At 32.3% G+C, this 60,948-nt stretch overlaps 4 protein-coding genes and 1 non-coding gene across 18 annotated transcripts in view; 2 read left to right on the top strand and 3 right to left on the bottom strand.

The window, feature by feature from the left end:
- Positions 1-5,112, bottom strand: part of LOC100789751 (uncharacterized) — an 11,862-nt gene extending 6,750 nt beyond the window's left edge. The window contains exons 1-5 of the mRNA XM_041009065.1: positions 4,852-5,112; positions 4,640-4,761; positions 4,476-4,535; positions 3,902-4,021; positions 3,640-3,781 (exon numbers count right to left, since the gene is read on the bottom strand). Of these exons, the coding sequence (XP_040864999.1) occupies positions 3,640-3,781; positions 3,902-4,021; positions 4,476-4,535; positions 4,640-4,761; positions 4,852-4,893 (486 nt within the window). The 5' untranslated portion in view covers positions 4,894-5,112. The remainder of the gene's footprint in view (positions 1-3,639; positions 3,782-3,901; positions 4,022-4,475; positions 4,536-4,639; positions 4,762-4,851) is intronic.
- Positions 5,113-5,585: 473 nt separating this feature from the next.
- On the bottom strand, positions 5,586-10,035 carry LOC100811867 (uncharacterized protein). Its single transcript, NM_001255312.2, has 5 exons — positions 9,835-10,035; positions 9,440-9,575; positions 7,782-7,919; positions 7,578-7,699; positions 5,586-5,962 (listed from the first exon to the last, which is right to left on the bottom strand). The coding sequence occupies exons 1-5, from the start codon at positions 9,876-9,878 to the stop codon at positions 5,794-5,796; spliced, it is 609 nt and encodes a 202-aa protein (NP_001242241.2). The 5' UTR covers positions 9,879-10,035; the 3' UTR covers positions 5,586-5,793.
- Positions 10,036-36,622: 26,587 nt separating this feature from the next.
- Positions 36,623-56,790, top strand: LOC100812413 (MADS-box transcription factor 23). Of its 11 annotated transcripts, none has more exons than XM_006596327.4 (9): positions 36,623-36,795; positions 37,042-37,266; positions 49,642-49,720; positions 54,637-54,698; positions 55,785-55,884; positions 55,961-56,002; positions 56,074-56,115; positions 56,280-56,434; positions 56,520-56,790. In XM_006596327.4, exons 2-9 carry the CDS (start codon positions 37,085-37,087, stop codon positions 56,536-56,538), a joined length of 681 nt encoding a protein of 226 aa, XP_006596390.1. In that variant the 5' UTR covers positions 36,623-36,795; positions 37,042-37,084; the 3' UTR covers positions 56,539-56,790. The 11 variants fall into 11 exon arrangements, with proteins under 11 accessions (XP_006596390.1, XP_014622588.1, XP_014622590.1 ...); XM_014767102.3 differs by having other exon boundaries at positions 36,641-36,795; positions 55,782-55,884; positions 56,074-56,157; XM_014767104.3 differs by having other exon boundaries at positions 36,641-36,795; positions 55,782-55,884; positions 56,074-56,157; positions 56,523-56,790.
- Positions 41,941-42,216, top strand: MIR5770C (microRNA MIR5770c). Its single transcript, NR_161650.1, has one exon. It is a non-coding gene; the product is annotated as a microRNA MIR5770c (primary transcript).
- On the bottom strand, positions 50,052-60,706 carry LOC102660644 (uncharacterized). Of its 4 annotated transcripts, XR_005888236.1 has the most exons (4): positions 60,273-60,686; positions 59,997-60,080; positions 56,330-56,421; positions 50,052-50,485 (listed from the first exon to the last, which is right to left on the bottom strand). XR_005888236.1 is itself a non-coding variant. In XM_041008944.1 (3 exons), exons 1-3 carry the CDS (start codon positions 60,525-60,527, stop codon positions 50,415-50,417), a joined length of 405 nt encoding a protein of 134 aa, XP_040864878.1. In that variant the 5' UTR covers positions 60,528-60,686; the 3' UTR covers positions 50,052-50,414. The 4 variants fall into 4 exon arrangements, 2 of the variants coding, with proteins under 2 accessions (XP_040864878.1, XP_040864879.1); XR_418155.4 differs by lacking the exon at positions 56,330-56,421 and having other exon boundaries at positions 60,273-60,706; XM_041008944.1 differs by lacking the exon at positions 56,330-56,421 and having other exon boundaries at positions 59,997-60,075.
- Between the last annotated feature and the right edge of the window lie 242 nt (positions 60,707-60,948).

Genomic DNA, 60,948 nt, shown 5'->3' on the forward strand with positions numbered 1-60,948 from the left:
GAGGATTAGTCAGAGATGTGCTCGTCCAGCGTGCCGCAAGCTCGCCCAACGAGTCGTTTGTCTCTTCTCACGCTTAGCGCGCCCTACTCGCTAAGCCAAAATTCACTTACTCTCGCTAAGCGAGCCTTCAGAATTTGAAACGTCAATGAGCCTTTAAAACACTGAAGTTGGTGGAAACTAAAGGAAGAGTCGAAAAAATAGAGCCAAGGGAGAAGCTAGAGCGATAGAAACGAAGCCACCAAGAGAGTCTAGGTTAGAGGAGTGAAATTAGGATTCTAGAGGTTGAAGGAGACATCCTCAACCCTCCTTAGTCATTTTCTTCCCTCAAAATCTGACCTTTGTATTGAAAGCTCATTACTTGTAATGGAAGGCTAAACCTCTTGGTTAGGGAGTTCTACTGAACCGTTGATGGAAAATTCTCTTACTATCTATTTAATGTTATTTTTATGTGTTCATTGCTTCTATCTATGCTTATTTTTGCATGTTTGTGACTTGATCACCCATTTGTATGTATAGTTAGGATTTTTAGTACTGGATAGTGCTTTAAAGCCTTAGAACTTGATAGAGCAAGCTAGAAAACTGTATGTCTAGGAATGGAGTGGAGCGATCTAGTCCATATTATGTTGTAAACTTAATGCAACTCTTTTATGATAAGTTTGTTGAGGGATCAAGGACGAGGTTTAAAGAGAGTTAGGCCCATTCACCCGAGGGATTTTGGTTTGGGTAATTTCTCAGCATAAGAACACTAGGATAACATTAAATAGAGAAAAATATTTAACAACATCAAGGTAGATTCAGTATAACAACCCAATGATTTTTACTTGATTGTTTTTACTTCTCAAACCGTAGATATTTAGTTTATAGTTAACTAAATTTTCATACAAAAACCCAACTTGTCATTCACTTGCTTTCAGTTTATACAAAACAAATGTTTGCTCACTGAATATACAATTTTCTGAGTGATACAAATTCCCTGTGGATACGATACTCGGTTCTTACCATTTTATTTACTACTTGAGCGAATCGGTACACTTGCCGACGCATCGCGAATAGTGGCCACTTATCCCCTTGCTTAGTGCATGGTACATGCTTAACCACCCATATTGTGCTGCATTTTAAGAGGGGGAAAAGAGAGGGAACATATTGAGCATTTTTCCACAGAGCAAGAAGCTAGGGCACATCCATTGGAGGGAAACTCATTCACTTGGAGCTTTTCTTCCCCTTCCTCTCCATTTTCCTCCATTCCCTTCCACTACCTTCACCCCCTTTTGTATTTGTAAGCCTCTCATGACAATGAGAGGCTAAGCCACCCATTGTTGGGAGCTTAACAACCAAACTCTCTTGATGTAATGGTTCTAAGTATCTAATTAATGTTATTTTAGTATTATTGTCTCTTTTTTGTGCTTACTTTCATGTTTGTGGCTTGATTACCCATGTTCATGTGATGTTATAGGGTTTAGGCATTTATAAATGTTTATATCTAAAGAACTGGTAAAGTGCATCTAAATAATCCATCTCTAGGGATAGAATGATATTATTTAACCTATTTTATGCATCTCTATTCATAATGCAATTTATCTAATTTATCTCTTAAGGGATTATGGGAGAAATTAGGTAGATCAGACTCTTTTATGTGAGGAATCATGGCTAGAGTATGCAAGTAGATGTAGGTGATAATAGAAATAATATTGAATAGAAAAAAATCATTAATATTGCATCAAGAGTAGTTTTGGTAGGATAATCCCCCCAACATGTCCGTAATTCTGCATCGACCATCATTTCACTGCTCCGAGTGTTTGTTTTCTCGCCCTTTGTACATGCTAGCTTCATAGTTACATTTAATGTCACATGTTGCAAATATTAGAATCAATTCATTAATTGCTTAAAAATTGGATATACATAAACTTTGAGTACAATCAAAGTCCTTGTGGACTTGACACTCGATCTTACCGTTTTGAAATACTACTTGGACGAATTGTTACACTTGCCAAGGAGTTAACAACAAGTATCTTCTCCAGTTTTCTCAATTTTTTGGCTCAACGAAATTGATTTGGTTGAGCGAAATGTTTCTCATATGAGATTTTTCAAATTTTTTTGCATAATGTGCTCAGCCAAATCAATTATGCTAAGTGAGAACTACTCTATTTTCTGCGTATATGTCTTAATATCGTGCACGATAAGATAATATGACTTGATATAAATATTTTGTCGTGTACGATAGAATCCGACTCCATCATAGTGCATGATAGGATAATATGACTTTATATAAATATCGTGTCGTGCTCGATAAAACTTCACTATGTAGAACCCACTTTGTCATGTACACTTTGTCCCAAACAAAATATTAGGAGCAAATATATTTCAGCAACCAAAACACACACAACCAGTCACATACCTTGTAGTTCCCACAACCGAAAAACCTTTTACCAACATTATTGTCAGTCCAAGTAGTGACCAACGGAGCATCTAAGTTGCATTCACAATGAACGCGACCTCTATTGATACCAAAACCATTGCAATACGAATATCTACTATTTTCCATCAAGGTAGAAGAGGAAGAGCATGGGGAAGAAGAGGAACAATGTAAGGATGAAGAAGAGAAAGAGGAGAAGAGGAAGCGAGGAACATCGTGAAGAGAGGAAGAAGAGGAACATCGTGAGGAAGAAGAAGAGAAAGAAAGAGGAAAAAAAATTTCAAATTAAATCAATTAATTAAACATATAGTCACGATCAACTAACGATCAACACTTTTAGACGTTACAAATTAGCCAAGTGCACAAAAATCGTACAAATTTAAAACTTGAGGGACGAAATCCAATCATTTTAAACTTCGGGAACCAAAATCGCAAAAACCTCCATCCAAGGGACCAAAGTTACAATTTAACATTAAATTTTTTACATTGTCAACTAACTAAATTACACTAAGAATAATTTTAAAAATAATTATCACAAAAGTTAATATTTTCAATAATATAGTGATCTATGATTGGTTGATAATATTAAAAATATTTAACCATAAACATTATTTTTACATACAATTTTAAATTTTAATTCTTACAATATTTTTATAATATTTTTTCCATTTTAATATTTACATACACAAACTTACATATATTTTATTTCTTACATTAAACATATAATTTTTTTTAGTCCCTGAACGATAATTCTAATTGAGATTCATTTATAGACAACTTTTTCATGAAAGGATCAAAATGTAGATTTTTTTTATGCAGGAGTTAAAACAAAAAAAATATAGAATATAGGGACTAAAGTTAAATTTAAATTTTTTTTGATATAGAGGTTAAAGAAAGAGAAAAATAGATAAAATATATGATGTAATAAAAATAAATTAAAAAGAGGTTAACTATACTTTTTACTAAAAGTTTTGAGTTTTAAGTCTTGCGATATTGGAAAAAACATAGTTAAAAGAGAATATTTAAATAATATTAAAGTTTCATATTAAAAAATTATATTACAGGTAAGTTTGTGAATACTTCAAACTTGAAACTAATACGATAGTGGCTCAAAAATAATTTAGAAGTAATTAAGTTAAGAGTATTATATTTTTTCTTTTTCTTTTTTTAAGAGTTGCATTGCAGGTCTAGTATTTTTTTCATTTTTAAAAAAAATAAAAAGGTACCTCTCCCTTGAACTCTGGTTCCACTTGATTAACGAGCAAAACTGCCTCCGGCGGAACTAGTTCTTTTCCTCTTCCGGGTAATCTGTCGTCTGGGAGAGGCATAAATCTTTGTCTATCATCCGACACGGCCATGTAATGAAAACTACGCAAATAATTAACATCCAAAAATAATCACTACAGAAAGCTAATTAATTTACACCTTTGTCTAATACAAAGGACACCAAAAATGAAGAAGAATATGTTTCATAAGGTTAACCCATACTTGTCTTTTCGAAGCTTATAAACAATCCTTATTTGAGGTATGTTGAAAGCAGGCCACTCTGCTAGGTGTTCAAAGATGGCGTAGGAGTAGAATCCTGAGGAATTACGAAGCATCACATACCTGCACAAATATTTATCGTTTAATGTAATTAACCATCATGACTCATTTCAATCTTGTATAATTAGTAACATATGCTAAAGGGTATGAGGGGTCTATTCAATTGGTTGAGTAAACTAGGCGAGTTGTCATAAACCCTCAGGATCTGTCTTCGATTCCAACAAGTAAAATTTAAAAAAAAAAAATGCTAAAGAGCTTCGGAGATGAATCCCACTTTCTTGTGAATGAGATTTCAACCTGTTCCTCATTTTCAGTTACAACATTAAAACTTGTTCCCACATTAAAACTTGCAAACAATTAAACTCGTCATCAAAGTACTAAAGACATCATTATTTACAGCCATAGTTCAAGTGTTTTGGTATATGATAATCTCTAGTAACTAAGTAGTAAGTAGTAACATCTGGTTTAATATAAAATGGGAACTAAACTTATATTATGAGAGGCAATGATCACATACCGTTCAAATGTCCCAGCTGTTCCTGTACTTCCGGCTTCACTCCAAACAACGTCCCAATACCTATGAAAATTGAAATAATTATTTAAAGTAACCATAAACATAAAGTCGCATGAATAGTGAGGAAAACGATTAAGAAACACTAAATATGAATAGTGTACACTTACCCTCTATGCTCACTTCCACTAAGAACTTCAAGCAGATTATCAATTCCATTGTATTGTATTCTAGTGACTAATCCACCTGGATTGGATAAATACACTTGCAGGATGCCATTGTCCATAATCACCTTCAATTCCAAATTCAATTTGCCATAAATTCAGAATATATATTATGCTGAAACTTTTGAATATAAAAAATAAAGAAAACAATGCCTTACTAGATTGTCTTCGATACGCAACTGCACTGCTTGCGAGGCCATGGCGAAGGATCTTCGCTAGTTGCTATATCTTTTCATAAATATTTACTAAAATTTATTTCTTTGGTTTTCATGGTCAATTCTTTACTCAATCGCCACTGTAGCCGTGCACGTTTAGGATTGTGACTTGTTACTTTACAATAATAATTTTGTTACTTGGCTAATAGTTTTGTCATATGTGATGCCCTCAACAAACTCTATTCAATTCCGTGATTTTCTTTGCAAGCCTTAAAACTATCTTTACCAATTTTCAGTTATCTTTGCCTCTACATAACTTATTATATATATATATATATATATATATATATATATATATATATATATATATATATATATATATTACGTCTTTTATATCTAGTTTTATCAGAATAAGACGTCACAAAATTGAAAAAAGAAAGGAAAATGACAAAAAAGAAAGCAGAACATACTCTTTGTATAATGATTATCATCTTTTTGATATGTTTCTTTCTCTGTTTCTATGTCTACAACTAACAGCCATGTTAGGCATGCTGGTTGTATATCAGTCAGAGAGAGAGAGAGATGATACATTAAAATGACCTTTACCCATGCTTTAACGACCGTGATACAACAATAACCTATGGTCAAGGTCTTTAACAGAATCCTTAGCACTTAGCAGAGCGTTCAATTTCTAACAGTATCATATAATAATAAATAAAAAAGAACAGAAGATTTCCTAAAACTTTCAATTATTGTCATCAAATGCAGAGCTACAGTCATTTTCAATGAGTCTATAATTAAATATATATTTTATAAAATGACAATGCCGATGTGTTATACACTTCCAATACATCACATTAGCAAAAGTATATCTCATCCGGCTTCTGATGCAGGGGAATGGATTATACAGAAAATGCAGGATCCTAAAATGTTTTGACTTTGTTGCTAATGCACGTCACTGGGATCTGCTTTCCTCTGTAGAAAAAAAGATCCCAGTATGACAGCAATACCAGTGATGGCTATTGTGAAAAGAAGGCGTTTAGTTGAGAAGTCATTCTGTGGCGGCAGCGGCCTTCTTCTAGCACCTTGCTCTCTCTCAGCTTCCCTCACATTCCTTCATACAAGACACAAGTGAATTGCTTAATTATAAGCGAGAGAGACACCTTGTGAAGCATTAAAAAGGTCAGAAATAAATGATTACATCCACGACATGCAAAGAGGGAGGTGCATCATGATTCTAGCATCAGAAATTCAATTACATCACAAGCATTTCTTGATACATTTACTTAAATAATGAAATCAACTTAAAACATTGATGTCCTCAGATGACGTAAAATTACAAGGGAAATCAAATATTACGCAATCAGATGATAATTCCTTGCTAACAACTTCGTGTAGTATGTCTATGATCATCAATAGTATCAAATTACTATTTGATCCACTAAATCAATTTAAGCTCATATTCTCAAATACTATCTACTTTATCCCAATAGTAGCAAGATTTTCATCCATTTTTAGTAGGGAATTCGGACTGTGCATGTTAGAACAGCCAGGCAGTACTATATCACAACCATTAAATGATGGGTCTTTACTACTCCTGTAAATGTACATCTTAGCACTCATCTAAAATAATATATAGCAGCAGCGATAGAATGTTTATACTAACAAATATTAATAGGGATATGATGCTAATTACTGCTTATATGCAATGAGAATTCACGAAGGCATGGATATAAATGATCCCGCCTTGGTGGCGGGGTCTGGAATAATGAGACTAAGGATTTTCAGCCCAAAATCACACAGGTGCTTCGATGTCATGTCCATGTTATGAACCAACTCTCTCCAAAGTTAATGTTGGGTAAAAGCACATGAATGATTTTACATTTAATAGCATTGATATGCAACATGAAAGCATGTAAATTATACCTAATTGTTTCTATCCTTAATTAAAAAGTTGCAACACATTAGTTTTCTAGAAGCAATATAAATATAGTAAAGAAGAAGAATTAACCTTAGGAGGTTCAATTTGTAGTTACATGAAGTGTTTTAGACCAACTTAACTAAAGGCTTAAGCTGTTGGGTGGGAGGTTCAGCATTGGTTTTATATATATAATATACCCTTTCATGCAAGATTACTTTGGGCTTTATGCATTTATAATGCATAGGCCCACCCTACCTTGTGTGCTAGAATTCAACTTAATTATGAATGGTGTGGCAAGGAAAAGAACTCATGACCAACTGGTCATAGAGATTCTGGTACTATTTCAAGGAGCAATACTCCTTACAGCCTAACTTGTTAAGTGCAGACTCAAGATTTGTAACATGAAGTAACCAACAGTGTAAGTTGAAGCCTGAAATGGAACAGCTATGCAAGCATTAACTCCACTTATAAGGTGGCTTTCCAACAAAGATAATTGGGATACACAACTATTCCTTAACCCTCAGAATGGATGATAACAATTAAAACAGAATGAAAAAAATTTAGTATGCATAGTGAGAAATAGATATGCATACTATATTGAGAGATTGCAGGAGTTTGGTCTATGAACAATAAGCTACAATGCTACAACTGAGAAAATATGAACACAACAACAACAACAACAAAGTCTTATCCCACTAGCTGAGGTTGGCTACAAGGACCACACAACGCCATTTGGTATGGTTAAATATGAACAAAATTAAAAAAATAATTACAGGTTTTTCTTCACAAAAATGATGTTACTTCCTACCTTGAAGTACCCACAGAACTATCTTGGATGCCATTGCATCGAGCTTCATGGCTGAATCTTTCACGCAGTCTAACATATTTGTTACAAAGGTGACAAAGCTCTGTTCGATTCCCGCATACTTCCTGAAAGATATAAATATCAGACTGAAATTAGTGCAAAAGTATATGAAATCTTCTCAATTCAAAAGTTCTTTATAAACACTACCTGATGCTCGGCCAGATCAATTGCTGGCAATGGAAACTCACAGAACTGACAAGTGACAATCCTTTGAGGGCAATTTTCACCTTTATGGATATCTAAAATATCACGCTCCATTGTCTCACTGCATAATGAACAAGAAACCTGCACCAACCTACCTTTTTGTTTAGAACTAACATATAAGTATATTTTAAATCTGACTTTAAGACTGTTACAGTTTGCCAAAGGAGGCTGGGTTTGGAGGAGGGAGGTTTCCATCTTAGGGGGGAGGTGGTACATTACATATAGCCAGTTATGAAGCACAAATATAATACACATATAGGATAAAATATATTTTGATATGTCAATACAACTATTTTTAAAGAGGACAACATCCAACTTCCATTTGTGGTTCATCAATAGACAATGCTACCATTTTTTATTTTTTAGGTGCTTCTGTCTCATATATACAGAATTATATTTTCACAACTTTTTCTTATAGGCTTGGATACTTCATAGATATGTATCAATGAAGTATCCAAGGGTATTAGTTTCGGTTATGTGAAGAAAATGCAAGTATCGGCACTTCACAGATAGCCAGTTTACCCAACTACTTTTAATGGACTAGTGTTATTAAGTCCAATTCAATTTTAGGGTGGCTGATGGAGTATCCAAAAAATCCATTCAACTTCCCCACCCCACTCGAAATCTTCTCAGTCATGATTCAATGATTTCAAGTTTTCCAACCATTAAAGAACATTATCTGGTCCAGTTGTTCTGGTAAGAGGACTTCTAGATGTGTTCCAGTGATTGGTTTCTTACTCAAGAACCATGACAGCTCTTAGGGTCTTGTTTGTTCTTAATGTGCTTCTAATAAGGTTTACGAAGTTATAGAATTAGTAAGGTGGTTATAGTTGTAATAGCAAGAACTTGACTAAAATAGTAGAAGCGGTTGAAGGAAAAGCATTAATATTTGTTTGTATTTGGGAACTAAGCATTTGCTCTGTTGCAGTCTCGTAGGAAGGGGAAACCCTTGGAAAGAGAATTCCCTCATTAGATTCAATTTAACATATTAGCAAAGCATTATTTTTCCTTTCTTTTTTTCTGTTTCTCTCAGCTTTCTCTGTAAGAACTCAGAACCCGTTCTGGGTTCCTAGCTGCTTGTTCCTGAAGCTTGCAAGAATTTTAGAGTCAATGCATATGTTGGGGTGTTTCAAAACACCAAGAACCCTCACTTCTCCCAAGCAAGAACCCGTTCTGTGTGTGTAGTTACTTGCTTACTTGCATATGTGCATCTGGGGTCTGTTTCACGTCAATGGTAAGGTAAAATGTAAAAGCTACAATCTGAAGCTTCTCTCTTGACGAGGATCCAACACTGTGAAAAGTAGAAACAACATGCACTAAACAGAGCTAACAATTTTCAACAAGTTAAAGCATTCAATTTTCTACTCTTGCCAATGCTTAGAACTCTAAATGTAGAGGTCAGCCACTTAATTCAGCATTTATCTTTACAATTTATTTTGGCTTAAACTAATCGGTATTAGGCAGTCAACAATCCTTTGGGTATCTACTAGAATTATTATCTTCCATTTACACAAAATGATTCCAAGTAACATGAACTTAATATACTTCCTACAAAATTGAACCAGGAAAAACAAAGGTAAACAACACAGAGCTTAACATACCGGTGCATGGGTGCTTAGATAGTGATCCTCCGCATTTTTTCTGGGAACCATATCACCACAAACTTTGCATTTTTCAAGCTTCCGAGAGCAATGAGCATAATGCAAGTCAATATTTGCAGCAGGAATAGCCCGATCACTGAAACCATATCATTAAGATAAAGACCATTCATCATGCACAACAACAAAAAAAAAAACTAATGCTTCCATCCCATGATTCCATCAACCAAACAAATAATCCCAATTTCCCACAATTTTTATTTATTATTATCATTTTGGCATAAAACATTTTAAAAAACAATTATTTTTTCAAAATGAAGAACCCAAACCTATAGCTTATTTACATGTTTCTGGAAACAACAATCCAAAATCACTCTAGAAAATTCGAGGTGTTTTACCAGTGAGTGCATATACTAGTGTCTTGATCCGAAACAGCTTCCATCGCCGAAGATACACACAATCCTACACCAGAGGGATCCCTCTACGACAAAATCTCCGGAAACCAAACAAAAAAAAGTAGACGGAGAATTTCGGATTATACAAGGATTATTACGAGGATTAGGTTTTGGACAACTTCGGATTCGAGCATAACAAGGTTTGGTGTATCTTAGATTCCGATGTTGTTTTGAATGGCTTTTTGGTTGGGATGACTTTTTTTTTTTTGTTCGGTTGAAGGCTTTAACTCGTAAAAAAAGGAGTGGGGATGCAGCATTTCTGTTCACCATACGCGCCATTAATGTGAGGAATATGGATCCACCGTTGTTCGTCAATTTGGGCCCCGTTTGATTAACACTCTTAATGGTTTTAAGCTAATAGTGCATTACTATTTGTACCCTCCAAGTTGCTATTAAAGTTCTCCACTTTTTTTTAGAAATTTGTCCTAATGTTTGACATCCCATAGCCCAATGAAAACAAAATTTCATTAAGTTCATCTGTTTCATGAATTAAAAGTTCATCCTCGAAGAAATATGGAAATATTACATTCTCATATTTATTACAAGTTTTAACAAATTGTTATCGTGTATCAAAAAATATTATTTTTGAGTGTTCTTATTCCTGGGAAAAAGTTATAACTTCCCTTTTTACTATTTTTTCATTCATTTTCATTCCCAAGGAAAAGGATGAGAGTGAGATATTCTCATGAAAATATTAAAAATTACAATTTTTGACACACCTATAACTTCCATTTTTACCTTTTTTTTTATTAAAATTGCTTTGAATTTTTAAATGTATTCCTAGGAATATCAAAATGTAACCAAACAAATTTATAAATATATCCAAGAATAACATTCCTAGTTATACTATTCTTAAAAATGTGACTCCTAAGATATAATACAATATCTTGGTATCTTAAAACAAACACTTATTGTGTATTTCGATAAGACTTTGTTGAGATATACAATAGAAAAATGTTTATGTTTTGTATCTCAACAAGATATATATAACCCAAAAATACATTTTGAAAACATATTTTCATTGTGTATTTTGTTAAGATATACAACAAAAACACATTTCTATTATATATTTGGATAAGATATACAATGAGATTGTGTTTCTATTGTATATCTTAAAAAAAATATTATTAATATATACAATAGAAACTTATTTCCCATACATTGTAGGAATGTCAAACGTTAAGGATATTTTAGTTTTAAAAAATCTGAAAAACTAGAGGGCTTTAATAACAATATATAGGTGCAAATGGTAAGTTTGGTAACCATTTCCTGTGACCAAAAACAAAAAGGATGGTAACCATTATTACAACTTGGGCCCCGGTGAACCTATACCGTAGCCTACCTCATTTAATACCCAGCTGTTTCAGCATACCAAATTTAAAAAAGCAATGTGGAAACAGCTCGTGCCCCGTGATATGCTTCATTATGTATTGAACCAGTACAGTAATTCGTACTAATCACATAAAATACTATTTAAGTGCTATCTTTAGTCCTACACATAAAATAAAAATAAAGGAAAATGCAATACTAATCACACGAAGGTTTTCCATCAACAAAAATCACTATCTTTTCTAATTTTTAATTTATAATTTTTTTAAAGAAAATAACAACCTATTACTGAAACTTCGTGCCATTAGTGCATTTTTTCCGTATTGTATAGTAGTACTAAAAAATAAATGGATATTTTTTTTTGTCTTATTTACAAAAACAAATTATTTTTAAGATATATTAATTGTTAATTTGTTTTTTAGGCACAATATATTGGAGAGTAGAGTATATTTCCAACACTTTTCTCGAGTAAGGGATAAAAAAGTTTGACTGACTTAATTGATAAGATTGAACTGCATTAGCTTGTATTATTGAGTTGGAGTTGTTATTAGTGGTCTTCCATCAATTACATGGAGTCATTTGGTGATTAAAGTAAACTTTCCTTGGGGCTTCCGAAGTTTCGATGATACTAACTTTAGAATATAAGACAACATCCTTAAACTTTTCTTATAATAGTAGTGACTAACAAAACCATCCCACACTTTTCTCTATCTCTGAGCTTGCATCATTTGATTGATGATTGACACTTGTCCATATCTTAACTTTTACAACTTTCAGGGCATGAAAGCCAATGTTTATAATTCCTACTGCTTAATTATATTTGCTTCGCGTGGTTCTATGCCCTTGATTTTCGCCTAATTATTCGCCGAGGATATCCATTTGTTAATTTTCTTTTTTCTCGTACTGTTGAATCTCATTGATGAGAGCATCCATCATGGTTCACGTGGTTTCAGCCAATCAAAAGCTAAGCAAAAAGAAACTTTCATGTTTCAATATTCTTCCGTCCTAAAAAAATCCTTCATCCGTACTCAAGTTTATATATATAATCAATTAACTTTGATATGAACCACTAGGTTGAACTAGTGGAGGAGTTTGGATAATGTGTGAGGTTTATAATTCTAATCTTTATATCACTAGTGTATACAAACTAAAAAAGTAAAATAAAAAATTATTATGTTAAATATAATGACTCATGAGAAAAATAATAAAAAAAAGTAAAGATAAATCTACTATTTATTTTAGTTGTCTGGTTCGGGAGTTTGTTCGTCTAAAAAATCTATCTAGGATTTCAGGATGTTGGTTTATAAAGTCTGTAATAGGATTATGTCCTGAAACTGTTTGTGAGGTTCCTGTGAATGGCATGGTCCTCATTTTCTTGGGTATTACTAAACATAGGAAGTGTTGACCCCCAATTACTTCCAAACTACATAGAACAATGGACTTCTACTGTTATAAGAGATTATAGGGTGAATCATGATAGTCATGTATCCACCAGCCTAGACATGATAGCAAGAGCTGAAAATCATGAAACAAATCTAGTAGATCCTAGTCCAAACATCTACAATTTCTGTAGCCTAATACAGAGAATCTTTACAACCCAATCTGTAAATGACAAAAATATCATCAGACATAAGATTTATCTAGGTAATCTAGAAAGACTCTCCATAAGTTATTTTGGAAAAATAAAAGAATTTACCCAAGACTATCTAATGTATGCCTCTATAACAGAAAGATTTACCGATAAATATTTAGGAGAAAAATTATTCTTAAAACTCTCAGGAAAATTAGAACAAAAATTAGAGACAGTTGGAATGATGACCAAATTGACCCAGTCATGAACAATTTAACTGTCAGAATTCAACACATAATGAAAGTAATGAAAGATACATGTACCAACATAGCCATTAACAAACAAATAAAAATGGTTGATTCAGAGATTTGTAAACAGATTTACGCTCCTCAACAATACCACAAAAAAATTAGGAGAAAGAGACCTTAGTATAGACCTCCCAACAAACAACCTTCTAGGAAAAAGAATCCAACCCGTATGTATTCAATTAGAGCCTCTAACTCTAGAAAACCTACTCTTAACAAAGAAAGACATATTAGAAAACTTAAAGATAACAAAACATATACAAAGCAATTAGAATGTTATGCTTGTCACCAATCAAGACATTACTCTAGAGATGGTCCAAACAAAACCAATCTGTTTACAAGAGAAGCGGAATTAATAAAAAGTTATAGGATGAATCTCATTCCTATAGATGAGACAGTCTCTAGTGACTCAAAAATATATTTAATAGTTAGTTGGTCTGACTATACTTCTGAAGAAGAAGAAGTTAACAAAGATTAATAAAATCTTAAATGAATTCACTAGAAATGAATACACCAATCTATACCCAATAGATGACAAATATAATCATTATGGAGAAATCCTTGATGATTTGGGATATAGCCTGATGTTCAAAACAAAACTAAATGATTGTGAACATGAAATACAATTCCACATAGGACCTGATCATAAGGAGTGTCATTTTTGTAAAAGATATCCCCACAAAACGTTAAGAGCTCACTATAGTTTATGCTATAAGAATTTTTGCAAAACTTGCGTACAAACAGTTTTAAAAATGGAATTTCCTGATTTTAAAAAGGAAAATGATTATGGAAATAAAATTATGAACAATAGGATTTCCACTTTGGAAATCAGACTAAACCAAATGGAAAAAACTGTAGATTTTCTCTACGAAAATTTTGAGAAAAATAGGAATAAAATTTTTCCTAAAGAACACACAAGTGGGCGTATGGCACTACAAAACAAAGATTGTATTACCATAATTTGTAATGAAAAGAAAAATAAAAGTCTACATATTTTGGTGAAAATAAATTTTCCTTAAATAAATAATTTGGACCAAACTGAAGTAATTTTACAAGCTTTGGTAGATACTGATTGTTCTTTTACTTTCATATGCAAAAGTGTTGTATCCCAACATAATTATTTTAGAAATAATATAATAACTAAAACCAAAACAATGCCTAGAGACATAATAACTAATGAAACAGAAACCAGAAATTTCATCATCCAATTATCTACAAATTGTGATATCTTTGGCAATAAAAACTTTATAAATAAAGCAGATGTTGTAGATTTGCAACCAGCAAAAAAAAAATGATTTTAGGACTTGACTTTACCATACATGATAACAGATCAGTCACTATTACAAAAGATTAATTATTAATTTCTACAAACTCACAAATGTCACCCATAATAGACAAACTCACAAATGCCCCTACTAATACTAATGTTAGCAACCAATGTCCTTGTGACACACCTGTTAGTTGTAAAGTAAAAGAATCACAAAATTATGGTAGGATAAGCACTTCAGAAATATCCCATGATTCTTACCATGAAAATATTTTAGACATCATAAAAACAGAAACTGAGCTACAATATGAATTATCCGTAGCAAAATCTGACTATAATTCCGTCAAAATCAACAAAATTATAACTTTCGATAATATACAACATATTATAGGTGAACTAAATAAAACAAGCATAATAGGAGAATACCCTACAAAACATTAGGAAAAAGATCCTGTTATATGCAAATTAGAAATTATAAACTCAGATCTGATAATTAAAACTAAAGATATTCAGTATGAGAATTTCGAACAAGAGGAATGTAAAAATCACATAAAATCCCTCTTGTATCTAAAAGTTATAGTACTAAGCACTAGTCCTCATAGAAGTCATGCTTTTATCGTTAATAAACATTCAGAACAAAAAAGAGGAAAAACTAGAATGGTTTATAACTACAATGGTTTATAACTACAAAAGGCTTAATGATAACACTCACATAGATGGATACACTATTCCTTCTAAATATGTGTTGATAAATAGGATACAGAAAGTCAAATGGTTTTCGAAATTTGATTTAAAATCAGGATTTCACCAAGTTAAGATGCATCCCGACTCAATAAAATGGACTGCATTTTCCTGTTCAGAAGGATTATTCGAATGGAAAGTAATGTCTTTCGGATTGAAAAACACACCAAAAATTTTCCAAAGAAAAATGGATAATATTTTTTGGAAATTTCAAAGAATTTACTTGTGCATATATAAATGATGTACTTGTTTTTTCGAAAACTAAAGAAGAACACTATCTACATCTTAAACAAGTTCTTCATTTATTTAAGAAATTTGGCTTAATTATCTCAAAATTAAAAATGGAAATTTGTAAGACTCATATATCTTTCTTAGGAACAGAAATAGGAAACGGGAAAATAAGGCTTCAACCTCATATCTCCCAAAAGATTCTTGGTTTCCTAGATAAAATGGAAGACATAAAAACCCTAAGAGCCTTTCTAGGCCTACTTAACTATGCAAGAAATTTTATCAAAGATTTAGGAAAATACACAGTTCCTCTTTACAATAAAACATCTTTAACTGGACAAAGAAAATTTAACACAGAAGATATATGATTAGTTCAGAAAATTAAATAAATGGTTAATAATTTGTCATATCTATCTTTACCACTAGATTCTGACTATTTAGTCATAAAGTGTGATGGTTGTGAACAACGATGGGGAACCATCCTAAAGAAAAAGAAAAATAAATATGAAAAAATTCATGATGAAGAAATCTGTAGGTATACTTCAAGAAAATACCACACAAAACCACAGGTATACTCAACTTCTACAGATTACGAAGTAAATTCCGTAATAAATGCCCTAGAAGGATTTAAACTCTTCTTGGTTAATAAAAGTGAAATTACCATAAGAACTGATTGCAAAGCGATAGTGGCTTATGGTAGCCAACAAATAAATACGGATAAAAAGTCTCACAAAAGATGGTTTTTATTCCAAGAGTATGTTTATCATAACAGAATAAAAATAAATTTTGAACATATAAAAAGAGTTAAGAATGTTGCTACTGACATTCTTTCTCATTTTGCAGGGATACAACAAGATGAAGCCTTCTAAGGTCTCTTATCAAAATATAAAAAAGTAAAATAAAAAATTATTATGTTAAATATAATGACTCATGAGAAGAATAATAAAAAAAAGTAAAGATAAAAAGATACAAAAGATAAATGAGGAGTTGCAAAAGATAAGTATAAATGAAGATAAATTGTTGGAATTCTGTAGTCTTTAACATATCTTAAGATTTACAACATGTTTAATTATTAAAAATTATGATAAATACCTAGATTCGTAGTTGATTGTTGATCAAAGCGTTTTTCGACAATTGTTGCGGGATCTTTATGATTATCCATCATGAATATGAACAATGACATTATGGTTCTTCTTTAACCAAAGCCTTTTTATTCCTCAACGAGACTTTCGTAACTCTTCCTATGAAGACAAAACTATGTGCGACGGTTCAGTATATTGAGGATCATAATCTTCTTATAATGTATTAACCTAATAGGATTCTCATTACCCCCAATGGGCTAACATTCATATTTGTTCATTTAAGCTCATATCACCTAATTTAATGGTCTAATAGACCAACTTACTTTGACCACATAAAATAAAGCTCATTAATGATAAATATCTAATATATTTGTCTTAAAATATTAGCTCACATTAATTATTAAAATATAAAATTTCAACAATCTCTCACTTGGGCTACATATTATAAAAATTACAACTGAAATGACATCATATGAACAACATGCTCATGAAAATATCTTAAAGTAAGACTCCCATTGAAATAAGGCAATAACTTAAATGACACCATATGAGCAACATGCTCACGAAAATACCTTAAGTGTCAACCATTAATTAGTAAGTCAACTATTATATTATCTTTTTCTATATGTTCTATGCATATCTTTATTTTCTAAATTCTTCTTTAATAACCAAATATTTTATGTCAATAACCTTTGACCTAATTGAACTCCAGTTATTGTTGAAGTATAACGCTATTGAGTTATTGTCACAATAAATACTTAATGGCCTCTTAATGTTTGTAACAATAGGCAAGACAATGACAAAATTTAGTGGTCATATCATATGGTTCGTTGCCTCAAAGCAAGATATTAATTTCACCATCATGGTTAAAGATGACTCCTAATGCGTAGTCCCTACTATTTAGGTATCCCACAAAATCGAAGTTAGAATATCTTATTATTATGACTATAAAGATGTCATCAACATTTAATACAAAAAAGACAAATTTACTCCCACTAAACTTTTGGTATATGCAATCATAAACCAAAATTACCTCAAAGCTATAACAGGTAATAACTTGATGAAATTTGTAAATCATTGACTGGAAACCAATTTAAAGGCATAAATGAATTTCTTTAGTTTGCATACCATAAACTTTAGATCACATAAATAAAGTTTTTATGGTTGCACCATATAAATTATCTCATCAATGTTGTCATTTAGAAACATAGTCTTTACATCCATTTGATGCAACTCCAAATCAAAATGAGTTATCAATGTTATTGTAGTCTTAGGAGAGTCTTTCTAAGAAACTAGAGAAAGTCTCTTCATAATCAATGTCTTCCTTTTGGGTAAAACATTTGGCAACAAGACAAGCTTTATATATGTCAATATTATCTTTTGAATCTCTTTCGGTTATAGATATGCACTTACAACCTATGGGTTTCACACCTTTAGGAAAATTGACGATATTCCAAATGCCATTATCAACCATCGATTTTATTCCATCATTCATGACATTAATCCACTTATCCATTTTTAAGAGATAGAACACTACAAAACTTGACTAAAGTTGATTAGATCTTCCTTAGTCAACCTAATGTCATACTTATGTTCTTGGAGAAATACAACATAACCATATGAAATTATATTTCTCTTTTCTCTACTGAATCTTCTAAATGACACTTGTTAAGGTTGTTGAGTTTGAACTATATGTGGTGCTTAGAGAGGAATCTCAATGTTGTCTTGTCCTTGAATGATGTCAAGACTAACATCGTTATTAATTATTGGATCCGTTTGTTGAACAATGGTAGGTACAAAAATTTTTCCATTGTCAATAATAGGTTCTTTATCAAAGAAAACCCTCCTTATGTTTCATTTCCCTCTAAACGCAACTTACTCATGGAATCTTGTGTTCCTTGTCTCAAAGAAGGATTTGATAGTGGAATTGTAAAACTTATACCTGCGAGAGAGTTCAATGTAACCAACAAAGTAATAACTAATTATCTTTAAGCCTATTTTTTCTTCATGTGGCTTATAAGGCCTTGCTTTAGTGGGCATTCCCAAATGTGCATGTGCCTAATGTGGGCTTTTTCCCAGCCCACAACTATAAGGGGTTGTTAGCGACTACTTTCCTTGGTATAAGGATATAAACTACACTCTATAATGCTTCTCCCCAAAGTGACTCTGGTAGAGAAGGATTACACTTCTTACCATATCCTTAAGAGTTCAATTTCTTCATTTTGCAACTCCATTTATGTTAGGTTTGCCCAACATTATATATTCCAGAACAATTTCACACTCATTAAGGAAAAGCGTGAAGGGCTCTAGACATTGCTTATCTTATCTATCATAATATTCATCTCATAGTAAAATTTGGCGGCCTTAATTTTCTTTTATGGTTAAAGTTCAACTTTATCTTTGAAAAACTTTAAATGTCTAGAAACTAAGACTTCTCATAAATTAAACAATGAGCCCATAAATGTCTATATGTATTAATTCTAAGGCATCCTTAACTCTTTTAGCACTAAAATTCATTTTGTTTGTTTTTTTACCCTTACACCTAATACAAACTTGAAAATCTGATAAATCTAAGCATTCAAGAATTTCCTCTAGTACAGGCCTCTGAATTCTCTGGTTAGAGATACGACTTAAGCGCTTATCTCATAAAGTGGTGGAATTCTCATTTAATTTATGTTTCAAACCATGTGAATCATTTTGAAATAGGAACACTTAATTATTTCTAAACGAACTATAATAGCCAAATTTGTCCAAAATAGAAATAGAAATGGAATTTTGTCTAACAAATGGCTCAACGTATGTCTCAATCAAATCTAAATAATAAGTCTTTAAAAATGACATAAAAGTTCCTATAACTTCAACAATAACTTTATTGTCATTGCCCCATATAGATGATTCTTTCAGTATCACTTGACAAATGACTCCACAAGCAACCTTGAAAAAACATATTTATAAGTGTAATAGCACCAAAACCTATCTAGCAAGTGTCCTTGGGTACGAAAACTAAATTAACTTTAGAACAAATACAATATCAAAAGTTTACCCTTTTTTCTACACCAAACAATGTACTTGGGACAATTTTATTTCATATGTTCCACTTTTTTTTTTACAAAAGTAACAAGTAAATTCTTTGTCTTGCTCTTCTGTTTTTTCTTTAATTGAGAATAACTTTATGCAATATATATCCTTAACTCTATTCCTCTTCTTATTCTCAGGATGACTTGATTTGATCCATGATCATGATAAAGAACAACTAAGTTAGATTTAACATCATAGTAAGTAAAACCCCATTAGATTTTTCCTTAGTTGCAAAAGATTAATTCGTTCAATTCCATGCAATTGAAAATATTCTCAACCGATGACTCCTTTAAAAAAAATTTTGAATTAAAAAAAATGAGTAGTGGAAAAAGGAATGATAGTAGTAACTTCTAAAGAGAGAACAATAACAATTAATCTTTATAGTAAATTCAAAAACTCAAACATGATACCTAGTGTACCATTAATCTTCAATATTTGGATTGAAAAGACTAACTTCAAGTGGTACTCTCGATGCAATAATCAAACGTTGGTGATAAGTCCTGTTAAACAATGATTGTCATTGGACACTCTACCATTCACATGAAAGATTAATCTAATGATAACTCCTGTCAAATAATTATTGTCTTTGGACACTCCATTATTCATATGTAAAAATCAATCATTAGAGGCTCACATAAAATATTATTTTGTTTCTTACAAGTATTTGTTAATATAAATATAATTTATATATTCAAAAATACTTGTTTATTATAAACTATAAATTTTTAACTATAACATGTTATATATTAAAAAATTATTTTTAAAGAATTTTCATTATATAAAATAAATTTTTATTTTATACCACCCACGTGAAAAATGCTTATTATATTAATTTGATGAAAATTATTTGTAGTCATGAATTATCCACTTTGTTAATTTATGGCTAAAATATATTTTTCGTCCCTATAAATATCGAAAAATTCAAAATTTGTCCCTACAAAATTTTTTGTATGTTTTTTCGAAAATTGAAATGTGTTATTTTTGGTTTGGAGCTAGGCTTTGACGAATCCAAACATAAGTGTCCACTAAAAATTGAACACGTGGAGTTATGTTTCTTCTTTCTCTTTCCACGATTCTCTCTTGTGTGACCCTCTTTGATTCTCCTTTGACCACAACTCGAACCACCACACCATCATCACCCTACCCATTTCCTCCGTATCGTGTCTCCACCTGCATCATTTCCTCTACCGAACGCCACTACCCGAACCAGCCAACACAGATCTAAGGGAGAGAGGAACGCACATGATGTTTGATGGTTTTGATGGTGGTGTTTGGGGGTAGTTTTGATGGTGGTGCACAATAGGGTAGTGTTTGGTGGTGGCTATTATGGGTTTGTGAGAAAGGATTTTTTGCAAAAAAAAAAAAAATCCTACAATTTGTGGCGGTTTTTAATCACCACAAGTTGTGATTTGATTTTTTTAAAAAAATATGTAATTTATGGTGATTTTTAACCCTTAAAAATTACATTTTAAAATATAAATTAAAAAAATGTCTCGTTGGTTTGGATTCATCCAAGCTTAACTATGTGCCAAAAAATAATGCATTTCAATTTTACAAGAACAAAAAACATACCAAAAATTTTGCAAGGATGGATTCCAAACTTTTCAATATTTATAAGAACGAAAAATATATTTTAGCCTTAATTTATTTATAATATCAAATGTTTGTACTCATTAAATATTTAATGCTCAAAACGTAAAACAATAAATATTTCAAACCAATAACATATCAAATATTTATTTATGTTCAACACTTTTTCCAAGTCAAATTATATTTAAAGAGCTTTGTTGAAAATATGAGAAATTTCTAGTCAAAATCCTTTTTTTACCTTTCCTTTTCAAGAGTTGAAAGATAAATTTGATCAAAATTTTCAATATTTGACCATCCCTGAATGATTAACATCTACGTACACTCCACTTTAGACCTGTTTAATCATGTTTTCAAACTCAACATTATACATACTCACACCCACTTTCTTGATTGCATAGGTGTTGTTTTTCTTTCTCTTAGCCTCTCATTCCATTTGTTTCTCATTCCAATTATTTCCATGGAGTTCCAACATCGTCATGGCTGAAACCAAAGGACACCACCACAAACTCGGTGCCATCTTTCCACAAGAGCTTATGTCTCTAGAGGCCCATTACAAGGTCCTGATCTCTTTTCTTCATGTTTTCTTTTTCAAGAGAGATCCATTTGTTTTTTTGTTTGAAGCTTTTCTCAAATGAGTTCATTTTATTCATCGTCCAATTTGTAGGGTGTGAGTTTGTGCCTGGTGGTTTTCTCAGCAGTGTCCCAATGCTTAGAGTTTTCCTAATGCAAGTGCTAGTTAATGAGGGTGAAGTGTTCCATTGAGAAATGGAGAGAGAACAAATATGACGGGAGTTAAAGAAGAAAATAAGAAGAGATATATTTACCAATAAGATGACATTGACACAATGTCAAGAGTTGGAGGAGGGAATGAGGAGGGAAATGACACTAGAGAGAGCGTTGGGAATGCCGGTGCAAAGTCCAGATGATGAGATCTCATTTCAACAATGACTTCCAAGGCCTTTGAATCAAAGAATAACCAACCAAATTAATCACATCAACATATCTAATGTGCTACAACCCTAGTTACTCCCCAAGCTGATAACCAACAACACTTTACGCATTCACATACTAATGCTAGCAAGGATAATGTGATCACACTGGTTAGTTTTTAATGTTTTGTTTAATTTATCCTTATTTTTTCTTTATCGTTGTCTTTAATTTTATTATTTATTTTGTTGTGCTTCCTCTTTAGTGACGTTTGGATTGTGTTTTGATTTATCTCTTTATAACTATTTTGTTAAATAATTTTGAAATAACCTATTATTGTTATTGTTGTTTAGTTTACTTTAAAAATGGGACTTTACTATGTAAGTAATCCATCAAGTGCTAAGCTCTAGATTTTGAAGAATAAATGGATAGTAGCGGATTAGAGCTCAATTCTATTAATAATAAAAAATGTGTATATTTAGATAAATTTTTCAATAAATATTTTAATAGAAAAATTAAAATAAATAAGTAAAATGATCATCCACAATTGTAAGAAAACACTTATGTCCATTCAAAGCAGTTGTGGCACAAGGACCCCAAATATCTACATGTATCAAAGAGAAAGGACTAGAAGCATAGGAGTCACTAATGGGAAATGGAAGTTTTCTCTGTTTTGCTCTATGGCAAGTATGACAAACAAAGGTTTTATCACAAGTCAACATAGGATAAGTTTGTTTTAACAATTGCATCCTATCATATGAAGGATGGCCTAAACGAAAATGCCAAATATCAATGACTTCTTTATTACAAGACAAAATAGACTTAATAGAAATGAAATTGTTGTTAGCCTTAAGAACTGAATTGGCAGTAGGTATTCTAAGCTTGTACAAACCTTCCACTACATCAACCGTAATAATCATCCTCTGACTGCTATCCTGAATCAAACATGAATTAGGAAAGAAGGTTAACTTGCAATTCAATACAGAAACCAATTTTGATATAGAGATTAAATTGAAATTAAAAGATGGCAAGTATAGCACATCTTCTAAGTGTAAAAACTCAGTAAATTTGACTGTTCCAAAGTGTGTGACTATGACTTGTTGACCAGTAGGCAGGCGAACTACTATGGGATTTATTTCTCTATATGTAGAATAACAAGTCAATGAGGATGCAACATGATTTGTAGCACCAAAGTCCAAAATCCATGCTGCAGCTTCAAACTTGTGAATATTACAAACAAAGGATAGTATATTACCTATGGTTGATGTATGGCAGAACTTGTACCAATCTGGTTAACCGGTGATCCATGAGAACTATTATTGTTGGCAGCCAACAAAGACATAAGTGCTTGATACTATTGTTGAGTTATTTTAATGTCTTGGCCATGATCACTAGTCTCTGAACTGAAACATTTTCTTCTTCCTTAATAGTGTTATTAACTGAAGCTCCTTGAGGTTTATAGAATTTGTGACCAGGTGGATAATCGTGCTTCTTATAACACTCATCCACTGTATGATTAATGATACCACAGTGGGTGCAAACTTTATCATTGGTGCTTTTGCCTCCTGTCTTCCCTCTACCAAAACCTCTACCTCCACCTCCTCTATTGGAGAAGAAGTTAGGTGAAAAACCATTTTTCTTATAACATATTTCTACTGTGTAATTGTCTCTACCATAGTAGCTGCAAGAATTAGATAATCTTGTATTAGCAACAGCATTAACTAAACTCAGATTGCCAAGTGCATCAAAACTTGCAAATTTCCTTTCTTGTTGTGCCATATAAGAGAGAGCTTTATTAATCAATGGCAAGGGATCCATTATGATTATGTTTGATCTAACATGATTGTATTGATCATTGAGACCACGCATAAACTCCATTATTCTATCTTGATCTTTCCTTTTCTTTACTTCAACAAGAGCATCACAACCACATTTAGAAGCACACGTACACACAAGATCGGGTCGATAACTCTCAAGCTCATCCCAAATTGTTCTTAGCTTTGTAAAATAATCAGTAATATTCATGTCTCCTTGTTTAATTGAAGTTAATTTGTGTTGTAAATGAGAAATTCGAAGCAAATCACCTTGTGAGTATCGTGCTTTCAAATCTTTCCAGATATCAACCGCGTTGTCCATCCATAAGATGCTTTGACAAATGGAAGTTGCAACTGAGTGTACAAGCCATGAAACCACCATGTTATTCGCTCTTTTCCAAGCTGCGTACAATCTATGATTCGAGGTTGGTCGAGAAAGGGAACCATCACAAATTCTACTTTATTCTTCGGACTCAAGGCCATGAGAGTTGATCTGCTCCAAGAATTGTAATTCGTTGGATCCAGAAGAGGCGAAACTAATGCGATTGCTGGATTTTCACTAGGGTGTAGGTAGTAAGGGCTATGAATACTCAGAGATTCGTCTTGTTCTTCACTCATCTTGAAGAATCAATAGAGTGCAAACAAGACTGAACAAACAAACGAGAGAAAGATGAAGGATATAGTAGTGCAATAGAGTTTTTTAATTGAAGTGCTCTGATACCATAATAAAGATATATAGAAATGTCATGGATAAATTCAAATGAAGAAAAAGAGATAACTTGTGAAGAAAACTATTGAAATATGAAGAATATCATCTAATCATAGAAAATGGATCAGAAAAATATGAATACAAAGTATCTTTCATTACTTATATATACTTTATAACTATCATAACAGAAAATTAACCACCTCTAACTAATTATAACAGACTTAGTTAGTTAGGTAACTAACAACTAACTCAAGTTACTAGGATGGTTAATAAAACCAAATGATAATCACTATGGTGCAAAGCCAATGTCAGTAATCTGCAAAAGAGATCCACGCAAGACTAGAGTTGCGCCCTGTGCCAAATTACTACCATAAGTGAGAAAGGGCTTAATGATCATCTTCAAGGAAAAAAACAAAAGACTAAACAAACATCTATGAGAACTCAAAAAAAAGGTAAGGAAAACACAACATCATTATCATTACAGAGCAGTTAAAAGTGTTTGAAATCTAATGAAACTATTGTTACCATGATTTCAGGGTTGGATTCAAGACAGAAACATGGTTGATATATGTGAAGAAATTTAGCCCAAACAATTGTGGCAAAGCCAATACTGGATGGCAAAACAATACACGTTATATATCGTGTAATTTGTTGATTCATGAATGTTTATTACTTTCGTTTTCTAATGTACCAATTTTTATATGCTTTAAAGAGATGATGAACTTGTTCCATAAAAAAAAATGAGGAATTTGTTTGACCTGGTATGATCAAACTTGATGGGTTGTATCTTCATTTTATGGCAATTTTATTCTATTAGTAATGATCAAATAATCAAATTTTAAAATTGCTTTGTTAATGAAATTGAGGTTTCGAAGTTATTAAACGTAAAACAATTCTTAAGGAATTGGTTCTTTTTTATGGCCTTGAGTAAATTTGTAAATGTAAAAGACAAAAAATATAAGGGAGCATTGTTTCATTAAAAAACCAATTGAAAAAAATATTGTAATAAGCCACTAAAAGGAAATAAAAATTATTAATAAGTCACCAAAAAGTTACCTGCAAGTCAGAGAAGATGGCTTTTTTTAACCTTTTTTTAAATTTTTATTATAAAAATACATTTTTGTTCCTTCATTCATTTAGTAATATTTGTTTTGCTCATTTATTTATTAAAATATTCATTTTGACCTTTTTGTTCTCAAATTGAAGTTAATGTTGTCCTTCTAAAATAATTATCATTTTTTTCATATTTTTATGATATTAGATTCATTTATGAAATAGTTAATATTCTAACTAAAACTGACCATATATAAACATGTGAAAAGTATGTTTAAGAGAAAATTAAAAAAGAATATGATATAAGACATATTATTGCCAGAGTTGTGCCGACAAATAGTAAAATTAACACCTAGTTATAAGTTACCTGCTTGTTTTGAATCCATACTTGGTGTCTACATGCAAAACCCAATAATGCAAAAAGTATTTAAAACAAGGTTATTTACCGGTGGATCACCTACTTAACTGGTTCACCGTAGAAATTACCTTAAAATATAGACATAAAAGATATCAACGAAAATCAATATGGGGTACATTGCTTTTAATAATTTTTCAATTTCATTAACCATCGAGATATTGTTTAGCCTTAAAAAAACAAAAAATAATAGCATTGACTGTTCCGAAACTGACCAAAAAAAATATTGTTACATAGGATGAGACTAAAAAATATAGACGTAAAAGATATCACTGAAAATCAATATATGGTACATTGCTTTTAATAATTTTTCAATTTCATTAACCATCAAGATATTGTTTAGCCTTAAAAATAAAAAATAATGCTATTGACTGTTCCGAAACTGACAAAAAAAATATTGTTACAGTAGGATGAAACTAAAAAATATCAACAAAATCAATATGTGGTACATTGCTTTTAATAATTTTTCAATTTCATTAACCATCAAGATATTGGCCAGTCTTAAAAAAACAAAAAATAATACTGCTGATTGTTCTGAAACTGACAAAAAAAATACTATTGCGTTAGGATGAAACTAAAAAGTAGCTTAGTGCTTGACACTTGTCACAAAAGAAAACTTGAAATATTATATTTATAGACAGATAGATTCCTTCAAAAAAAAAAGCTATAATGTTCACTGGGCTACACGTGACAGCAGCTAAGAAAGGTCTGACTAGTGCAATTGCTTCCCAAGCTTTGGGAGAACACAAACACACGAAAAGTAATGTAATAGGACGTAATCAACCTAGTACCTAGAGCAGTTATCATATATATATTATTTAACTTTTTTTTATATAATATATTTCACTTTCTTTACGTATAAGACTTTTTAAAGAAATTTATTTGATTTTTTTAAGGTTATTGTTAATTATCAATTGTACGTATATTCTTAATGTTAAGAGGAAGATTATCAAATTTGAGAATTTACATATATTTGTAAGAGTTTTATAAATTCAACTCGTAAATTTAATTTGTAGATTTGTAAGAGTCTACTTTATATTAAATAATAATAATAAAATATCTATAAATAACATAATAATTAAATATTTCAACAATATAATCAAGTAAAATAATAAATGATAAAATTCAAAATATTTAAATAACTAAGTCTAATAATAATACATCACTTTTAGATAATAAATTGCAGATGTTATAGTAGATCATTCTTATTGAGGATTCGATGTTAAGGATTTGATATTTGAAAATAACACACTAAATGAGTGTATGTTAAATTCTAAACAGACACAAAACAATAAAAAATAAATTATATTTTGATCTAATTTTTTTAACTTGTTAATTGTTGACTCAGTGATAAACTCGAGAGTCTACCGAGATTATTTAGAGTTTATAAAATTTACTCAAAATCTATTAAAAAAGAGTTTACTCAAAAGTTAACTCACAGAAAATAAGTGGACTCGTAAACTCGTAAGAGTTAGAAAGTTAACTCGAGAGTTTGATAATCATGGTTAAAAGTTATCTTATAAATGTATCAAGTTTCTGTTTGCGAAGGTCTGAAAAAATTTAATGTTACAAATGCGTGAGTTTAGTAATCTTGGAATAAGATCATGGTGTTACAAGGTCTGAAGTGGCTGGTAAAAATACTTGATTGTGATGAAGGTTTGATTAATGAAAAGAAACTAAACGTAACGTAATCTCAAATTAAAGATGAACTAGTAGAATAAAATTGTTGTCTCTTTCATTTTCCTTATCTCTATACATGTTTTCCGTAGTTGGCACACATGTAGAACTTTTGCAATTAGAACAATTAATTAATTTTAAAACTCATATTGCAAGCCTTTGAAATCAAGTCCCACTTTTTATCCATTATTTTATCCAACATAAGATTCTACCTAAACCACAACAGAGTAGATAGAATCATGTGGAGTCACTTGATGCGTGATAGATGAAGATCATTGCCATGTCTTGAGAGGTCAAGAAATACAAGCCCACAACACGACAATGGTTGTCCATTTTGTCTAAATATACCATATTCTCTTTGATAAGCATTTTGTATTTTACATAATGGGTTGTCCATTATGCACTATGTTGTCACAACATGAACAAGCGCCTTAGTTTTTTCTTCTTCATAAAACTAGGCATTTAAATTAAAACTCGTTGGTATCCATTTGAACTGGATCCAACTTTGATGGAGAAAATTCATTTTGCTCGGTTTTCGATTCGAGGATGTTACTCCCCATCCTGCCTTGCCATTATCCCTGAACCCACCTTGCTACATATATATTTCTTATAATTTATTTTATTTATTACAACACACATTTTTTTTTTGGTATAAGCAAACACACAACTGACAACACTCAACTCGAGGCCACTAACAGAACTGTGCCAGCCACCTCGCATACCAAGCTCACCATTGTCGGCACCTTCCCCACATCGTCGCCGATATGGCGTCTGTTGGGTTCCCAACCCCACCCAAAAAAGACAATAGTGGGAAAAAAAACTCAAGCTTTTAGGTCTGATTTGGTTGTGCCGAATGGAATGAAAAAGAAGAGAATTAAAAAAAATATTTAAATTAAAGTAATGTAGTAAAGGTATGAGACCCATATTTAATAGTGAAATTTTCTTGTTCTTTCTTATCAATTTCATCTCAACCAAACCATGGATTAGCCCTGTGATTTGAACGAGGTCTCGAAACAAATTTAAACTTTTTGAAACATAAAAGCTCAAAAAAGTTTTGGACCGATTTGATTCTCCAGGCCGAGTCTAAATCCTTTGTGACCCATTTTTCAAGATTGTCTTTGCACCTCGAATCGTTGGTGCTAACAGCTCTGGCAAGTCCACCGAGACATCTCTGATGATGAATAAGGCAAACCCAATTTTAAAAATCGAAGCTTCATCACCAAGCCACTTTAAAAATTGAATCTTTATCCTTCACCATCAACACCACCATATTTGACATGGTGGTAGGAATCCGGCAACGTCATTTTGGGCCTAAACGATGTGATTCTGATCTGAAATGTCAATGGGTGAAGAGACTGCGAAAGAGAAACAAGGGTACTTTTAGATACAAAACGTTTAAAACCTAGGTTAGGAGTAGATTTGTACTCTGAGATGCGTGAAAGAGAACTACATTTTTCGTTTAAAGAACATCATCGAGAAAAAAATCAAACATTGTCCGTCAAAGCTTCATTCTCTGACTTTGACCTTGAAATTTCTAATCATCATCAATGCCCAAAGAACACGAACACTCTTAGCCAAGGCTTCATTTTCTGAGTTAAAATGTTCAGTCTTATTTTCTGAGAAATGGGAAGCGAAGGTAGTGTCGTTTTGGTTCAAAATATTTGGTTCCTTTTGAACGTTAAGCAAGTAATTATTTTACTGTTTCTAACTATTAGAAAATTAATCCCATTAAATAATTAAGAATAAAGTGTGGCGCCCCAATGGTCACCACCCTATCCTTTAATGGACGAATGAACAACATTGACTAAAATAGGTGGCAAAAGGAAGGATTATGGATCTTGATTGGTCCTTTTTTACTAGAAAATAAAAACTGAATTTTGAAAAAAAATTGGGACTAAAAACTCAGTTAATTCTGTATTTTTTACAAATATTAAAATTAAAAATTATTTATTTTAATAATAATTGAATAAGAAAACTTAAAATGGTACATTTAACAAAAATATAATTTATTTTAAAAAAATTGTTTTAAAGTTCTTGGTTATTTATTAATTTTTATATATTGTTTGAATTAAAATATAATTAATATCTTAATATATATATATATATATATATATATAAAAGTAAATTAAAATTATAGAAAAGGATGTGATGGGTTACCACAAATTTCCCGACACCCACTAGAACTCAACAAGGATGAGTTTGAGTTTAAAAATTTTAAACTTACCTATTTTAAACCAAACTCGAACTCGTTTAGCCTTTGGTAGACAGGAAAAGTCAAACCCGTGTCATTGGCTTGCTTTATTGTAATGCATGCATGCAACTAAATGACCTATATTTGGCTTGCTACTTTCACTTTCATAGGCTTACGAGATTAGACTCTTTCGATAAAACATGACATTTGCACTCTCTATGCCAATATCTTTTGAATCTGGGCAAGTTGTAGAGAGGACATAATGATTGTTGTGCACAAGATCAATTTTTTTTTTTCGAGTGCCATATGTCGTGATGTTATGTTCCTTGTCCTCATAGAGCATGGTGGTGATGATCTTCATCTTATATGTGGCGAGTAACTCCATCCTACGATTTCACTCTTCGAAGTTGGAGTGGGATATGAGGTTAGAGGAAACAATGGACAGGAAGCGGAATGTAATCTTGAAAGCTGGCTAAGTGAGTTTTGAAATTGATTTGTTTTTCTAGTTGGAAAAATTCTCTTCCAAATTTTTTTAGACCCCAAAGACAAAGATAATAGCGGTAAGTAACATAAAATGAAGTCGCAATGGATATGAAGGTGCATAATCCTAGTTCCTATTGATTGGGACATGATGAAGGTCATTTCATGTGTGTATCACGGTAGGGATGACAGAAATTTGTACTCATAGATATTTGTGGATAAAATCTATCATGAATAAAAGATGAATAGTTTAAATGAATACTAGTAGGTGGGAGGTACTAGATTTTTTAACCATTTGTGAACGGATACGGTATAAGTATCATAGTATTTATATCCATGGGTACCAAATACTAATCAAATTACAAATATATTCTTAAATTATACTTTTTTAAGGTGTTCTTTCTTTTTGGATATGGCTTTTTAATTCACTAGTTACTGTTGTTGGGATGCATTTTACTAGTAGAAAGTAGGTCCAAAACCTCAAAATCACACCATATATGATATCCTTATTTCTTTTATACAATACAAAATATAATTTCTTTTGTTTAAGATATGTAATCTTCACATACAAAATATGAAAATAGTATAACTTTGTTTAAAAATTTTATAACAAATAAAGGACATCTTTGATAAAGTGTCTTTAAAAGAATCACATTTTAATTTTTTTAAAGAAATTTAAAGTATCTACTGATATTTATGAAGATCCACAAATAATTTTCAAACAATATCCAATAGGTAATGAATAGGTAACGGAAAATTACTACTACCCGTCACCCCTAGTAACATGAAGGTACCTAAAATATTAATTAGGATCTTCATTAACGATAACAAATATGGGTTAATGTATAAACTAATGTAAAGTATAAAATACAAATTTAGGGACGATTTTTTATTTTGTTCTATTCAAAGACTAATATCACAATAAATGTCAAATTTGAGAACGAAATGAAAGGATTTGCAACTTTCGCATCTAGCTTCTTCAAAATAGTTTCTGCACGGATAAACTATACAGATGTATCGCATAGTCACATATACGATCCTCCATTCAAATCAATAAAGAGACTAACTTGAACGACGAATTACATATTCAATTTTTTTACCTCATCTAGGGACTACGTTAGGGTTTACTCCTATAAGTTTGAGTTATCAATAGTATTTTTATTTGAAGAAAATTAAAAATCGAAACAAAAATTAAATAAGGGTGACAACTATCTTCGCAGGAAATGTTTCCCTGTGCCAAAAGTACGAGACATTAGTGTCAGACTCACGGACAAACGGCATTAAAATATCAGGGTTTTTGGCAGGGTCGTGACTGCTGGATTCCTTATTTAGTAACCTTAAAAAACCAAAAAAGGAGAAGTTCCGTTCTTTATGAGCCTTCGTTTCCCATTTCTCCATATAAAAAGCGACACGTGTCCCTTTCCCTTCATCGTACGTTCCTGGGATCTATTTCGAGTACTCGACGAGTTTTTTCTGTTTTTGCAACTTTCTTTGCTCGTTTTTGACACACATGCCCTTCACAGATAGAAATGGGACCAAATATCTTCGGTCTGGTATACCATTGTTGAATGCTGCCATTCTGATTAAATTAAGCTAAATTAAATATTATCCACTACACCAACTAAACCAATCATGGTTCTTCATGCTCTATGATGAAAGGCATAAAGTGCACTTTCTTCACGTGATTTTACCTAAATTATAGATCCACTTGCATTTCTTTCACTAAAATAGTCAATTTATAGTATGGGTCTCTGCGCGCCTCATCAACCCTCGTCCCAAACAAATGCCTCATGTACAGAAAATTATATTTGTCGCACAATAAATATATACATAAAGTGCTAAGTAACTAAAAATTCACAGTTGGCACCATATTTTTTCTTTAATTTTAGAAGTTTGAACTTGCGAAATTATTATACAAAGGATAGTCTGACGCTCAAAACAAAGATTAATACCTAATAAATATAAAAAACCTATTAAAACAATTGTTTATGTATAATCATTTATGACTAAGCATAAGCACTCGTGCTCAAACAAAGCTTGGATATAATATTACATTATTTACCCAACAATTCAACATCAGGGGTGTCCCTTCCAAGTCACAAGGGATATGCAATGATCAAAAATAAAATAATTCAACTTGTAGTATTCTTTCATATATAATGATATAACAATATTAACAAAATAAATGTTGTCAGATCATTAATTAGGAATATAAAATCAAGGTATATTTACTTTAAAAAAATTATCCCTTCTGTTAAAAACATAAAAATAATTTAATACTTACTTTTAAAATAATTAAAAATATTTCATTAATCGATACTTGTTAAGAACACTCATAAAATTATTGGTTAGTTATACTTATCTCCTTTATTTTATAATTATTGTTAATAAGACTCGTGCAAAATTATAAATGTCTATGACTATCTCTTTTTCTATTTGTGTTTTAGAAGAAATATTTTATATGTCATTTTAAAATAAAATATTATCAATAGAAAAATAGTATTATACTATTAATTATTAATTTTCAATTATATCTTATATTTACCTGTTTTAATTATTTTATATACTTTTTTAGAAAGCAAAAATAAACAATGGTATTTTCTTTTATCCTAGATCAGAGATCATATACGAGTGTTTCTCAATCTGATCAAAACTAATTCTACTCACGATAGGTAATTATTGTTATTTAAGAAAATTTTATACATAGAGAAAATTTCACAGATTCTCCTCCTTAATAAATCATTTTCTCATATATATAATGCAACATAGTCTTATAGCAATGCACCGACCATATACTTAACTAGTCGAATACCATATTATTTTGGCTACATCAAATAAACATAAACACAACAATTTGGCGAACCAAACTATTTGCAAAGCCTCTGTTAATGCAAATTGACAAGGGCAGACCCATGAACTTAAAAAAAATAGTTTTTTTAATCTCATTTTACACATATCAAATGGTTTAATAACTATTTTTTTTATAAAAAAATCTTTCAATGAGTTAACTAATTATTAACTTTCAAATTTTAGTTTCTTAACTAACTTTTAAGTTTTGAATTAATTTTTCAGCTTTGAGCTAACATATATATGCACTAATTTTTTGAAACACAAATATTTTTTAGAAAAAAAAATCATAGACATTTTTTTGTCACCATAACATTGGTGTAGAGGATTCACCAGCTTTCCTAATGACTAATCTCAGCCAGAAAATCTAACTAATCATCTTTAATTGGATCTTTCCTTCCAATTACAATTTTTTCATGTATAAGACTCCTGAAATCTTATTTAAAGAAACCGAATTCAAAACCACTTAAATCAACAACTTGTTAGTAATCATATAGAGGTTAAGATTTCGAGTTTAATTAACAATGTTAGAGTTAAGGGTTTTAATTTTAAAAAAATCATTTAAAAAATCATTAAGGTTAGGGTTTTAATTTCTTTAATTAAAACATAAATTAAGAATGACTATTTATTTATAATCTATTCCAGTATATTTCCATCATATTATTTTTCCATAAAATCATTTTGAATGCATTTATATTTTTTTGAAAAAACTTTAACAATATAATTTAAACGAAAATACATCAATAATAACTTCTGCACTAATTATAATCTTAAGATTTTTTTTGCAGAAAATGATCTTAATTATCCGACTTACAAATTTTACTAAAAAAAATTCTTAAATTTCCTAAGAAAACCAGCATATATTTAATTCGTATACGGTATATCATAATTCATACATTATCAGTGTTATAACAGGCCGGTGCAAGGCCACTAATATGTTTTGGGCCCTCTCCTTTTATAAAGACTCATTTTTTTGGTTTAAATGTATGTGTGTGTATAATATTGTTAATAGTAAATATTTATTTTAAAGAAAAATAGTTTTAAAAAGTTACTAATTATTAGTTGATAGATAATAATTACAAAATTACTTAAAAAAATAATCCATTTAAATTATTTAAAATATTACTTCTCTTTTCATAAAATCTTTACTCATTTATATAAATAATTAAGCTCGTAATGTTTTAAAAGTAAATCTCTTATATTATTTAATTTTCAAAAATATTTTTCTAATTCGCATTAAATTAATGTTATTGCGAAGTCATCCCAGAAATCGTAAATAATATGTCTGCCGCACTTTCTGATAGTGATAGTGCTCTCCTGCCATTTGAGTCATAAACAAACATTTTCTTTTTTTTTTCCTCACGGCAAACAAACACACTAGTAGTACATTATTATTTTTTAATTAATATAAATATATACACTTTTTCATTTAATTTTTCACTTTATTTTGAATATGTTTCTATATCACTTTCCTTATTATTACATCTCACTATATATATAAGACGCCCATTTATAAGTTATTATATCTACTCTAATGATTAAAATAAAAATTTAATAACTAAACATTGATTGTCTAAAATAATTTTATATATATCATAGAAAAATCTATGTTAATATGACATTTGATATAATTACTATTAAAGTCAATAAGTTTATTATAATTTACAATTAAATGAGTGTGTAAAATTATTTTACATTATTAATACATAATTTTTATTTTCTTAAAATAAAACAAAATATTATATATTTAATTTTAAGGATTATTTTATATATTTTGGAAAGATAAAATAAAGAATGAAATGAAAATTTTAAGAAAATATTATTCTTTTATTTCAAGCATATATAAAAGAATAATATTATGTTTTAATAAAGAATGAAATTCAAACATCAAAAACAATTATTTAGCCATGTTGTCTGTTTAAGTAACAAAAAAAACCAAACAAACTTATTAAATATTATATATAAGAATATTTAGTATTTATTTAATTCTACCAAATCATATAAATTCATTTAGCCATGAATAAATCAAAATTCAGTATTGATACTTATATAAAATGAATTTGTATGTTTGTACATTTATTTTTGTGAGGGCATATCTTACGAGAGAAATTATTTTATAAAAAAATGAAATGATTAAATTTGAACTATATAATCATACATGAACAGTTAAAATTTAATGTGATGTGATTATTTAAAAAGTCACATGAATTTTTAAAAAAACTCACATGACTTTTAAATCTTGACCGTTTATGTTTAATTATACTATTCATATTTAATCATCTCATTTTCATATAAGATACCTTCCTTTCAGATAATTTATTCTCTACTTTTGTTACTTAAATAATATACAACATGACTAAATGATATGTGAAATAAATGCCCCACCACCATTTAAATAGCATGACATCACAAGATTGAAGACTTGTATAATCACATTAGGGTTTAGTGACAAAAATAGACGACAAAGACTAAACATATAGACAAAAAATGAGTTTTCAAAACCTTGAAAATCAAATATAAGTTTAAGAATGCCAAAAACAAAAATGCAAGAAAGTTTTAGGACTAAAAATTAATAAACACTAAAATTTAAATAAAAGAAATGATATTTTCATGCATAAAAGCCATGGAGTGTATTAGAAAATTATTAATGGTCACTTCAAACTTATGTAACACTTATGGTGCATTTGGTTGGAAGGAAGAAAATAAAAAGGAAAGTAAAAATTAAAATTTGAATTGAAGAGAAAGAAAAAATTTAATAAGTCAACTTTCTTCTCTCATTTCCTTTCACTATTTCTCCAATAAAAAAAAATCGTTATTTGTGATTTCTTTCTTCTTTATTTTTTAATTTCATTTTCTCTTCTACCAAACATAAGGATTAGAAAGAGAAAGAAAATAATATAAATTATAGAAAATATAATATCATAAAAAGACGGAAACAAAGAAAAATATTATCTACTAGTTTTTTTAATATATTAATGAAGTGTTTTTTTTTGGATATATTAAGGAAGCATATAATTCGTGAAGGTGTACGTATCTTAACTCTAGTATATTACATAGTCTATAATTCGACGCAACAGGTATTATATATTACTGCTGTTTTTTATTTTTTATTTTTATGAGCATGCATTGTAAATTTTATAATAGTCTATTATATCCACGCGAAAAGCATTTTGGTGGTGCAAAGTACAAAATGTACAAAGGACTGAGGACATATTAGACAATGCACAAAAATTGCGATTGCGATTTCGCGGTACACACAGCACACCCCTGGCGATTATTTAAAAGAAGCGCCATTTCCCAAAAAAGCAACTACGGTACGATCTACGGCATACGTATTCGTATCTCCACGCGTCAGCGTAGCACCGGTGGTTGGCACGACTAACGAGAAACATATAAAATGAGCGAATCATCTCTCGGGAACGAGAACCTGATTGGCCACGTGGCACTTCAGGAAAACCACTAGTGGTTTTATTGCTCCCATTCAGCGGTTTCACTGCACTAGCCAAAAGCGGTTTCATCACTTTCCTTATATAGCAGCTAGCTCGTGCGGCTGATGCGCATTCAGCCAGCGCTTTGTCTGTTATAACCAACGCGTTCCTCAGTAATCACTCTTTCTCTTTCCGTTCTTCTCTCTTCTTAGTTTTCTTTTTCTTTTTCTTTTTAAGATTCTCTCTGTATTTCTCGGAAAATCAATTTGTTCTTCTTCTTCCTTGTTAACTACAGCATGTGGATCCACGCGTCTTCTACTTCGCTTTTGCAACAACCACTTCTTTTGATTTCGCTTTCTTTTTTCTTTTTCTTCATCAAATTGAAGTTTCGTTAAATCGTTTCTGGATCTGTTTTGCAGGAGTATTTTGTGGTTCGGAAGGATCTGATTGTTAGGGTTTGGTATGGGGAGAGGTAAGATCGTGATAAGGAGGATCGACAATTCCACGAGCAGGCAAGTGACGTTCTCGAAGCGGAGGAGCGGTTTGCTGAAGAAGGCGAAGGAGCTTGCGATCTTGTGCGATGCTGAAGTCGGAGTTATGATCTTCTCCAGCACCGGAAAACTCTACGATTTTGCCAGCTCCGGGTACGAGATTCATCTATCGATCTATTTTTCTTTCTCTACGATTTGTGCATCGATGTTGAATGCTAGCTGTTTGTGTTGTGTTTGTTCATAACCGCATGATTACTTCGTTTCCGAAGATATTTGACACAAACTTTGCACTTGACGATTGCATATAATATTTGAAAATCCTCCTATAGTGAATTAACAGAACCGATTAACGAAAGCAGCACTTGGTTAGGTTAGGGACCAGCGACGCTTTCTTTGAAACGGAGAAGGTTTAGGATTAGAAGAATGATTGCGTCCGGTGCTTACTCGTACGGTTAGTAATATGTAGCAGTAGCACAAACGCACAATAGAGGTGGTGCTATTGGATTCTACGGTTAGTGGCTAGTACTATTGGGTTTGGGTTCCCTTCTCTTTAGTTTTTATCTGGAGGTTATAATAATATACAGGTGACATGATAGTTAATTAATTAATACTATTATTGTAATAAAAGCGCTAATAGCTAATTATATTATAGTAATAATTTCTCCTTATGTCCAAAGGTACAAAACTCTTTACTCTTTAGTTGTGTTGAGTGAAGGAGTGGTGTTTTCTTCAAAGATGCAGTGGAGTGAGTTTAGAAATTAGAACAGTTGTGTTGGATGAAAAAAAAATAGGTGCGTGGCGTAATCTTATTACTGTTGTAAAGTGCTGAAGAGGCCCACATTAATTGATGAAAAACATAGTTTGTTCTATAAGAAGACCGTAAGATGTTAATCAGTGAGATAAGGATTCCATTTTGTGAATCATACAGCATGTTGAAAGTTGAATGAGCTAGATCGCGTGGTTAGTGTTTTAGCAATTTTGAATAATACCAAGTTACTTATTATTTATACATGCAAATAAGCTTGTCCCGGACAACCTTTCTATGCTTGGTTTAAATTATAGTGGAAAATCACCTATTAGTACGGGCAACTTCGCTTCCATTTCCAAAGATATATGACTGGAGCACCTGGCTTGGTATAATTTTATTTTATTTTATTTTTTCAGTAAAGTAATGAGATATACAGATTTTCCCTCTCTATACAGTTTATTTAGTTTATTTACTATACTTCCATTTCTCTCTTTTTTTTTTCCCTCTCACTTAGGATTAAGGTATCTGATTTATTTATTTTTAATATATCAATACCAAATTTTTTTATTCCCAAATATCTTACACCTCATTTTTTTCTCCTTTTTGTTTTCTCGTCTCACTCATTAAATACATTATTTTTCTTCTTCTTTTTTTTTTTTTACTTTTCTACCTTCCCATCTTGAAGGATATGTGAAAAAATATTTATTTTTATGAACAGAAATGGAAATAGGCTACATTAAATAAGTATGAATAATTTAAAAATTCAAGGTTTAAATCTGTATTACTTATTATAGGGCTTTTAGACTTGATTTGTCATTTTTAAAAGTCTAACTTAACCTATTAACTACTCAAAAAAGCCTATTTTATATATTAATTTTTTTACATAGGTTTGATGTATTTCTTAATAGGTCGACAGGAATTTTTTTGTAAAATAAACAATAAACTAAAAAATAGATAGGTTAGATTTTGGAATAAGAGTCGAGTCTAACTTGTTTCTATGATATAAACCTATTTTTAAGGTCTAATATAATCTTCAAAATAATTTATTTAAAATATTATTTTGTAATTTATAATCATCAATAAATTTATAGATTTGATTCTTTCTGTATGTCAAACATGCTTAAAATTCAAAATAGTAAATAATATTTTATTTTAATACATTATGTTAACCCCATTTTTACTCGGAGTTAGTTAGAAAAGCCCTAATATGATATAATAATAACACCAATGGAAAATCATCTAAAATATGATATTTTCAATCAAATAAATTCTTATAAAAGTCTTAACCAAATTTATTTTTCTAAAGAAGTTTGACAACCTAATTTGATGTAGACTAATTGAGTAATAATCACCATCATAACTATTTTCACCCCTATGGATAACATTACCTGTGCAATTGCAAGTGGTTGGATGCATGACTAGTAACCGGGGGTATTTCGAGCGAAAGCTAATGTGGAGCGGAAAGACTGATCACTTACCTGTGTCCACAATGGTGTTGAGGTCGAGGGTTCGTGTCGCGCTTCTTCAATTTTACTATCTTCGTTTTTCCAAAACTGATAGAAAAACCAACTTATTACATCAACACTTACCTCAAGTTGACACAGGAAGCTCGTTATATAGCTGCTATTAATCTAGAAGCAGAGGTGTGTATGGATCAAGTTGTGTCGGAATTTAACTAAACCCATTTACTTAACAACCTGATCAAAATATTTCAATTTGGATTAGGTTTGTATATTTTCTTTATCAAACTTAAACTAATCGAACCCGATCAATGACAGGTTGAATAGGATCAAGTCTATCAGGTAAAAAAAACTTAAAGTTTTCTAAAACATGCAAATAATAGTAATAAATAAAAATATATACAAATAATAAAAAAATAACTTAATATGTCAACGTGTTAAGTCATCAAGTTCACAAGTTTAAAAATAAAAACTCATTGTCCAAACTAAAAGTTATTAGGTTTGAAATGAGTTTGAAGTTTGAACAGAACAATGACAAAATCTGAATTAATGATTTTGGGTTTATGGGTTAGCGGAACCCAAAAACACTTCCATCTAGACGCTGCATGAAAACAACACTCTCACCATGTTTCTTTCTGTAAAAATTAAACTTTCACCATATTTGAGATTGATGAGTAATTTGTGGTATTGTCACATATGATTGTGAATTTGTCATTAAAATAATTTTAAACTCTCCTATAATATCTTCTTAGAAACCCTTCGGTTAAATCTACAGCTTTCCTTCTTTCCTTTACGGGAAGTACTATTTTTCAATATTGTTTTAGTACATTATTGCTTCTTATTTTAGGTAACTTAAATTAAAAAGTTTTGTCTGAAAAAACTTTTTTTTCTTCCTTAAGCCTCTAGTTTATCAGACATGTTATCCAAACTATTCAATCTTAACTTCAATATATTAATCATTTATGTTCAATCATTTGATTCTCTAAATAAATTTATTTATATGCACTTATAGAAAAAGAAAATAAAATAAAAAATAAAATTAAAATTTTCTTATAAGTTAAAATAAACTTATCAATTTTATTTTTTTATAACGTTTCTCTCATCTAATTTCTCTAAAAGTTGAAATATATAATTATTTATTGAGAACTATATTCAAATAGTCAATATATATATATATATATATATATATATATATATATATAGAATATATGAATGGTCAAATATAAATGAAAGCTCAAATATTTCACATTTTTTTTTCAAAAAAGGAGATAGAATCATAAGACTCATAAACAAAAATACATATAATATGAAGTCTTAGATTAAAATTAAATAAAGGGTTGAGAGTAACATTTTAAAGTTACTCCTGGTTCGTAAGTAAATTCCCTCTCATATTTATAATATAAATATATTAATGTAGTATATATATATATATATATATATATATATATATAATGTTATTATACATACAATTTTGAAATGGGCAGGGTCAGATTTTACGATTGAGCCTCTTAAATCTGTTCATGATCTTAAACAATAAAAAAAGTTCAATTTTAATAAATTATTAGTGTAATTTTTTTTTAAAGTTATCAACTAATTAAAAATTGTAAATATGACTTAAAAATAATTATTATAAAAAAAATTCATACAAAACAATCTATAGTTAAGTAGCAATACAAAGAATCTGTATATTATCAATGCATCCTAGATAAAAAAAAATTTAATTAAATTGTCATCTAACTTTTAATAATTTTTAATTTTGATATTCATGTAATATTAAAAAGTCAAAATTTACTCATCATTATTATCATGTTAGCTAATATAATAGTTCTTATTAAGAATATATAATCAAATAAGTAGTATACTAATTAGTGAGGTTTTAAATCAGTTAAATAAAATTAATAATACCAACAAATATTGATCTAGTCAGTAAGAGTCGAATTCATTTCACAAGGATGTAAGTTTGAATAATTCTATTGTCGGTAGACTTTACTAATGGACAATATGTAAGTATAATTCTAGAAGTGCTCTTTGAGCTCTTGGTCCTACCGAGCTCATAGGATTTAGCTCATCTAAGTTTAATTGCAACAAAAAGAAAATGCTTACATAACATGCAAGTTTAATATGCTTGATGTATTATATAATGAAGACAGGATAGGATGTTCTTTTGCCTCCCCAACTTGCCTAGAGAGACCACCAAATTTGGCCTTCTGTATCTTTTAGAGATAAAGTGTTGGGCAAAAACCAATTCTTCCACCAAGGCCAAAACTTGGTCTTATCAATTAGAAGCTTGTTCATATGAATTTTGAGCAAGGTAATCCTTTCTTGCCAAGATTAAGGGTGAAACCTTCGTTGTTTCAGAAGTTGTGTACTCTCTGGCAGAATGCCTTTATTGTCAAGTTATTGGGTAAGTCGATTGGTTTTCCCACCATGAAGGATCACATGATTATGGAAGACAAAAGTGGGATTCAAATTAATGGACATGGATAATGTATACTATATATAGTTAAATTTGATATTAAAGAAGACAAAGAAGGTTGTGGCTGGTTGACCTTAATTAGATGCTGTTTGATCACTACTTGGCAGTCAACGTGTGGAGTCCACATTTTATCTCTTTCGAAACTAAAGGTGATAGGACTATGGTTTGGATTTGTTTCCCAAGTCTTAACAAGATTTATTATGATGAAAGTTTCCTTCTAATTCTTTTTTGGGAACCATTATTGGAAAACCAATCAAAGTGATTGCTAAAATTCTGAAAGTGCTGTGAGGACTATTTGCAGGAGTTTGTGTGGAGATTGATTTAGATAACCTATTGTTGGCAAGGTACATGTAGATGGACATGGTATAAAGTGGCTTATGAAGGTCTTCGTATTATTTGTTCGAAGTGTGGTTGTTATGACCGGGTCTTTTGAAATTGTCCATCTTCTCCTGCTCCTACCCCCGAGCAAGGAGCGTTGATTGAATCCTCAACATCACCGAAATAGGAAGTGGTCCAATTGATGGAGATGCAATTAATTAAGCAAAAAAAAAAAAAAAACAAGAGTATAATACAATAGTTGTTCCTGCAATTACGAAATAATTCAGAGAGAGGAAGGTAGTATAAAAAAAAAGGTTAAATCAAGAAATGGTTACAAAAAAGGGAAAACAAATAAAGACACATTGGGAAAATCGAATATATTTCAAATATTGATTTTTTTTTTGTTGCAACCCTAGACTATAGTAGTATAGTTACTAACCATAGCGTGCCAAATGTTTCAGCCAAAGCTAACCCAAAGTTTAAAGCTGTGGATGATGAAGATTCCCTTTTTAAGACTTGCCTATGGCATTTTATGACTTTGAAAATTAGCTAGAATTGTATACCCCTCTCCACTCCATGGAAAAATTTCGGACCTTAGCCAGACATATTCCACAAAGAAGGATGTTGTTGCTTGCTATAAGATCAGAAGTATGATATTTAACACTAGGCAGAGAAGCCTCTCGGCGATAGACTACTATGAAACCTTAAATGGGTTATGGATTGAGATGGACCAATACAAGAGTTAGAAGATGACATGTGAGTCTGCTACATTGGTTTGGTTCATCGAGAAATTGGAATTTTAAGTTTCTCACTGGCCAACTTTTTTAGTACAACCATATTCGACGTTAGATTTTGAACAAGGAGAAACTCTTCATTGTCAGAAGTGTTCTATATTGTGAGGTGAAGAAACTCAAAGATCAATCATGTTGGATGGAGGCAAATCTAGCGAGGAATCAACCTTGGCATCAAGAAAGGGTTCCACTAGAAGGTCATCTTCCTATGAGAAGTTTTCCATAAAGGATAACCGTGAGAAGTGTTACATTTATTATAAATGGTCACGCCATATTAAGGATAATTGTTTTGAACTTCTTGGGAGGGAAAAGGTCCTTGAACGCATGGGAGGACACCAAGATCCTGCACAAGTGTGTTAATTAGACAAATATCTTACTCTAAGATTATGGTAAAAGACCCACTCCCTCAAGCTGACCAAGAAGTACCAACGCTTATGCAAACTAAGGTTTTCAAGCTAAAGAAGACATTGTATAATCTCAAAAATCTCCTCAAGCATGATTTGGAGGATTCACCCAGGCTATATATCCTTTGGGTACAAACAAAAACATTCTCGTGTTGGCAAACTCATGCTTCTTCTAGTATATATGTATGATATGATTATTATAAGTAATGATGAGATTGAAAAACAAGCTTTACATGAGAAGATAATAACTTGGTTTGAGATGAGGATTCTATGGAAAAATTGAGGGGATAAATATCGAGGAAATTTACACCATGAGCCATAAACAATCATATAAGTGACCTCACACCACATCTTAACTCAAAACCTTAAGGTTCATATTTATGAGTCTTCTCCTCACTCATATGGTACTTAATTTTTTCATTTCTATTGGATGTAAGACTTCATCTCACACTTGTACTCCAACAATCTCTCCCTCAAGTGAATCTTTTCTATATGGTAGTCTCTCTCTCGAGCGGAAGTCATTTTCAATCCGCTCGGAAGACTTTCAATACAAGGGATCTCCATGTCCACGGTCATCAAGTCGAACCATCGGATTTGATATCAGTTGTTGGAAAATCGAGGGGTAAAGACCGATGAGATTTACACTAATAGATCATGAATAATCATATAAGTGAACCTAACACTACACCTTAACCCAAAACCTTAAGACTCATGTTTATAGGTCTTTTCTTTAATTATATGATGCTCAACTTCTTCATTTTTACTCGATGCAAGACTTAACCTCACATTTTTACTCCAACAAATTCTCAAGTAGCGTTATAGATGATCTCTCAAGGTGTTGTTGTTCAGAATCAACATGCACCTATCATCTCTATAATTCAGTCCTTCCTTGACCATGACTTGAAGCAAACTTTGTTGGGTTACAAGTGTGAGATGAAGTCTCACATCATGCAAAAGTGGAAAAGTTGAGCACCATATAAGTGAGGAGAAGACCCATAAACCTAAGCCTTAAGGTTTTGGGTTAAAGTGTGGTATCAAGTTCTCTTATGTGGTGGCTCGTGGTCCATCGGTGTAAATCTCCCCGGTGTTTACTCCCCTCGAATTTCCCCAACAACTGGTATTAGAGTCGTTGGTTCGACTTGGTGACCGGCTTAGATGAGTAAGACGGCGGCGATGGATCTTAGCCTTGAGGATCCCTTGTATCAAAAGTCTTCTTCGTGGTGAGTCCAGGTAGCGTGTCCCGCAAATAGAGCGGCGGTGCAAGTACCGCAAGTAGTTAGAGCATGTGGGCTCTAATGGCTATACTTGTGGATGATAATGACTTCCGCTCGAGGGGGAGGCTACCATGTGGAAGAGACTCACACTTGAGGGGGAGATTGTTGGGTTACAAGTGTGAGGTGAAGTCATACATCACGCAAAAGTGAAAAAGTTGAGCACCATATAAGTGAGGAGAAGACCTATAAACCTAAGCGTTAAGGTTTTGGGTTAAAGTATGATGTCAAGTTCCCTTATGTGGTGGATCGTGGTCCACCGGTGTAAATCTATTCGGTGTTTACTCCCCTCGAATTCCCCAATAAACTTTCAATCACACCTTGCGAGAAGGAAATGCTTGCATCTATTGGTTGGCTAAATGAGGAGCAAACTCTCAAGATAACTTCCTTTTGATTAGTTCTTGTTCTTCACCCATGCATCATTTGTTAATTGTTAAAAAATACAAATTATGCTAGATATATTGTTAATAGAAGATCACCTTAAGGTACTACATGTTTCTGAGATGAAATTAGGTGAGATAGAAGATTCACACTTCATCAAAGAGATTTTCTACATTTCCCTTTAACTTGTGCAACAAAAATCAACCTTTCATTAAAAAAAAACATAAAGGTCAAAATTTTACGCTTCTAAGCAAGGCAAATATCTTTCAAAACATACTCCATAATTTTTAGCAACTCCAATATGTTAGAGTTTTGTGGTCTTAGTTCCTTTGTCGTACATCGCTTGGTTTGTAAAAACTTGTGTCTCATTAGTGTTATATAAAGAGATACCTTGTAAGCTTTAAAATGTGCAAGTAACAAGAAAGTTTTCTTAGTGTAGCCATGGACGTAGGTACATACATTGTGTGCCGAATCACGTTAAAACTTTGTGTCTTCTCTTTTTTTTTCCTTATTCCTTTCTCTTCTTCTTATTGCTCTATACTAACATCTGGTATCAGAGCTTTTGGTTATTCCACGAGATTTCCTTAGTTTAAAGGAATTAGTGAGAGTCTTCTTAGTTTAGAGGAGGCAGTGTGATGTAGCTCCATTGGAGCTTGTAGGCCTAGGATCTTCTTCATCAATGGATTCCTTTGTTTCTTGGAAGATGAATGGCAGCGGAATGGAGAAGGAAGAGAGAGATGAGATGCCACTTCAAGGAGAAGATGAGTCTAGAAGAAGCTCACCACCATAGGAGACCATGGATAAGAGCTTGGAGGAAGAAGGAGATGAATGAAGGGAGAGGAAGAGAAGAGCACGAAATTTTATGCTCTAAAAGTGCTCTGAAAATTGAAGTTTAATTTTCAAATGATCAAAGTTGAAAAAATGCACACACATGACCTCTATTTATAGCCTAAGTGTCACACAAAATTGGAGGGAAATTTGAATTTCAATTCCAATTTCACTTGAATTTGAAATTGAATTTGTGGAGCCAAACTTTGGAGCCAAAATTTCACTAATTATGATTAGTGAATTTTAGTTATGGTTCAACCCACTAATCCAAGATCAATTCCAAGATTCTCCACTAAGTGTGCTTAGGTGTCATGAGGCATGTAAAGCATGAAGGACATGTACAAAGTGTGACTATATGATGTGGCAATGAGGTGTAGTAAGCAAATGTTCACCCCCCCCTCTAAAATTTAATTGGATTGGGCTTCTGTCAATTCAATTAAATTTATTTCCCAACACACTCATCAAATATTCGCTTAGTGCATGTGAAATTACAAACTACTCCTATTACAAAAACTAGTCTAGGTGCCCTAAAATACAAGGGCTGAAAAATTCTATATTTCTAGGATACCCTACCTACATTATGGAGCCCTAAATATAAGGACCAAATATAATGACATCCTAGTCTAATATGTACAAAGATAATTGGACCCAACCTTGACCCATGGGCTCAAAAATCTACCCTGAGGTTCATGAGAACCCCAGGGCCTTCTTCAGCAGCTTTAGCCCAATCCTCTTGGAGCCTTTTGCTCATGGCTTTAGTGGCTGGTCCCTTCCTAGGGAGGATTGCATCACAGTGGGAGCAATGACATTAGAAGAGGGGAAGGTGAAGATCGAGAAGTTCGATGACAGAGATTTCAGCTTTTAGAAGATGCAGATAGAGGATTATCTATATCAGAAGAGGCTGTATCAATCCTTATCAGGGGATAAGCCAGACGACATGAGGCAAGAAGAATGGAACTTGCTAGATCGACAGGCTCTTAGCGTGATCCGATTGACATTAGCCAAGAACGTCGCGTTTAGCATTGTAAATGAGAAGACTATTGTAGGCTTAATGAAGGCGTTATCAGATATGTACCCGAAGTCGTCTGCAGCCAACAAAGTGTACTTGATGCGTCGGTTGTTCAACCTCAAGATGGGAGAAGGTAACTCTGTAACTGATCATATTAATGAATTTAATACTATTCTTGCCTAATTAGAGTCAGTGCAGATTAAATTTGAGGATGAAGTGAAGACATTGATTCTATTGTCATTACTATCGGATAGTTAGGCTGCAATTGTTACTGCAATTGTTACTGCAATTAGTAGTTCTACAAGGGAGAACACATTAAAACTTAGTGACATTCGTGACTTGATCTTAAGCTAAGATGTTCGCAAGAGAGATTCAGGAGAATCTTCTAGTCATGTTTCCAATTCAGCATTGAATACTGAAGGCAGAGGAAGGACTACCCAGAAGGGTCATAATGGTTAAGGCAGATCAAAGTCAAGAGGGAAAGGTCAGACAAAATTTCAAAGTGACATTATTTTGCTGAAATTGTGACAAGAGAGGTAACTTTACCAATTGGTGCAAGGCACCAAAGAAGAACAAGACTTACAAAAATAAGAAGCGTGATGATGATGAATCCGTAAATGCAACAGCTGATGAATTTGATGATGCATTAATTTGCAGCTTGGATAGTCCTGTTGATTCATGGGTTATGGACTTAGGTGCGTCATTCCACACCACTCCCTCTAAAGATTTATTATCTAACTATATTTCTAGAAGGTTTGGGAAAGTTTACCTTGCAGATGGAAAATCTCTTGACATTGTTGGAAGAGGTAATATTGACATCAAGACCTCCAGTGGATCCCTATGGACATTGCATAATGTTAGACATATTCTTGCCTTAAAGAGAAATTTAATATCTATAGGGCAGTTGGATGATGAGGGGCTTTACACCACTTTTGGAGATGGATCTTGGAAGGTAATAAAAGGCAGTCTCATTATGGCTCGTGGAAAGAAGCGAGGATCTCTTTACATGATTGTAGATGAGGATATGGTAGTAGTTACTGAGGCTGTCATAATTCAACCCTATGACATCAAAGACTTGGACACATGAGTGAAAAAGGAATGAAGCTTATGGCGGCAAAGGGTAAGCTATCAAGCCTAAACATGTTGATGTTGGTGTTTGTGAACCAGACCTGACATAGCACATGCAGTGAGAGTTGTCAGTAGGTTCTTATCAAATCCAGCAAAGGAGCAATTGGGAAGGCGTAAAGTGGATACTCAGATATCTGAAGGGTACTTCATGGATGTGTTTGTGCTTTAGAAAAAGCAATTTCACTTTACAAGGATTTTCAGATGCAGACTTGGGAGGAGATTTTGATACCAAGAAAAGCACCACAGGCTACATTTTTACTTTGGGAGGTACTGTTGTGACTTGAAAGTCTAAACTTCAACATAGAGTTGTTTTCTCAACCACGGAAGCCGAGTACATAGCTATCTCAGAAGCAGCTAAGGAGATGATTTGGCTAAAGAATTTTCTCAATGAATTAGGGAGAGAACAAGATAATGCTTCAATGTTCAGTGACAGTAAAAATGCTATAAGTCTTGCTAAGAATCCAATCTTCCATTCTAGATGCAAGCATATTCAATTAAGATATCATTTTATCAGGGATAACTGGAAATTGCAACCAACAATAACCCCAATGAACCTAACAAAGTGAAAACGGCCCAAAATAAATTGCTTGATAAATGATGGAGACTTATATTTGCTAAAGATCTTAGGATCAGAGAATCCAACAGATATGTTGACTAAAGCTATTACAATTGACAAGTTGAGGCTTTGCATTGCCTCAATTAGCTTTCAAGGATAATTAAAGATGAAGGCGCTACACTAGGTAAAGAGTCGATGAACTTATTGCTTACAAGGAGCTGCTAGAGTTTGGAACTTAGACCCCAAGTGGGAGAATTGTTAGAGTTTTGTGGTCTTAATTCCTTTGTCTCACATCGCTTGATTTATAAAAACTTGTGTCTCATTAGTGTTATATATAAAGACACCTTGTAAGCTTTAAAATGTGCAAGTAACAAGAAAGTTTTCTTAGTGTAGTCGTAAGTACATACATTGTGTGCCAAACCACATTAAAACTTGGTATCTTCTCTCTTTTTTACTTATTCTTTTCTCTTCTTCTTATTGCTCTATACTAACACAATAATTTTGTTCAATAACATAATCCAATCCATTGTAAATTTGAACTTTAATTCTTTTACTTATTTGCTTTGAAACTAACCCTCAGGGGCATTCAAAATTTAAACTTATTCATTCCAATTATTATAGATTGAAATTTATTTAAAATCATAAAAATTTGTAAATCATATTATTTTTCAATGATTTTCTCCTAAATTTATAATTTTTAATATACATTTTAGTTAGTAAGAGAAACTGTGTTTATAAAAAGTTAGATAGTATTCCAAATACTCTTCCAATAAGATACTAAATCTTGTAAAGCTTAGATAAGGCAAAAACATCACATCCAAATTACTGACATACTATATATATATATATATCATTTCACAATAGCGAAAGTCATGAACTAATATATTACACAATTTACTCCCCCTTCTCGAAGAGAGAGAGAGTAATTTTGAAGTTACACAGTAAAGACCGGATATAATTACTACATCAATTAAAGCATCCATCCCCAAATCTCATATTCCTAAGACATGTGAACAAGTTTATAATTGATAAAAGATTATTGAGGTATAAACATTTCTTCCTACAATCTGCATTGGATGAACCTAATTGCTTTTGTTGAATGTTACAGTCAACAGAGCACATATCTGACGCATTTTGTTGTTGAATGACTTTTTCCAGCATGAAATCAGTAATTGACCGATACAACAAATCAAAAGAAGAACCTTGTCAACTTGGGAGTTCAGCTTCAGAAATTAAGGTAGTTATTATAGATATCTTGCGCCAATATATGCATGGGAGTTTACAATCTTCACATGAATTACTTAGGAGATATATAATTTGCATAGACCATTAGAAATGCCTGAATGTGGAAAAAGAATTGACTGAAAAATATCATTTGGAATGTAATATTTGCATCCTCAAGTTTGCTAGTTTCTTCATTTTTCTTTCCAGAGTATCGGTGAATTAAGACACCACAATTTTCAAGTTCGAGAAAAAACCTTTTATCATCATTTTGGGGGCAGCATTCGAAAAATAAGCAAATCAATTTGGAGCACTTCCTCCCAGCCATTCTTTTCTGAAGTTCAGGATTCAGTAAACCATGACAAACTCTTTGAAGGGTAGAATGCAACAGATTGTTCTAAAATCTACGAAAACCTACCTGAAAAATTGAGAATCTAGCACCCACTGTGTTTAATAAGATAAAAGCAGGAACTTAGCAGGACATCTCAGTTCTTCGTTGGCATGGTCATATACACCAAAAAAGTAAAATGTTTACCACTCTTCTTTACAAACATTCACATTGGCCAAAGCATAACATAATTAACAAATTATGATGCCAGTTAAGCACTCTGAAAGAAATAGATATTTTAATGACTTCCACTTCTACCTTTCTTCTCGGATGGAACTATACAATCAAAGACACGGGTGCAAAGTGCAGCTTGTAGAATGAACTACCAACATGGGTTGTATGGATTGAAGCACTTCACTAGAAAGGTTTGGTTTGATTCCCTCCACAAGCACCCTGATTACAAAATAAATATTGATTAGAATTACGTTAAGAGTTATGTAGGCAGAGTTAGCTAGGAGAGATCCCTGACCACCTTGATTACAAAATAACATAGGGAGAATCAAATTAGATTTAATCTGATTTTGATCTTAACTACCTAAAGCTTCTAGAATATTTATTTGAAATTTGAAATAAAAGCACATCCAGCATTCAACGATCCACAATCTTCACACTCCAATGGTCCCAACAACTAAGGAGGGGTTTGTTTCAAGTGATGTTCTTTCGTTCCTAGGAATATGAGGGTGGGAATACATATAGTCATATACCCATGTTTGTTACAAGGTTATGAAACTATATTCTTGGGTATGTTGTATTCCTAGGAAAGTTAAGTCTTCATGTTTCAAGCAAATTTTATTCCCATGAGGAGGGGTGGGTATCTCACATTTCCATGAGAATGAAAGTTATTTTCTACAATAACTACCTATTCCTACTACATTCTACTATATTTCTTTTTTACTTAATTTTCCATTAAATAAATTTTAATTTTTTCTACAATTACTAAATACCAACCAAACATGTATATGGGAATAACATTCCTTGGCATAATATTCCCGGAAATGCAAAATTATACCATGAAACCAACACCTCCTAAGTTTGGTATCTTGAGTCTAGTGCAACACACCATGTTACACCACAACCAGAAAACTTGATGGAAAACAATCCACTATGAGGATCTGATCACATTTTCAAGGGTAATGGTGAAGGTGTGTCAATCACTTAATTGGCTCCACATCATTTCATTCTTCTTACAAACCACACACCTCACTCATTTTTTAAAAATCTTATTTCTTCTGTCACAAAAGCCCAGTGAGCCATAGTCAATTTGCTAGGGACAATTCAGTTCTCTTTAAATTTCATCCAACATTGTCTTGTCAAATCTCATGAAGTCCTCTTGAAAAGAACACTCGGGAAGGATGGCCTTTATGTGTTCAACAATCACCTACATATACACCATGAAGGATCTCTCTCCTATGTCATGTAATTTTGTACCAAGTCTACATGTTTCCACTTCAAATCCTGATACTGTAAAAAATTAATTGTTCTTCCTAAACATTTGCCAAACCTCGTTAAATCTCTTGTGTTTGTGTATGTGATTTCTCTCATACCCTTTAGAATTTCGATGGTTATTGCTAACAACTAGTATTAGAATGCTTAACTCTGGGGCCAAATTCGAAGTGGGCAAGTTCGATGGAACTGGGAATTTCAGATTGTGGCAAAAGCGAGTTAAGGATTTGTTGGCATAACAAGGTCTTCTAAAGGTGCTGCGCGATTCAAAGTCAAATAATACGGAGGCTTTGGATTGGGAGGAGTTGTAAGAGAGGACTGCGACAACCATACGCTTATGTTTGGTAGACGAGTTTCTCTATCACATGATGGAGTTGGCGTTTCCGGGGGAGGTATGGAAGAAATTGGAGAGTCAATACATGTTGAAATCGTTGACGAACAAACTGTATCTAATGCAAAAACTGTATGGACTGAAGATGCAAGAGGGTGCGGACCTCCAACAGCACGTGAATGCCTTCAATCAGATTATCAGTGATCTGGCAAGGCTGGATGTAAATGTTGAGGACGAGGATAAAACATGTATTTTGTTGTGTTCTTACGAACATTTGGTGACAACCTTAACGTATGAGAAAGACTCAATCACTCTAGAGGCAATACAGATTGCAATTATGTCTCACTCTCAAGGGAGACAGAATGCAGTGGGAAGTTTGTAAGGCGATGGTCTGTACGTGAAGGGGAAATAGGAACGTGGAAGGACACGAGGAAAGGGTTTAAGTTTTGGGATCCATTTTCTAAGAAGATAGTGATCAGCAAGGATGTAGTGTTTGATTAGCAACCCATGTTGCCAGAGATAATTGATGCAACTATGCCAGTGTTTGATGAAGCTTACCCTAACTCCATGGAGGTTCAGGTTGACCTAAAGCACCAGCCAGTGATTCTTGAGAGGGCAGAACCATGCAGTCCAAGACCTGAGGCGACACCCATACTTGAGCCTGGATCTATGAGTCTAGGTGGACTGCATCAGGAGTAAAATCTTGTTAAAGATAAAGATCGTCGCACCATTAAACCCGTTGTCCAATATGGGTTTGAAGAATAGGCTAAGTTGGTTGCTTTTGCACTTCTCACTAGTGCTGGAGATCCTTTACTTTTCAAGAGGCCGTGAATAGCACGGAGAAAGACAAATGGATGGGTGTTTAGGGTGGAAGAGATGGAGTCTTTGCAAAAGAATCAGACATGAGAGCTAGTTGAGCTTCCTATCAGCAAGAGAGCCATAGGATGCAAATGAATGTACAAGAGGAAACCTTTAGTATCAAAAAAAGAAGGGAAAAAGTTCAAGGCTCGCCCAGTAGCAAAGGGGTATGCACAGCATAAGGAGGTTGATTATAATGAGATTTTCCTCCCTGTCATAAGACACACTTCTATCAGGGCGGTGCTAACCTTGGTAGCTAGTCGTGACATGCACTTGGAGCAAATGGATGTGAAGACAGCTTTTCTTCACGGTGATCTAAAAGAGCAAATTTACATGGAGCAGCCAAAAGGGTTCAATAAAGGTGGATCGAATAAGCTAGTTTATAAGTTGAAGAGGTCTCTATATGGATTGAAGCAATCTCCAAGGCAGTGGTACAAGCGATTTGATTCCTACATGCTTCAGATTGGTTACAGGCAAGTGAGTATGACTGATGTGTTTATGTGAGAAGCCTTGATGATGGCTCTTTTATTTTTCTGCTACTATATATTGATGATATGCTGATTGCTGGTAACTATTTGTGTGATGTGAATGAGTTGAAATCACTGTTGAGCAAGGAGTTTGACATGAAGGAGTTAGCGATATGTGGATTCTAACTATGCTGGTGATCTAAATGAAAGAAGGTCTAGAGTAGGGTATGTCTTTCGGCTCTGATATCAATTGTTGTGTAACCGATGGGGATAAATCTCCCCGACTTACCCCCCTCGGTATCTAAGTTGATGGTTCGACTTGGTGATCAGCTCAAACGAGTAAGATGACAGTGAGAGATCCATGGACATGGAAATCTCTTGTATCGAAAGTCTTCCTGGTGAGTGAGTCCATGCATGTAGGCCAGGCTTCAGGGCTCGCAGGTGTTGCGACGGAGCAAGGTACTAGAGCATGTTAACAGTAATGGCTAGACGAGTCGGGACAATCACGGTTAAGCTCTAAGGATCACCATTGGATACTCGTGGATTGAAATTGGCTTTCGCTCAAGGGAAAACTACCATGTGGAAGAGACTCATACTTGAGGGGGAGATTGTTGGAGTACAAGTATAAGGTGAAGTCCAACATTGGTTAGAAGTGGAAAAGTTGAGTGTCATATAAATGAGGAAAAAACCCATAAACCTGAGTCTAAGGTTTTGGATTAAAGTGTGATATCAAATTCAATTATGTAATTGCTCATGACCCATTGGTCTAAATCTCTCTGGTTTACCCCCGGTTTCACAACAATAATTGCTATTTCTTAGGATGAATAGTTTCTATAAATATTGTCTCCTGTATAGGACCTTTATTTCTATTGGGATGGATAGTTTAGAGCAGTTAATATAAACTAGTTTGCTAAATGAAGAATACATTATAATGCAGAAATTTTCACAAAGTTCATTAGTACTGCTACTCTTGGAGATCATTGAGTTCTCTCTATCCCAAACTTGGCAAGCAAAATACTATACAAAGGAAGAAGACAGAAATCTGGGGGTTTTCAGCCAGATTCAGGTCCTATATAAATAAGATCTTTGGAACTGGACCATGGTAAAATCACTTACGTCAATGTCTATTTTAAGTCCCAAAAATACATCATATACAACTTATCAGGTCCCAAAATCGAAAGTTGTAAAATTTTCAAAAGTTTAGAAGTATTCATGCATGTGAATTGTACATTAAACAATCTTCAAGCACTTCATAAGGTGATAAGTGACCAATAAATTTGTGTTGTTCCGTTCATACTTCATATTTATCAATTTTTTTTCTGTTTTGTATCATTTAAATAAGTATGAGAGCCAAAAAAATTATTTCTGATAAAAGTATATATGTCTGGTGATTCCTCTTCCTCTAATATCTAACCAAACCTTATTTTATTTCTTTCAATTTCTAGTTTTGGCAAAGGGAGGCAGCAATGTTAAGGCAACAATTACACAATTTGCAAGAAAGTCACCGGTACACCCTTATCAAAACAACATATGCTTATCCTAAAGACAAGTTTAAAAGAACAACCAGCATTAAAAGGAACTCTTGATAGCAGTCTAGATTTATTAGCATATTTAACATGTTATTATGATAAAAAAAAGTGTAGTTATTGTAAAGCTGTTAATAAGATCTGTGATTAAGAAGCTATTTCAGGAGATAATCACCCTAGTATTTATGGATGTAATTAATAACTCATTAGTCACTAGTGGGGTATTTAACACATTCAGCATTCTCGATAATTTCTTCTTTCCATATGAACATTAGAAACCTATAGAGATCAAAATGTGTAAACATGATTAGGTATGCAGTACAGATTATAAAATGCTTTGACATGTGATGCGAACCAAGATCCAAATGGATTAGAAAATATCCATTGATGGATTGTAGACAGTTATTATTGGGAATATATTAAAGAACTAATCTTGCATTAGTTCTGTATTGAAAACTGCATAATGACAGTTATTCAAAGAAAATAACTGCATATGTAGGGCGTGCAATTAGGCAACTGTGTTGTTAATTGTAGTTTGTGAATAGAGAACATCTACTCAAAAACTACAAGTGTATTGTTGTTCCGTGTTCAATATTGTATTCTATTAGTTTATCGATTGGTGCTCTATCAATTGTTAATCTATGGACATTGACTTTCATCTAGTTTTTTTATAAGTAGATTAAATATACAAGATATAAGTAAATATCAACTATCCAGATAATATCTCATGACTTAACAGTCAGATTTATTAAATTAGTCTTCTATAAAGAGTTCTTAAGTGGAGTAAGCGATCAAGAATGACTTCTGGAGTACTTGAATCCCTTCCATTATTATTACTACTATTATTGTTATCAAATACATTGTCTAATAATTACAAAATAATTACAAAAGAATAACTTGAGCATCTCTTGAATTTTGTCAAATAATTATAATAATACACACAAAAAGTACTTTCTAGAGTAAATATATCCATTGTCACATTTGTCTCTAACCTTTATAGTGAACTATCAATTATTAAGGTTCCAAACTTCCAATACACACATTTTACTTCTTGTTTGATGTAGCAGGAAAATGATGGGGGAAGAACTGTCAGGCTTGACAGTCAAAGAATTACAAAATTTGGAGAACCAATTAGAAATTAGCCTTCGAGGTGTCCGAATGAAAAAGGTTTGTATTTCCTATTTAAAATGCAGTGCTCAAGTTTGAACATAAAGATATAATAACATAATGTTGGCATATGCAGGATCAACTTTTAATGGATGAAATACAAGAGTTAAATCGGAAGGTCAGTCTTTAAACAGAAAAACTAATAATCTTAGTATTTATTAACTAAAATATTGCTTTTATTTTCTGCAGGGAAACCTCATACACCAAGAAAATGTGGAACTGTATCAGAAGGTAAACCTAATCTGTCAAGAAAACATGGAATTGAAAAAGAAGGTATTGGTTTGGATGAAAGATCAAATTAAAATAATCCCCTCAAACTAAATGACACACTTTTTAAATTAGGACAACCTTGTTTTCTGTTTATCCTGAACTTTAAAAGAGTTTTACTAACTCAGGTCTATGGAACAAAAGATGATAACAAAACAAACAGAGATTCTGTTCTCACAAATGGTCTAGGCATAGGAGAGGATTTGCAAGTGCCTGTGAATCTCCAGCTAAGCCAGCCACAGCAACAACACTACAAGGAACCTTCAGGAACTACAAAATTGGGGTATGAGCTTTCAATCATTTAATTAGTAGACCAATGATTATGATGCAAAAGCATTGATATCAATTTTTTGTTTTGATTGTTGCAGCAGATTGCAATTGCATTGATCCATTTACAGGACGTGTGTTTCTCAATTGCTATCAAGGAAAATGGACTCAAATTTTAACCTCAATGTTTTCATATAAATGTGGCATATAGACCACAAACAAATTAGCTTAAAGATTTTAATTTGAAATTATCAAAAAAAGAAAAGGCAACCCTAGCATGTATGTAAGAAACAATGAAAGCATCTTATGAGAAACCAAGACTCAAATCAAGGAAGAAATTCTTCAAACCGCACAGATGTGTGATTCATTTCACTTGTTTTATTGTGTTAAATTTTATTACTGGACTTCAAATGGGTGGAAGCTGCCACATTAAGCAAACATGATGTGATTAATACAGATAAAAAATCATTGCAATCAAGTGTATACAGATTCCAGCAGAACGAATATAATACTGCTGCAAAATGAATTTAAACGCCTATGCAAGAAAAAAAAAACATACATACAACAATTACAATGCATCCATGTATAAACTCAAGCCCTTAACCAAAATTTCACTTAAAGTTCAAAAATGAATGGTTAATATCACCCCACAATTTTGCTCTTCTTGACTTGATAGCATAACTTCCAAAGGAAAAGAAGAAAAAAAAATAGAACTGCATTAATGCATTGAAAAAGGTAGCTAATCAGCAGGTCAAGAGACATGAATAAATATCGTTCTTATTAAACTAAGAGGAAACAACAAGTAATCTATACTTAAAGTACTTAAATTTTATGAACGCGAGTGGGAGTAGAGAGTAGAGACCACTATATTTCACAAAAATCGATATATAAATAAAAATTGGAAACAGTGATGAGTCATAATAATAATATTACTTTAAGAATGGTGAAACACATGGCAAAAATCAATATCCAACTCACTTATATTGAAAATAAAAATCACTGCTTTAGCGCATTTTAAACTGAGTTTTAGTTACAATTATGGCTATTGAGAATCAGAACTAAAACCATCATTATAATCTACATCAAAGTGTAGCTAGCATTCCTCTAAAAGAAGATAGAATAATAAAGTCAATTACAAACACACGGTAAAACTACATGTGACTAAGGAAAAGAGTCCCGGATAAAATCATAAAATCTGTAATAAATATCAATCGAATTCCACAGCAGTTTGTTCCTTTAGATACTGCCGCTAAGTTAATTCCATCAACTTGATGAGAATTGGATTAGACATGTGTGGACTGCAAGAGATAGCTCATCCGATCAGCATCTTTTTTCTTCCAAGGACAATGCTAGAAGAAGCAACATTGACCAATTCACAAACTAGGAGGTTATTATGCTTTTACCGTATAACCCACGTACAACTAAAGGTCATTAATTGAAGCCAAAAGGTGGTGGTTTAGTCCACATCAACTAGAGATATTGCTTAAATAAAGTTTGGTTAGTCCTCACCTTACAAGTTACAAGCTGATTTTATGGGATTAAGTTAGGCCTTCAGCCCAAATTCTAATAATTGCCTTCAAATTCTTGAGCAGCCAACCAAATTAACATATATGCTCTAGATAATTCTCCTATGATCCTGAATGGTAGAGCCTCTCTTCCAACTAAATATTTTTAGTGTCCTACATTAAAGCTTGGGCAGTCCTCGCCTTTCAAGTTACAAGCTGATTTTACGGGATTGAGTTAGACCCTAAGTCCAAATTCTAATAATTGCCTTCAAATTCTTGAGCATTCATAGCCAATTTAACATATGCTCTACACCATTCTCCTATAACCCTGAATGATATAGCCTTTCTTTGAATTCATAATGTCCTACATTAAAGCTTGGGCAATAGTCCTCACCTTACAAGTTACAAGTTGGTTTAAGGGGATTAGTTAGGCCCTAAGACCAAATTCTAATACTCGCCTTCAAACTCTTGAGCAGTCATAGCCAAATATATACTCTAGACCATTCTCCTTGACCTTGAATGGTATAGTGTCTCTTTGAACTAAATTTTCACAATGTCCTACATCACCAGTATGTATTGTGTTGTGCTGAATGAAAAATTCAAAACACACCCTTACCATCAAACAAGATTCAAGTAAATTATACATGAGATTAACCAAAATGAACCATTCCAAGAGATGCGAAGTATGTGGGCATTGTCTCAAATGTGAGTTAAAAATTCTTCCAATGTTGCTTAAATCTATGTTGTTTTCAAACATAGGGATAAGCTTTGTAGATTCACTTATTTCAACTCAGATTCTAACTTATTTACCCACATAAAAGTTCAAATAATCTAAGATGAGGATATATCAAATTATTTAACGAGACTTAACAAGTAAAAAAAAAACACTTTAAAATTGAAATTGAAATTGGGAATAATGATAATGATATTACATGATGGCACACTATGAATAATTATGTTATATAAAATACGATTTGAAAAGCCAAGAGTTGACACACCGAGAATGTGGAAATAAAACGACTCATGTACATCTGCAAACCCATTATCCTACATCCCAAATGTTGCTAGGAAAAAAAACATAAAAATAAGAGAAATGCTAAGACCATTTTCTCTTACACTTTTTTTTAATATTTTCTATGTGATTGGCTTAATTTTGTTGGAAATCATCAATTTTAATAAGTCTCACTTCTAAATTAAAAAAGAATAATTAAATGAAAAGTGAGATAATTTCCAATAAATTTCAGACAATCATAAGCAGAGTATTGGAAACAAAGTGTTAGTCAAAATGTTGCTAGCCTTCCTCTGAAAGAAGATAGAATAATAAAGTCAATTACAAACACACGGTAAAACTACATGTGACTAAGGAAAAGAGTCCCGGATAAAATCATAAAATCTGTAATAAATATCAATCGAATTCCACAGCAGTTTGTTCCTTTAGATATTGCCGCTAAGTTAATTCCATCAACTTGATGAGCATTGGATTAGACATGTGTGGATTGCAAGAGATAGCTCATCCGATCAGCATCTTTTTTCTTCCAAGGACAATGCTAGAAGAAGCAACATTGACCAATTCACAAACTAGGAGGTTATTATGCTTTTACCGTATAACCCACGTACAGCTAAAGGTCATTAACTATAGATTATAACATCTCCGTTAAGACACAAAGGAATATTCCCCGACAGTGACACGATACTCATCTCAGTGAGTGGGTAGAAAGAAAGAAAAGCAACCAGGGAAAAAAAATAAAGGCATTCGACGGGGTAAAGTTTACGATCGATTAGGGGTAACGAAAAGTTGTATATAATAAGAAACGATAAAAAAAAAAAAAAAATGAGACACAGTGATAATTTAACAAGTTGTGCGACGTTAATTTTTTTTTTTTTTTTTTATGTTCAAATGATGGAACTCTAATTTAAATATATAGAATCAAAGCAACGAACCAACAAAGTAGACTACAAAAGTATATAAGACTGTACTAAAAGTTGCAAAAAAAAATCTAGAATAACACATCTAATTATCAAAAACTCCTAAACCTAAAATATCATACACCGTACATTTAGATTCTAAGTTACCTGAGATCCAAACGCTGAAACGCACGTCTCCATCGAAAGTGATTATTGCTCCATATAGATTAAAGAACATCTCTACCCTCTAACCTATATAACATGAAAATACACACTGGTAAGTGTACGACAATAAGAAGCACCACGTGACGCCACGATGAAGCCAAAAACAAACTCAAACCATTCTTCGCTTAGCTAAAAATAATCAAAACGATAAGAAATCGAGCAACAGTTAGGAATCGGTGCAATTCATATCAACGTTTCGTTTTAGTTCTTCGGTTTTACCTCTCTTTTTCTCGCGGTTAATTTTTTCGGAAACCAAACGAATTCAGAAGAAGGAAAATTCTCGCCGTTGTAGAACGGGACAGAAACCGCAGCAACTCGTTCCATGAAAGCGGAATCCACGAAGCTGCGAGAGAAGCGAAGCGAACAAGGTTGGCGCGTGAATGCGGTGTTCGGAAACGAATTTCGACGAGAGAAACAAAGAAACTGAGAATTGGAATCCGTGGATGAATCGGAGAGGGAAAGAGAACGAAGCATTGAAGGTTGAATGTGAGATCTGCTTCGGAGGATTCAATCTACGAATAGTGTGTGTGTGTGTGTGTGACCGTACGCACGCAGAGAGAGAAAGAGAGGGAGAGAGAATGAAACGTGTGAAGGAGGTTAGAGGACGCGAAGAAAATATCAAGAGCCACTAGGTGTTTGAATAAGTAATTGTGGGAGTTAGCATCGCCTCCAAGCTTTAATTATTAGCGTTTTGCAGTCGTAAAAGGGTTATTGGAGCTTAGTTAATCATGTAATGCACTAAATGAAAAAATGTTAGTAATTTATTTTTTTAATAAACTCTCTTTTGAATATATTTTTTATTGGTGAAAAATTATCAAATTTCATAAAATTTTATGCATCTCATGTTATTTAATGATTTTCTTATGATTTTTTTAATTTTTAATCAATTAAAAAT

This window comes from Glycine max, chromosome 14 (genome assembly GCF_000004515.6).
Source record: "Glycine max cultivar Williams 82 chromosome 14, Glycine_max_v4.0, whole genome shotgun sequence".
Lineage (NCBI taxonomy): Eukaryota > Viridiplantae > Streptophyta > Magnoliopsida > Fabales > Fabaceae > Glycine > Glycine max.

Excerpts from the sequence above, each read along its gene's own strand:
- LOC100811867 (NM_001255312.2), bottom strand. The coding sequence starts at position 9,878 with ATGGAAGCTGTTTCGGATCAAGACACTAGTATATGCACTCACTG. Across the intron at positions 9,576-9,834 it reads ACTAGTATATGCACTCACTG|TGATCGGGCTATTCCTGCTG; the intron begins GTAAAACACCTC and ends ATATGGTTTCAG. Across the intron at positions 7,700-7,781 it reads TTGATCTGGCCGAGCATCAG|GAAGTATGCGGGAATCGAAC; the intron begins GTAGTGTTTATA and ends TATATCTTTCAG.
- LOC102660644 (XM_041008944.1), bottom strand. The coding sequence starts at position 60,527 with ATGCTTCGTTCTCTTTCCCTCTCCGATTCATCCACGGATTCCAATTCT. Across the intron at positions 60,076-60,272 it reads TAACCGCGAGAAAAAGAGAG|AGGGTAGAGATGTTCTTTAA; the intron begins GTAAAACCGAAG and ends TATATAGGTTAG. Across the intron at positions 50,486-59,996 it reads TTTCAGCGTTTGGATCTCAG|GGTGCTTGTGGAGGGAATCA; the intron begins GTAACTTAGAAT and ends TTTTGTAATCAG.
- LOC100812413 (XM_014767102.3), top strand. The coding sequence starts at position 37,085 with ATGGGGAGAGGTAAGATCGTGATAAGGAGGATCGACAATTCCACGAGC. Across the intron at positions 37,267-49,641 it reads TACGATTTTGCCAGCTCCGG|CATGAAATCAGTAATTGACC; the intron begins GTACGAGATTCA and ends GACTTTTTCCAG. Across the intron at positions 56,158-56,279 it reads ACATGGAATTGAAAAAGAAG|GTCTATGGAACAAAAGATGA; the intron begins GTATTGGTTTGG and ends TTACTAACTCAG.